This window comes from Elaeis guineensis, chromosome 3 (assembly GCF_000442705.2).
Source record: "Elaeis guineensis isolate ETL-2024a chromosome 3, EG11, whole genome shotgun sequence".
Classification (NCBI taxonomy): Eukaryota; Viridiplantae; Streptophyta; class Magnoliopsida; order Arecales; family Arecaceae; genus Elaeis; species Elaeis guineensis.
In genome coordinates this window covers 117,011,466-117,083,554 of record NC_025995.2, presented here as the reverse complement: position 1 = coordinate 117,083,554, position 72,089 = coordinate 117,011,466, and the positions used below count along the sequence as shown (strand labels likewise).

Genomic DNA, 72,089 nt, shown 5'->3' with positions numbered 1-72,089 from the left:
CCCAAGAAAAGAATATGAAATTACTTTCCTAACTGGATATCTTTGAAAGATATCTGGATGGAGTAGCCTATGGATTTCACTCCTTGTGATAGAGATTACAAAGTTTGCAATAATTTAGGAGTTGGAACATTCATTTTGATGATATAATCAAATTATTTGATTAAAAATGAAGAATTATGTATTTTCAAAAGGGTCAGTGGGAGTGCTGTCACATTCTCCATAATGTACGTGGATGATATCTTCTTGATTGAGAGTGTCCTATATTGACATCGATTAAAATATGATTGTATATAGAATTTTTCATAAAAAATTTAGGGCAAGTATCCTATATTTTGAGAATATAAAGATCTATAGAGATAGATCCGACTGGATGCTTGTGTTTTCACAAAAAAGTATAGAAAGTAGATGTTGAAAAAATTCAACATAGAAATCTAGAAGAGGGGTCTGCTATCCTTTTGGATGTAGAAGTATGCCATGTTATCTACTCGAATTGATGTAGTCAACGCTGTGAATATCATGAGTAGATATCAGTCGTATTCAGACTAGGAGTGCTGGATTGCTGTAAAAATATCTTTAAGTACTTGAGAAGAACTAAGGATTTGCTCTTAAGTTTTGGAGAAGGGTCAAAGTTAAGAGTAGGAGGATACACCAATTCAAACTTTGTATCTGATGTTAATGGTAGAATGTTTACATCAAGAGTGTGTGTCTTGTGTAAGCATGATTCGGTAGCTTGGAAGGATTTCAAACAATCGATCGATAGAAACTGTGTACATTATAGATGTATAAAAAGCATTCTGATTCTAATGTTAGTTATAGAACTGAATATCATACCATCAGATGTCATGACACTATACTGCAAAGACAATGACACCATAACTCTCGTTAAGGAGCCAAGATCTCACTAGATATCCAAACACATAGAGTAACAGTATACGTGACTACCTCAAGTAGAAATACATAGAAGTACAGAAAGCAATCTATACATGAGATGTGCTAGACCCATTAGTAAGTCACTTAGCTAGCCAAAGACTAAAGTCCGTCTTAAGAAGATGGGACTTGGTATATGACAGATTGACTTTAGTGCAAGTGAGAGATTGTTGGATGTATGCCCTGTAAGCCAATCTTGACTGATGCATATCATATTTTTAGGATATGACTTTGTACTTAATAGACAGTTAGATTATCATTCATGTTTTATGTATCCATGAATCATCTAAAGGATTAACAAAATGATGACACATATTCTCAAAGAGTTAAAAATTTGAGGCATGTGTCCTTGATAGTTAATTTCTAAATTACTCTTGATCATAGGATCATCATGGAGATGGTGATTGATCCAGATAGATCGATATACGGATCGCTTCTTTCAGACAAATGAATCTCGAGTCTATGATGTAGTGATATTGGAGCGAGAATACAGGTGGTTGTTAGAGAATAAGTAGCACTGAGCGTGACCAATACAAGAAGTCACATGGATGTCTGTTTACTCATTAGTGACTTTCTCGATGTTGTAGTAGTGTGACTGATTTTTTGACCTACGGTGCCACAGCTGCTCACAATGAGGCTGCTGAAGTTTGACTATATATAAACATTGACTCAATACATTTTTGTAGTGCATGTTGGTGATAATTGGTTCACTGTAGGAGTAAGATGCACACTTAAATAAAATTTATCGATTTTAGTAAAGGGGAGTAGTCCTATAGGATTTAAGAAGCTGTGTCCTTAAGTCTATGACCATAACAATATGATTGATAGAAAAGAGTTTTCATAAGAATCACATATGGACTCAAGCTAATTGAATCTATCATATGATCGATGTTGAGATTTGATGATTTATTTATAATCTATCATTTGGTCGGAACTCATGATAGAAGGACTGTATCATACGTTAACTACACCTAAAGGTTTATCACCTTTTATTCTGTTGGGTTGATACTACATACTGCTAGATATCACTGTTAGATTGTAAGATCCATGAACATCATCTCGATGATCGATGATCTTTGATGGGCAGAGTTGGAATGGTTCCAACCTATTGAAAGGAGTTTCAATGATATTATGATAGATATCACAATATATCTCACTATCAGACAGAATAGAATCTATAAGGTCACACTTAAATAGACTTTTGACTGATCAGATGGTTGAATTACAATTATGAATCATGATAGAATTTAATCATCAATATGATTGATGACTAATTCAATATAAAAGTTGCAATTAAGTAACTCCCAAAGAGTTAGTGAGTTATGGGAGGATTAATTAGTAATTGGATTGCTAATTGGCTCAATTTGATTGAGCAATGGGGCTTGGATCAAGTCAAATTGAATTAAATTCAATTTGACTTAATATGAGTTTGATTTGATCAAGCCTAATTGGGTTATTAGATAATCCAATTGCATGGGAGAATAATTTCTAATTTGATTAAGATTTAGCTGCCATCTAATTTTTAATTGGATTAGATTTTAATCTAAATAGTTTGGGCTCCCAATTAGATTAGAATTTCAATCTATTTAGGTCTAATCAATTTTTAATTCGATTAAGATTAATTAAAATTTTATTTAGTTTAAATCAACTACTAAAGAGGAGTCTCAAGTGATTAAGACTCTATCTCTCCTTGCACCATAAGGAAGCCCCATGCCCACTTAATATTTAGCACCTATTTTTCTTCATGACCGTGAGGAAGATTAGCGTGAAAGGAGTTCATGCTAATCCTTATTTTCGTAGGATATATTGGCGCAAAAAGAAGGTTGGCGGCATGACTTAAGAGTCCAAGGATATGTGGACTCTTAACTAAAACCCTAACATAAACCTATTTAAACGAGGGATAAGAGTGGGGCGGCAATTAACCTGATATAGATCAGATTTTGGACACCAAAAGAGAAGATGGTGTGAATGAAAAATCTTGGAGAAGAGAGATGCAGCAACAAGGGGCTAGGCGTGAGGTTTGTTGGCCCTTATCCCTTCTTTCTTACAAACAACCAAAAGTTGGTTGTTTGGGTCTTCTCTCTCCCTCTTTGGTCCAAATTTTGGACATGAATTTTTCTCTTCCCTTTGTCTAAGAGTTGAAAATATTTTCTTAGATCTCTAGCGTTGAGATTTTGTGCATGAATTTTAGAAAGATAGAGAAAAAAGTATCCTTCTCATGATCTCTAGCGTAGAGATCTTCATTCTCCTATTCTCTTCTTTTCTAAGAGGATCTTGAGAGAAAAGAAGAGTTTTTCAACCAACAAGATACGATTTCTGCAAGGGAGCTAGCACCCCGATGAGATCAAGAAGCTTCTGATCAGATTGAGGTCTCGTGTGGATATCCGTAAAGATCGAACGTTGGTACGATTTCAAGGAACCTTTAAAAGATATCCACGATTATCGATTCATGGTGTAGATCGATCCACGTCAAGATATGAAGATTAGATCTTCTCTATTTATTCTTCACTATTTAATTTCTATATCTGAATTATATCTCACATATGTAGATCTTATTTTATCGTTTTAAGATTTGATCTTATGCATGCTTAAATTAAATTAGATTTAATCTGAAGTTTTAATTTCTGCTGCGTACTTATTTTGAAAAGTTTTGCATGCATGAAACCATGAAACCCCAACAGAAGAGCAAACCCGAAGTGGTTAAGTCAAAAAGGAAAAAAATGAAACATTCGAAGCATTAAGAACTAAAAGGCTCTTAAGAACTTCAAATTTCAGTGCGTCAAATATTACATCGACCAACATTGGAGTGGATTTGTTCTGATTTCTTGGAGAGCACAATGTAGCCCAAGTATGTGAGGGCTCCTTATAGGCTTCATTATACCTGTCTGCAGCTGCTCAAATTATTTCGAAAATTTGGCAAAGTTTGACTCTACATCATCGACTACAGCATTACCATGTGTTTAATTTGTTTATTTATTTATTTTGTTAAGAAAAGGAGCCAGAGGCTATATTAAAATGAAATCAAGTTTGTTACATGAAAAGAGTATAAAAGACAACAAACCTATACAAGACCTGGATAAGTTGCAGTGCACATGAAAAAAGCCGATTACATAGATGGGTACACGAGGTGCCATTACATAGAGGACAGATAAAAACAGAACATAGCAACATTTAAGCAGTATTAGAGCAACATTTGAGTAAACCACAGATGAAAATGGATGACTTGCTCCTTGATTTTTTCCCAAGAGAAGGTCGAATAAGAGAGGAAGCGTATTTGTTGCTTGATGAAGCAGGGATGAAGAAAACATAGCGGCATTTGAGAAGAACATTGACCGATGTAGCTATAGAAATGTGCAAGATATTAAGAACAACACCTGTGCAAAAAGGAAAGAGAGCCATAATAGCATGTAAGAAGTATTGAAGCAACATATGAGTAGAACACAGCAGGAATTAGATGACTTGCGCTTTGATCTGTTTCTGGGAGAAGCTCAGATAACGGGGAAAGTGTAGCCGTTGCTGGGCAAAGCAGAGATGAAGAAAAACACGGCAGCATTTGAGCAGAACCTTGGCACTTGTGGGCATAGAAATATGCAAGATATTGACAGGAAGAACGCTTGGGCAAAAAGGAAAGAGTGGAATCACAAAGTATCGGATAATAACAAATAAATGCTGAAGAGAATACATGAAACTTGCATTGGTGTAGCTGCGAAATACAGTGCAATAGAATGAGTGCCATATCAGAAGGAGAAGTTGCAAAGCTCCCAAACTGTGAGGACCGGCCCAAATTGGGCTACCTAAACCAAAGTCAGCAAGCCCAACCGACTCCAGCCTGAATCAAAAGAAAAAAAGATGAAGGATTGGAGACTGGAACAGCAGAATCCCGATCCCCTGCCCCATCTCCTGTCATAAGGGATAAGCTCACTTACCAGTGGCAAGTGCAGAGTTGTGAGTCGGTGCGAACAACCCTAACGGCCACTCCAACCAGCGAATGATCGGCATTAGGCTGACCTTATCCTTTCGAACCCATTCAATTTAAACCCCACCCCCCTCCATTTGATTCACCACCAAAATCTCTCCTCGCCTCATCACTTTTCTTCTTTCTCATTTTCGATGCGATGGCCATCGTGCCATCATAAGAAAATATTGGCACCCAAAACCTCCTCTCTCCGAAATCCCAGCATCGCTCTATTTTTCAGTCCAATTGTGCCACCTTGAATCACTGGAATCCACTAACATCGATCGAGATCCATCATCTTTGTTGCTCACTAGTGATCCTCCTTCCCTCATCCTCTTCCACTTCCCCTCAAATGGAGCCCAATCCTTTCGATCTTCAGTGGAGTGGGTGCTAGTTTCCCCCATATCTTTCGTTTGGGGTTCGGCTATTTCTATTGGCCACCACCATCGCCGGCCACCTTGGCTGGCCAATGACGCACCCTGCTGCTACGACCTCACAGCCACCAAGCCTCTCTCTTCCATCTTCTCTCCTTTTCCTTCTCTTTATCCTCCCATTTTTATTTTCTTCTTCTTAACTTCTTCTAATTTCCTTCCTTTTCTTCCTATTTTTCTTATTTATTATTTCTTATGAGTTCTTGTGATTCTCCCTTATCTGACTCATGCACTAGATATCATGATCATCAATAGATCAAACCATGACTTCGATAGAACTCAAATTGAGTCTCTCTCCCTTCTATCTCCATTGATTGACCTCAATCAAGCCTAGCTTTTTCTTTTTTTTTTTTTATGAATTAAATTTAATTTAGAAATTTTAATTTGACCAAATTGGAACTCGGATCTAGTTAACGAGGAAGTGTGATCACAACCAAATCCTTTACATTCAGGTTTTAATCGATTTTTTCTAATTAGTGAGTTTTGCAAAATTCTATGATAAAAATTGTAAGTTACCTCTACTCTTAGTGTATTTTATCATGCATATGATCTGATTTGAAAATTTATCTATTATGATGATATTCTATTTAAATTAAGTATCTTATATGCTCTGCATGAAAAATGCTTTGTAAAATATTAGATCAAATTTACATGATATATTTGGATATGAATTGTATTTCATTGCATCAAAAAATATATTAGGTATTGGTTCCACTACCCTTTAGCCCAACTATGATAACATGAATTCAAGATCTAGTCTCTTTTTGTACCTCTAATGGGGCGATCACTTGCGTATGCCGACTAACGGTATGTTGTAGTTAGGAATCCTTTTAGATCGAGCCAAATGAGGCTGATCGCTGGTATATATTGATAGAAGCATATTTCTTCATATGATATTAGAGCTAATTTTTCTTTCATATCTCTATTGGGATGATTATTTGTGCATGATCAATGGACGGCATATTATAATCAGAATCTAGTCTCTTTTAGACTAACCACCGGCCATTCATGACTATAGCTAAGAAGATTAAAAGAGTGAAAGTGGATGGCCGATCTTTGATCATTTGAAAATTTATTTTGATCAAATACATATTTTGAAATATATATCGATAGATATGATATATTTCAGATACTTATTAATATATATATATATATATTAAAATAAAAATTTTTGTATTGATAGGATCTTCGTTTGGCATATAAAAATCATGCCACCCTGAAAAAGTTCGATCGTCCGTGCGCATGGACTACATCAAATCTCAATAACACCCATGCTGCACTTTGCATTTGACCAATTCCCCATTGCGCCCTCCAAGTACCTACCCTTCTCTGGTCCCCCCGGGGTTCCTTCCCACTCCATGCGTCAATGGGGCTAGAGAGGCCTACCTTTTCTAAATGAGAAATATTAAATGATTGATATTAATAATATTCATTTTATACCCAAGCAGTCTTTTTCTCTCTCCATCATCAATAAAATTAATGTTACAACATATATAATTTTAATTTAATATACATATTAAAATAAAGATATCTACATTAGTGGGGCCACCATTTCACACGTAAAAATCGTCGAACTTCAGAAAAATACCGCGTGGGACCGTTTAAAAGCGCATCGACCGTCCGTGTGCTTGGACCGCGTCAAATCCCAACAACACGCCGCACTACCCCTTGTGTTTCACCAGTTCCTCGTTGCACGCTCCAACCACCTACCCTTCCCTACTTCTGCGGAGAAATTATTGCCATGACCACATCCAAGTAGACCAGCACAAAGAGCACGTGCACGGTGGGTGACGCGCAATCAGGAATTCGTGACATACAAAGGTTAATGTGGCATGTTATCCACTATGGGATGTGGGTGGTCTACTTGGGTGTGGTCCAAGCAATAATTTCTCACTCCTTCCGTGATCTTTCCCACTCCCCATGTCAACGAGCCCAGAGAGGCCCACCTATTTTGAACAAGAAACATTAAATGATCAGTATTAATAATATTCATTTTACACCCAAACAATCTTTTTCTCAATCCATCGTGAATGAAAACAACGTTGCATCATATATATTTCTAATTTAAATGATAAAAATAAAAAATAATAATAATAAGTGAATTCGTTTGCCGGAGACGGCCCACCTATCTAAAGGTCTTTATCAACTTGATCACATAATTTCCAACTCAAATCATCCCTTTAACATGTCTCTTTTTTTTCTAAAGTTTGATATACTGTTCTAGCGTTTCTAATTCCTATCATTTTGAGCTATGATGACAATCATACTATTTTTATTAAAAAATATGACAACTAATTAAATAGAATCGAACAGCATGCTATCTAAATGGATTATATTTTCATCATATATATAAATAATTATTTTCAAAAAATATATTTATTTAGAATTTTATTTAAAAATAATTATTAAATACCTTCTTTTTTTTTATTTTATTAGGGTGATGATTGATGTATTTATTCACTTTATAGGAATATTAGTCATAGCACAAAAGATAAAGAATTCCATGATCAACTGCCATCTATGATAAAAAGGTCTATACTATCAATAGATCATTTTTTTTTTTTATTTTAATCTTCAAAATTGATTCATTTGTTTATCAATATAAAAGATCCTAAATTTATTTTCTTTTCATGAATCAGTATCATGAGAAGAAAAGGAGATCATCCATCCATCATTTCAATAAAATCCACTTCTTCAATTTTATGATTTCTTTTTGAAAAAATTATAGGAAATGGAGCCTATGGAGTGGATGAAAATTGGTTTGAGCAATTCAAGTATAAAAATGTAATCGAATACAAGTAAATTCCATCAGTCCTCTTATATTATATAAAAAAATAATTTGTTCTTCTAATATCATGATAAAGCTTTATAATATCACTTTTTCATATTTTACAATTTTCTCATATGTAGAAATATTATATGTACATTATCTAATCCTTATTCATAAATATTAGTGTAATTTTGAGAAAATAAGATAATTACCAAATATACATTAATGCTATAAAATTAATATAATAATATAAAGGCTTCTTATAATGTTTAATTTTTGATACTATGGATGATATATGAAAAAGTAATAAAAAAATCAATTATATATATATTATTAATATAATATAATAATTATTATTTTAAAAATTATAAAAAATATTAATTGCATCACTTAGAAGATATTTTTAAAATGTATATAGAATAAATATAATAAAATAGATAATAAAATTAAATATTATTTTAAAAAAATCATATTCCATGCAACGTATGAGGTTATTAGCTAGTTTTTATAGAAAATTATGTAAACTGAAAATTTATATTTGAAGTACAAAATATTTAACTGAATTAAAAATTTTGATAACTTATCGGGCCCATAAAGTTGATCACATCTAAACTAATTTTTTTTCAGATGCAATAGAGCAAATGGGGTTAAGGATCGAGCAGTGAAGAGCTTAAAGAACAAAAAGATTTTGATTACTTGTTCTTTGAAAAAATTGATTAAACTTATTCATTATTATTTAGTAGTTCTGGATTAATTTTTTTATAAATTTAAATTAATTATTTTTTATTACCATAATTTGAGTTTGGATTGACATGAATACATACAAATGAAAGGATATATCTTGTATATTCTATGAGATTAGATCTTAGGGATGTGCGGCTATCTGTCATGTGGTTAGCTCGGCCCTCAGGTCGGGATGTGACATGAATATCCCAGTGGGGAGGTGCAAGAGAAATCCAGCAAAATTGAAAGAGCTGCAATCTGTAATTAAAGATATTTTGTTATCAATACATGATAGTGCGGTCAAAGCAGATGCTCTGATTTCTTTTGCTTCTCTTTTTTATTAAAGAAAGCAGCCGAGCAATCTATGATTGTTCTCTTGAAAATCAGAACAGCAGAGCCCACCAAGCAAGGAGTTGGCTAACATAGCAAATCCAAAAAGAATTTCAGAATCATCAAACAACAAGATAAAAGTTATTCGGCTTCTTGCCCTAAGAGGACTTCATTTTTCCCATGTTTCAATCCAAATAAAGTATTCCATCTTGTGACCATGAAATTACTGAACAGGTATAATATGGACCGTTCTTTTTATTTATGTGTCTGGAAATCATGCAAAACAAATCTCAAATACACTATTGAAATTTTTTTTTCAAAAAAATGTTTATGGCAAGTACAGGTGAAAACCACAGCAGTGGCAAAATTATTATTATTATTATTTTATTTGATAAAGGCAAAATTAGCATTTACTCAACTATGTACATTTCTTTTGATGATTTGTATGTAGTACTGCTTGATTTTTATATATATATATTTTTTTTTGGTGCAGGCACGATCAATTCCAACAATTTAGTAATCAGCAAAACTTTCGGCGCCAATGCAGGTTCGTCATTCATTGTGCGTGGTGGTGGATGGGTGCTCCATACACTTAACCTGGATACCAAATGATACTGGCTAATTATGCCTTTTTTACTATTAGTATATGTATACTAGAATATGAGTATTTTTTACCAAACAAAACTCAAGGTTGAAGACCTTGGCCAAGTCGTGCAAGACCTTGTTGGCTGGAGAACATTTAGACACCAACTCTCATTGTCCGGGTCCAAGTTGCAGAAAGCACCAGACCAGCGATTGCAAGAACGACCGTTCGCTGAGGCAACCCACCGCGCACAAAGTAGGAAGCTTCGGAGTAACCGCACCCGACCCTACCACGCTCCTGTGCCGGATGGCCGGCATTTTAGTTGCGGGTTGACCAAGCAATTTGGCGAAGCTTTGAAAGGCAGTGCCAGTCTTCATCTCTCCGTGGAAGACCCGGACGCCAAAGTTGCTTCCTTCAGTTTTCTGGTTCTTATTACGAGAATTCGTGGGTTTGCATCAGAGGCATCCAAATTGAAGAGAAATAATTTGTATGTAGGTAGAACGTGGTTCACGTAGCCAACTCGTTCGAAAATTTCAGACGGAACAGCCGTTTGTTTCTTGTTTTATTTTATTTTATTTTATTTTTTTGAAGTCCAAGATAGGTACAACTTACCTCATCCTCTCTTGACCACGTAGGTTGAGAGTAGTGAGTTTTGGCGCGCTCTCTCTCTCTCTGTTGTACAGAATTTGGTACCATACGATATAATAGGAAAGAAAAAGAAACAAAACAAAAAACATAATACAAATATGTGGATCGGCCTCAAGTCTACCTCTGCAGAGGCGTGCAAGTTTTACTATGAGAGAATAAAATACAACCAATGCAAGAGAAACTCATCATTCAATCTTTGTACAAAAGTCTCTCAACAAGAAGCTTCAAAATCCTCTCAAAAACTTTCTGAAATCTCTCTTGAAGCCTTTCTGCACCTCTAAGACGTCACCAGCTATCCAACGCAACAAACGGCTCGTTAATCGGAGCAATATAGGCTCTAGAATCTCAAAAATATTGTTACACTAGGAATACTAAGTCACAATTAATTCTAGAACCATCCGTGGCCGTTCGATCGTGATCGGCTCGTATCAGAGCCGTCCGTTCGCACACTACAGCCTCAGATGAAGCCTAATCACGTTCGGATTGAGTTCCAGCCATCCGATCGCAATAGCACACAATCTGAACTGTCAGATCATGTACAAACACCCCTGGACCGCACGTAGGCTTCATGATCGGTCCACGCAGCCTCTATGGACCGCCCAGCACCTACGATCCATGGTAGACCGCGCAAGGTGCTGGCCTGGGTGCCCGCGCATGCGGTGGGCCGGCCCGCGCCCATGCTGGGCCTGCCCGTGCACTGGGCCATGCATGCTTGTGCGCGCGCACGTCTGTCGGGCCCGGCTGCACCACCGTGGGTCTCCACTGGCCCGCCGACGGCATCCGCCGCCTCATGCACCATGCCACCTGCTTCGAGCTTCTTTCACGTGTATCTTCACTGTCTGGACTCTATTTGAACTGTTTTTGGACTCGTTGGGTTTCGTTCGTTGTCTTGAACCTTGCTGTAAGCTCAATGTGGATTGAATCTCGAGATATTAAATCTTAACAATCTCTATCTCGACTCAATATTCGATCTCTACCTATCTCTGAGAGCCTATGATCTATCTCGCCCCCATGCCCTAGGGCATGCCTGCTGTCTCATGGATGGGCAAATATGGAAGTCGAGCCAAGCTGCTCGATCCCACCTCCGTCATGGACTGTGTCCACTCTGACCAAAGACCTACTCGAAGAAGTCTCCTAGGGCAATAAGAACTTCACTCTGCGACATCGCCTATCATCCTCTCGAGTCTCCTGTCTAGTGCTTGATCCACCTCCACTTGAAGCTCCATCTCGCTCTGAGCTTCTCCTGGCTCCTGAAGCTCCACCGTACACTGGGCTCCCCGTCAGGTAGTAATGTCCTCTCATCCTCTTCTTCTCCTCTAGAATAATCCTATCACCGCGCAACACCTTCAGAATTCCTCCACCAGCTACCATCCTGTAATCTCTTGAATCCAGTCTGCTCAGTGAGATAAGATTCCGTCTGAAATCGGATATGTATCAGACCTCCTCCAATCTCTTCACTACACCATCATGTATCCTCCAGTTGACTGTCCCGATACCTCTGATCGCACAGCTCAATCCATCCAGCAGATAAACAGTGCCCTTACTGCTCTCCAGGGAGTCAAATTGCTCCTCTTTGCAACATACAAGATAGGTGCATGCAGAATCTAAAATTCACTGCTGGGAAGAAGTAGATATCTCCTCAGATATCTCTAGGACATCATCTTCTGACGTGCTACTAATCGTCGCTGCAGTAGTCCTTGTCCAATCCTTGAGTTGAGGGCAATCTCTGGCTAGATGCCCCAACTCATCACACCGATAATATCTAGTCTTGCTCAAGTCCCTTATCCTAGACTTGGACTGCCCTCGTTATGTCTCTTGTCGCTTCGTCTACCGCCTCCTACTCCTCTAGAAATCACCAAAGCTGAGCTACCACCTGAGCTCGAAACTGGATTTTTTTTTCTGAGAACCTCATTTTGAAGAATCACCGCGGTGATCTCATCTATCTTGATGGTGCTCTTCCCCACTCGAAGAGCAATTATCAAGGACTCATACGAAGGAGAAAGTGATGCTAGCAAAACCAGCGCCCTGGTCTTCTCCTCAACTTTCTCGCCAATGTTGAGGTCGGTGAGAATTTTTTGAAAGTGGCTGAGATGCTCCTACACACTCTGTCCTTCAGTCATCCGCAGCTAGTAGAACTGCTTACAGAGGAAAAGAGTATTGGTGAGAGATTTTGCTATGTACAACTTCTCGAGCTTTGACTACAACACTGTCAGGGAAGCTCGTCAAGCACATGGATCACCACCTCATCTGCTAGGTACAAATGGATCGTACTCATCGCCTGCATCTGGAGCTGCCTCCAATCCTGCATCTCCATGGTAGTCGGCTTCTCTTCATACAAGAGAGCATCGATCAATCCTTGCTAGATGAGCACGTCCTTCACCCTTGCCTGCCACAAGGAGAAATTGCTCTTTTCATCAAATATGTTGATCTTCATCTTGATTGTACTTGTCTTCTCCATCTTTTATCTTGATCACTACCATCGTAACCTATGCTCTGGTACCACCTTGCTCTAATACCAATTGTTGTGCAGGATCCGGTACCATATGATGCAGTAAGAAGAAAAAAGAAACAACACAAGAAACACAATATAAATATATGGATCGGCCTCAAGCCTATCTCCACGGGGCGTGTAAACTTCACTATGAGAAAATAAAACATAATCAATACAAGAGAAACTCACCACTCAACTTTTGTACAAAAGACTCTTAATAAGAAGCTCCAAAATCCTCACAAAAGCTCTCTGAAATCTCTCTTGAAGCCTTTCTGCACCTCCAAGATATCACCAGCTATACAACGCAACAAACGACTAGTCAATTGGAGCTATATAGGCTCCAAAATCTCAAAAACACTGTTACACTAGGAATATTGAGTCCCAATCAACCCTAGAACCATTCGTGGCCGTCCGATCGTGATCGGCTCGCATCAGAGCTGTCCGATCGTGCACTACAGCGTCGAATCAAGTCTGATCATGTCCGGATTGAGTTCCAACCATCCGATCGCGATTGCATGCGATCTAAACCGTCAGATCGCGCACAAACACCCCCAAACAGCGCGATCAATCCACGTGGCCTCTATGGACCACCCAACACCCTGCGGTCCACGGTGGACCGCTTAGGGTGCTGGGCTGGGCGCCTATGCATGCGCTGGGCCGGCCCGCGCGTGTGCGTCCACCAGGCTCTGCTGCACCGCAGCCGGCCTCCGTCGCTTGGTGCACCGTGCCATCTGCTCCAAGCTTTTTTTGTGCGTATCTTCACCGTCTGAACTCTGTTTGGACTATTTTTAGGCTCGTTGGACTCCGTTCGTCATTCTGAATCTTGCTGTGGGCTCAGTATAAATCAAATCTCGAAACATCTAATCTCAACACTTTGTTAAGCCGAGTGAGTTGGAAAAGTGCAGCGAGTAGACTTAGTCTACTTTATCTACTGTAGGCAAAACAAATAGAAAAATACCGCATCAATATTTTAAATTAAGAAAATTTATAATTATCTTGATACATTGCTATTTAATCATTTCAACATACCGTTATTGAGGTAGTTGTAAAATTTTTCGGTTCAAAATATCCGCGAGGCACCTTTTTATTGGCTTTATCTGTACTATACGAGGACTAGGTCTACTAAGTTTTTTTTTTTTAATTAGTTTGGTATGCAATATAAATTATTTAGATAAAAATCACAGAAAAACCACGTCTAGTCCACCAACCATTCCGAAACCCACAAACGTGATCCGAGATCCAAGCATGTGAACCGGCGTCAGCGTTTGGCTGAGGATATTATTTATATGAAGGACTGGAGGACAAGAGAAACACAGGACCAGAAACTGCGTTGAGAAAATAGCAGCGGCGGCCGGCACTTCAGGTTAGCTAACATAATGCCTTCGCCTGCACCTCCAATCCACCACCTCTCCAGATGCACAGTGAAACCCCCACCACTCCCTCCCAAGCGCTGCCACCTGACGCCATGGGATCTCGCCATGTTCTCCGTCCATTACATCCAAAAGGGCCTCCTCTTCGCCAACCTCCCGCCTTCCCTCTCCACCGACCAAATCATCGACCGCCTCAAATCCTCCCTCTCCACCGCCCTCCTCCATTTCTATCCTCTCGCCGGCCGTTTCGTAACCGAAGAGGCGCATGATGAGAACCAGAAGGTGACGGGCCTCTTCTTGTCCATCGATTGCAACGGAGAAGGCGCCGAATTCATCCACGCCATTGCTGACAAAATTACAGTCTCCGACGTGCTTTCACCCTCCGACGACGTCCCCTCCTTTATCCGATCCTTCTTCCCCCTTGACGGTGCCATCAACCATGACGGCCACACTCAACCTCTGCTCTCCATCCAGCTCACAGAGCTCGCGGACGGCATCTTCATCGGATGCTCCTTCAACCATGCCGTTGGAGACGGGACTTCCTACTGGAACTTTTTCAACGCATGGGCCCAGATTGCTCGAACGAAAGGAGTCGCCCCCCTCTCTCGCCCTCCTGTCCACGACCGCTGGTTCATCGACGGCTCTGACACCGCTCCCATCAAACTACCCTTCACCCACCCAGATGACTTCATCGAGAGTTTCTCTCCACCTCCCCTCCGGGAGAAGATCTTCCACTTCTCAGTCCAGTCCATTGCCCGGCTGAAAGCCAAGGCCAACCAAGAGTGCGGCACCAACTCCATCTCCTCTCACCAAGCTCTTTCCGCCCTCGTGTGGAGGTCAATCACCAGAACCCGCAACCTGTCGGCCGACCAGAAGACAAGCTGCAGGCTGGCCGCCCAGAACCGGGGGCGGTTGAGCCCACCCCTCTCGCCGGACTATTTCGGCAACTCGATCTACCCCATCATTGGCACTACGACTGTGGGCGAACTATTGAACCACGACCTCGGGTGGGCCGCGTGGCTTCTGAACCGGACCGTCGCGGACCACAACGACAGCACGATCCGGGGTAGGTTGATGGCGTGGATGGCCCGGCCAGTGGTGTACCCACAGAGTTTGTTCGATCCGTTCAGCGTGATGATGGGGAGCTCGCCGCGATTCGACCTGTACGGGTGCGACTTCGGGTGGGGGAAGCCTGTGGCGGGGCGGAGCGGGAGCGCAAACAAGTTCGACGGGAAGGTGACGTCGTACCTAGGCTGGGAGGGAGTGGGGAGCGTGGATCTGGAGGTTTGCTTGGTTCCCGAGTCGATGAGCGCGCTGGAATCGGACGAGGAGTTTATGAGCGTCGTTTGCCCTCCGTTGGAACCGGAGGTGCTAGTGCGAGCCAACAACTAGTACTCTTAAAGTTGTACTTGCTTAATTAAGCATTCTCAGTGATTCACATCGCTTATGTTGCCGAGCTCTATAATGAAATCTGAATATCTTATTCTAGTGTCCTTGTTTAGTTTAGACATATATTATTTTTTTATTTTGTTGGAATTAGGAAAGTAAGAATCATCCGACCAATCTTTACCAAAAAATAGAAAATAAAAAAGGTATTTGAGGGTTCCCTTCAGCTGGTAACGGTGACGCAAGGTAACTACTAATAAAAGATTTTTTTTTTTAAATGACAAAGAAAGCATAGTGCCATCCAATTTTACTGCAGAACTAATAAAGTAAGATTTGCCACTTACATTTAGCTATTTTTTTATTTTTTTATAAAAAAATGAGAGTTGAAGGAAGCGATTACTTTCTCTGAACGAGATCATAAGATTCCAAACTTCATCAAAAAATATTCGATTCGGGATCGAATTTGGATGAATGGACGACCTCCTCTCTATCATATGGATGAACCCAACAGATGAATATATTATCTCAATACCACTTAGGATCAATGGATCAGATATCACTTTCAGACGTCGTGTCTGAAGCATTAAGATACACTCTATTCATAGTCATTCATATTCGGATATTTAATCATAGTTTGATATCTATCGAAATTTGAATCTGGATCATTTCGTTGAAAGAAAAGATTCATTTCACTGGAATGCCACTTTAGTGGCTGTCATTTCTCCGTTTCAAGATAGAAAGACGGCGAGGAGCATGCGGTGGGGTGGGTGGGCGAACGGGGTAAGAAAAGATGTGGAGTGGGTAGGTGAAGGGGCTAGGAAAAGGTCTGATCACGATAAATAAATTAAAATTTAAATACTTTGGAAAAGCATCATCAAATACAAGGACTTGGAACTTCTTCAGAAAAAAATAGATGGGACAGTAAGAGCATTGCCCAGTTGGCTAGATCCTGAGGATTTTAGGGCCTTAACGCTTGACCTCGGAGGCCATTTCTTTATATATTCCAGCTCATGTTACTGAAGCGGTGGCTTCGTATCAAGAAGATCGGAACGGATTGGACGTATTTAAATGGCAAAATGAATTAGTTTATGATATGGAGAATATATCGACTGATAATATCCAAAGAAAAACCATCTCAGCGTGTCCGACCTTATCATCCGGATACGGATGACCCGAAAACCTGATCGTGCCACCCTGAGAATGTCAACCGTGGCTACGCCCAGAGCCATTATTATATGATTAAAATGGTGGTAATCACAGGAGCATGTAGATAGCCATTATGGCTCATTTAACTATAACCATTGATGTATGGTTGTTGCATGTCTTGCTCGTCGCAAGATAAAGAGTTTAGGTGCACTGTTTGTCTTTTGTTGGAGCTAGAGGTGCTAATGCGAGGCAATAATTAGTAGTTTTCAATTTGTACTTATTTAATAAGGCCTATCTAGTGTCTTATGTTTATACGGACAAATAAAGCATCACTCTTTTTGCTGAATACTCTAATAGAATCTTATGGATATTTTGCTCTACTGTTACAGTTTGATTTAAAGATACATTTGTTGCTACAAGGCTTCAGAAGAAAAATGACAAGATCGGAAATCGAGCTGGAGAGCTGTTAAGAGTTGAGTTGGTGAAGATCACGAATAATCCAACAAAAAAAGTCCTAAAATCGATGGATATTTTTCGATTTAGAATCTTTCGATATTTAAGTCAGCCAAAATCTGAAAAACGGACAGTGAAAAATGAAAAAATTGAAAGCAGAAAGAATGATTTTGAATAAAAAAGTGAAGATTCGGAGTTTTCTTCAGTAAAAAAAAGAGTTCAGTAAAATCTGAGCTCTGTGTATTATGACCTTCTCTTCGAAAAGTACCACATCCCTCTTTATATAGAGAAGGCTTTGCTCAGACCATTAGAAGAGTTTGTTTGGCCATTAAGAATTTGTTAGGTCATTAATTTGTTATAATAGAATGGCCAACTATATGAAGATCATGGATTGTTCATTCACATAGAGATTAGCTGTAATATAGCTGGAAGATAGATATAGCAAAGCTGTAAAGTAACTGATTTGTAGTATGTGATTCTTAGATAGCATCGGTACAAAACCAACATCCTAATAGTAGATCGATAGATGACTGAACGGATCACAATGATCCATCGAAGGCCAATCCAGATGAGTTCAGATTGGTATGCAGTCAAGCTAAAAACTAAACCAGATTGATAAATTGCCGATTTGATTCTGAAGTCGGCTTTAACCAATATATTTTCAGATCATCTTTCTTAATGTTGTCACGTGGCTAGAGATCGGTTAGTTGCATCAAAAATATTATTTTTTGATTTTATTAAATAAATTCATATTACATAGGAATGAATAATCCAGTAAACACAAAAAAACAAAAGCATAGCCAAGACTTCCCTCGTTTGATAGGGATCGGAGGGTTCCTTTAGCTTGTAAGAATGACACAAGGTAACCACTAATAAAGGAACTTTTTCTTTTTTTTAATGGTAAGGAAAGCGGAGTGCCACCCAATCGTATTGCAGAACTAATAAAGGTGAATTTTCCAACTACGTTTGGTCATTCCTTCATTTCTAGCAAGGAAGACGGGCACATGGCAGGTGGTGCGGTGGGTGGGTGAAGGGGGTAAGAAAAGGGGCGTAAGAAAAGACCGAGTCAAGATAAATAAACTAAAAGCTAAACACTTCGAAATGCGTCATCCATTGCGTAGGAGTTGGAACTTCTTCGGAAAAAGGAGATGGCACAGTAAGAGCATTGGCCCGTTGACTAGATCCTGAGAATTTTAGGGCGTCAACGCTTGATATCGGAGGGCATTTCTCTATTCTAGCCAATGAAATTGAAGTGGCGCAGCTTCATATCAAGAAGATCAGAATGGATTGAAAGTATTTAAATGACAAAATAGATGAGTTTATGGTATAGAGGATAGTTGGACTCACCTTGATAATGGCCGAAGAAAAACCACCTTGGTATGTCAGACATCATCATCTTGAACATAGATGATCTGCAAGCATGATCATGTAGGCCCACGAATGTTATGCAAATGGCTTGAGTCAAACTGGATCATAAGTGATCCAGACCAAATTTGATTCTTTAATGAGTTTCTAATATTAGATCCAGATTCGACCGAAATATAAGATTGGTTGGCCAAATTAGGTTCATGGCAAAAATTTTTGATCCAACAAATTATTCGAGTTAGATCAAGATCCATATATAACCTCGGCTCCAACCTTAAAAATTTAGATTTGGATCGGATCCACATCAAATATATATAGCCAACTATATTTTAATTGCCACATAGTTAGTTACTATTAATTATACAATATAGATAATAAAAAATATTGCTCGAGAAATAAATTAGGATATATATTTTAAACCTATATTTAAAGGCATTGCTTATTCAAGTTTTAAATCATAATTTAAAGGCTTAAATAGGTTTGTATCTCAATGGCATACTGGATTCGGATTGGGTCGAATCATAAAATAGAAGATCTAAAATGGACATATAAATCAAACTGATCGGATCTAATCAAATCAGAACTGCATTCAATAAATCTAGACCCAGTCCAAAAAATGAAACAGCTCTAATTTTAAAATCTAACCTGGCCTCACAAGTCTTTTAAAATATATCGAATCAGGTCTAAGAGGGTTGGATCAGGCCATGCATCAATCTAACCCGTTCGCAGCCTTACCGATAGCTATTATCGCATGATTAAAATAGTCATAATCGTAAGAGCTAGCATGTAAATGGTCATTATGATTTATTTAATTCATGAATTAGCCGTTGCTATGTAGTCACTATGTGTCCTGCTCATCGTAATAACAGCTACCAATCTCTCTCTATAAATAGAAGAAGGCAGGAGATCCTTAGATAAATCTCTGGATACTCATTCTACAGCTTTCATTCTCTTTTATTCCTCTTTTTTTCTTCCACTATTCTTTGAATTTCGATTAATTAAAGCATTGAAAGATTCTCCACCAGAAAAACTCCAATAAGACGACTTTGCTTCAGGTGCCACGACCAACTAAGGAGCAATGGCAACTTTCTCCTTCTTAGCTTTATCTTTGTCCTATCGACCCCAACTTGATCTCGAAGTTCCATGGTGACAGTTTAGACATATGAATTATAATATCTTTTTTCTATCACAACTGTCATAATTTTTTGTTTTGATAATAAAGAAATGATATTTTTGTTGAAAGTATGTCACATGAGATCCATAACACTATATGTTTGAGGTTGTACAATTAAATTATCATATAATGTTTGGTTACCGAATTTTGGTCCCAATAGCCTCAGACCAGGTAAATCAGTGCATTTCTACAATCCAAAGAATGTTCTCGTCGCTCTTCCATTTCTCATCCCTGCACATTTCCATGTTCTTGTTATTTACCTTCTATTGTGGGGGTTATCCCACCTCAGCTCAGAAGAAAGCTGATCTGAATTGCATGCTGAGTTTATATAAAGCTGATCTGAATAATAGGCTGAGCTCATAAAAAAGCTGACCTAAATTGGAGGCTGAGTTCATATAAAACCGATCTGAATAAGAAGTTGAGCTTATAAGGAAGCCGATCTGAATCGAAGACTGAGCTCATAAATAAGTCGACCTGACTTAGGAGGCTGAGTTCATATAAAGTCAATCTAAACAAAAGATCGAGCTCATAGGGAAGTCGATCTGAATCGGAGGCTGAGCTCATAAGGAAGTTGATCTGACTTGGAGGCTGAGCTCATAAAAAGCCGACCTGAATTGTAAGCTGAATGCCGACCTGAATTGGAGGCTAAATGCTGATCTGACTCATTTCAGCTCATATAAACATCAACCTAAGCTACCTAAATTGACTTTTGGTAAAGTATTATGATCAACTCATATATATGCCAATTTGACTCATTTAAGCTCATATGAATGCCGACCTGAAGTAAAGTATTATATATATCCAAGATATTCAGGATTTCATATGATACCTGAATTCATCCTGATATTTTATCGAGGTGAACTATTATATTGACGGCCACAGTCATCCTGTTAAAACCCGTCATGATCTCTATAACTAAACTATAATTGGCCACGATCTCACATACAGCTATGCTATAATGCATCCCCAACTGATACATACAGCTAAGTATAACATTATTTTTAGCTAATAATACAGTTATGCTCTAACTCACTTACAGCTGACCTCTAACGGTCTAACAAACTCCTCCAACAGCCTAACAAATTCTCTAACGACTTCATCAGTCTCTCTATAAATAGAGGATTAGGAGATCTTTCAGATAAGTTCTGACTCTCAAGTCTCAAACTCAAAGTAGAGCTCAAACTAGAGGGAGACTTTATCGTTGGGACTTTAAGTCCCATCAAATCACAAACTCTTTAGTTTCACATCAAATCCTCCTGCTCTCTATTCTAATTTTTTTATCTCCTGTTCTTGAGGCTCAAACTGACTTAAGCATCGAAGTGTCAAAATTTGGAAGATTCCATTGATTTTTGACTTGTCTTGCAGATTTCTTTGAAGGAGATTTGATTTAGATCGCTACGGTCTCTCTAGCATGATTTCATCTAATCTCTTTGTCTGAGATTTTAAACCTCGCAGCAACACTTTCTTTCCTCCTTAATGCTACCCATTTTATTTACTTAATGAAATCCATCTGAGTACCCTTACATGATTTCATTTTGAAAATATCTTAGAAGTAAAATCCACTTACATCCCCATTATAAAACTATAATAGAAATAAAAATATGTATCAAGTTTTGCCTGCAAATAAAGTGGCTTCGTGGGGAAGCAATGAACTGGAGGCACAATAATTTGGTGCTGAGAAGCGGGCAATTTTCAAAATATCTTATGAAGTCTGCTCACATCCCCATCATAACACTATAATTAGGACTGAAAGTGGGTCGGGCCGGGCTATACCCTTGTCCAAGCCCAGTTTGAAACTTTTTTTTGAGGCTTCAGGCTAGGCTTAAGCCCAAAAATTTTTAAAAAATTTAAGCTCAAGTCTGACCCGAATCTGGCCCGAACTTGATTGAGCCAGCCCAATCAGGTTTTCCACTCTTAAAAATTAAAAAAAAAAACTAAGTCCTAACCTGTTCTGACCACAACGATGATTTGATCTTTGACAACGATGACGACCTTCTGGAGCTCGAGGTTGGCCTGGTCAGTGCCAGCGACATCGGCGAAGGTGATGCTGAGACCTCTTAGAACTTATATTTGGAGAAACCGAAGTTCATAAGGCTGTCAAAACCCCCGGGGCCACCTCCAGGGCCCTCCTAGGCACTGTGAAAGAAGAAGAAGGGGCTGGCGAAGGTGAGGAAATAAAAGAAAAGGTTATCGATGAAGACAAAGAGGCCGTTATCATCGTCTCCCTCGGAGACAGAGATATCGATGAGGTTAGGGTTGTTGGGGATGATGATGGTAGCGCAGCAGCCATCGACAGTGGTGAGTTGGAGGGCATCACGGTCTTTACTTAGGCAGACAAACTCCATCTTGCCTTCTTGATGAGAGCCCTCGAGGAGGTTTGGGGATGGTGGGGGCTTGGGTCAACAAGGATTGAAGAAGAAGAAATTATTACATGCACTAGATCGAAGTGAACTAGGATAAATCTCAGAGCATATGCACAGTGAATAGCGCACAATCAGAAATTAGTGAAATACAAGGGGTAGTGTAGCATGTTATCCACTGTGGGATTTGACATAATCCAATTGCACATGGTGCATGCAATATGGAGGCCTGGGAGGGGCCTTGATCGGACTTTTGCAAGCTAGATTTCGAATTTGGATCCGAGTTGGGCCCAGAGCGGGCCAAAGGTATACCCAAATCCGATCCAAAAGACAAACGAGCTCTATAATCAGGTCTAAATTCAGTCTGAATTATTTCAGATCTAGTTCGAAGTCCCATCTAAAATCGGACTAGTCTGATAGACCTCGAACTCCCTAATTATAATAGTAAAATAAAAAAAATAGACCTAATTATCCTTGCATATAAAGTGGCTTCTAGCCATCAAATTATCATAATTTGGCCATGTCACAAATCAATAAAGTACGGCCATTACCATCATGTTTTGCAGCACAGAACCATCTTATAGTTCCCCATCAAAGTTCTTCGAGCCATATGTAACATGCCAATAAGTACATCTTTAATAAAAGAATTCTTCTTCTCAAATTGAGGTTAACGAAGATATAAAACATAGTTGACCAATTGGCATGCCACCCCAAGACAACCAAACCAAGCACTATTCCTGACCACACCAAGTATGGCTGCCAATTACGATGCCCGGGACGATTCCGCAAACTTGGATCATTCCCAAATGCAGAGGAACGGAAACAGAGAACAAGAAACGGCATCAAGAAAACAGCGGTGGCGGCTGACACTGTATGCCAGCCAATGCAATGTCTTCGCCTGCACCCGCAGTCCACTACCTCTCCAGATGCACGGTGAAACCACCACCACTCCCTCCCAAGCGCTGCCACCTGACGCCATGGGATCTCGCCATGTTCTCCCTCCATTACATCCAAAAGGGCCTCCTCTTCGCCAACCTCCCGCCTTCCCTCTCCACCGACCAAATCATCGACCGCCTCAAATCCTCCCTCTCGACCACTCTCCTCCATTTCTATCCCCTCACCGGCCGTTTCGTAACCGAAGAGGCGCATGATGAGAACCAGAAGGTGATCGGCATCTTCTGGTGGATCGATTGCAACGGAGAAGGCGCAGAATTCATCCACGCTATTGCTGACAAAGTTACGGTCTCCGACGTGCTATCCCCCTCCGACGACGTCCCCTCCTTCATCCAGTCCTTCTTCCCCCTTGACGGTGCCATCAACCATGACGGCCACACTCAACCTCTGCTCGCCGTCCAGCTTACAGAGCTGGCAGATGGCATCTTCATCGGATGCTCCTTCAACCATGCCGTTGGAGATGGCACTTCCTACTGGAACTTCTTCAACGCGTGGGCCCAGATCGCTCGAACCAAAGGGGTCGCCCCCCTCTCTCGCCCTCCTGTCCACGACCGCTGGTTCATCGACGGCTACGACACCGCTCCCATCAAACTACCCTTCACCCACCCACATGACTTCATCGAGAGATTCTCTCCACCCCCCTTCCGGGAGAAGATCTTCCACTTCTCAGCCCGGTCCATTGCCCAGCTGAAAGCCAGGGCCAACCAAGAGTGCGGCACCAATTCCGTCTCCTCTTTCCAAGCTCTTACCGCCGTCGTGTGGAGGTCCATCACCAGAACCCGCAACCTGCCGGCCGACCAGAAGACAAGCTGCAGGCTGGCCGCCGAGAATCGGTCCCGGTTGAACCCGCCTCTGTCGCCCGCCTATTTCGGCAACTCGGTCTACCCCATCGCCGCCACCACGACTGTGGGCGAACTGTTGAACCACGGCCTCGGGTGGGCCGCGTGGCTGCTGAACCGGACCGTCGCGGACCACAACGACAGCACGATCCGGGGTAGGTTGATGGCGTGGATGGCCCGGCCAATGGTGTACCGACAGAGTGGGTTCGACCGGTTTAGCGTGCTGATGGGGAGCTCACCGCGGTTCGACATGTACGGGTGCGATTTCGGTTGGGGGAAGGCAGTGGCAGCGAGGAGCGGGAGCGCAAGCAAGTTCGACGGGAAGGTGACGTCGTACCCAGGTTGGGAGGGAGGAGGGAGTATGGATCTGGAGATTTGTCTGGTTCCTAAGTCGATGAGCATGTTGGAGACGGACGACGAGTTTAGAAGCGCCGTTTGTCCACCTCTGGAGATGGAGGTGCTCCTGCATGGCACCAGCTGGTATTCTTAACACTTGTATTTGTTTGATAAAGCATATCTGGTCGCCCGTGTCTACAGGGAGACTGGCAGAGCGTGGTTTTTATTGACCAGCACTTAAATAGAATTTTATGGTTATCTATTTCAATATTTCTGTTTAGTTTAGGGGTATGTTACTTTTTTGGTTTTATTAGATGTATTCATTCTAGATAAATATGAACAATCTGATCGATCAAGAAAAAAAAAAAAAAAAAAAAAGCATATTCGGAAGATCTATTCAGCTGAAATGGTGACATAACATAGCAACTAATCGATTTTTTTTTAATGAGCAGGAAAGCGAAGTGCCACCTAATTTTATTTTTTGTACTATTTTTTAATATATATAATGTCAGGATAATTTCACATTTCTTCTTTTCTATTCACCTAACCCCCTTGTACTATCCAAAAAACTAAAAAATGGCTTCAGAGGGGAGCGATAGATTGGATGTGGAGCCGTTTGGAGTCAAGAAAATGACAAATTCTCAAAATATCTTATGTAGTCCACTGATATCTCCATCACCAATTTACCACATATCGTTCATAATTTGGTCTGGTCACAAACCAATAAGGTAGGGCTGTTACCATCATGTGTTGTAGCACAAATTAACCATTTTATGGTTCACTATTAAAGTTCTTCAAGCCATATGTAACGTGCATGCGGATACATGTTTAATAAAAGGATTCTTTTTCTCAAATTGATGTTATGAAGATATAAAACATAGTTGACAATGGGCATGACCCCAAGATAACTAAACCAGGCTCTAATCGACTACACCAAGTATTGCTATCAATTATGGAGCCTCGGACAATTCCACAAACTTAGATGGCACGTAGGGATTGACGAAAGGAAATGTAATAGAATAAATGGCTGGATTGATACAATGTTCGCATGCTTCCAGTCTCCTTTATCGTTAAAAAAATAAAAAAATAAAAAAATGCAAGATTCGCATGGGCTAATAATCATTCCCAACATGCCAGCAAAGGAGACTGAGAAGAGATTCTTCTATTTATTGTGCACATTCTGGAGGAGCCCTTTTTCAAAATAATACAAAAAAAAAAATTTATTTATCAAAATATATCAAAATCAAACTTATTTACCAAACTAATGCAAAAGAAAAAAACGCCATTTTGAATGGCATTTTTTCCCCTTCCACGTCACCCCACATTTCCACGGTGGCATCGTCCCAAAAAAAAAAAAAAAAAAAAAAAAAAGAAACGCCATTTAGAATGGCGTCTTTAAAAACGCCATTTTGAATGGCATTTTTAAAAACGCCATTCAAAATGGCGTTTTCCAATTTTCCCACCAAAAAAAGGAAAAAATCGTGAAAAAATGAAAAAATTAGTTTTTTAAAATTTGAAATTAATTAATAAATTAAAATTATAATTTTGATTGAAATTAAAAATATAAAGATTTGAATTTGTAATTCATTAAAAAAATTAATTTAGAATTTTTATTAAAAATATTTTTTAAAAGATGTCCAAAAAAATCTTAAGAAATAAAAAGAAAATTATCATAGAAAATTAAAAAAGAAGAAAGAAATATGATAGAAATAAAAATATGAAATTTAATTGAAAAACATCATTCGAAATACTTGTCCTAAAAATATTTTAAAAAAAAATTTAAATAATAAAAAAAATTATAATTTAAAATTTAAAAGAAATAAAATTTTAGAGATTAATTGAAATAAAAATAAGCATTCAAATTACTTTGTCAAATTAAAATTAATTTATTTTAAAAATATTCAAAACAAAATGAAAAATAGGCTAAAAAATTTTTATAAAGACATAAAGAATTGAAAAAAAATAGAAATTATAATTGTAATTGAAGAACAAAGTTTATAATTTTTAATTTTAAGAAATAAGAATTATAATTTTAATAGAAATTAAAATTTACTTTTTAAATAACTAAATTAATTGAAATATAAATTTTTTAGAAATATTTTAAATAAAAAAAAAATACGTAATAGAATATCAAAAAGACAAAAATGGAAGAAAACTAAAATTAAAATTTAAAATTATAAAAATTATAAATTAGATTAGAAAAAATATATCATAAAAGAATAAAATTAAATTAAATTAAATATAATTTTATTTTTAGGGTATTTTATAAATGTGACTTAAAAAAATTAAATTTGAATTAAATTTTGATAAAAAAAGAAATACATTAATAAGTTAAAAAATGATGAAAAGTTAAAAAGTTAAAAAGTTAAAATTTGTAAAAAGTCAGAAAAAATAAGAATTATAAATTTAAAATTTTAAAAAAATAAAATTTTAAAGATTAAGTGAAATAGAAATATTTTTTAAAATTAATTTCTCAAATTAAAATTAATTTAAATAAAAAAATTTCTAAATAAAATATAAAAATCGCCTAAAAAAAATTCATAAAAAGATAAAGAATTGAAAAAAAATAGAAATTCTAATTGTAATTGAAGAACAAAGTTTATAATTTTTAATTTTAAGAAATAAGAATTAAAATTATAATTGAAATTAAAAATAATATTTTAAATAACTAAATTAATTTAAACATTAATATTTAAAAAATATTTTAAATAAAGAAAAAAAATACGTAATAGAATGTCAAAAAAATAAAAGTGGAAGAAAAATAAAAATAAAAATAAAAATTATAAAAATTATAAAAAAAAATATTTCATAAAAGAATAAAATGTAATAATTAAATTAATTACAATTTGTTTTTTCGGGTATTTTATAAATGTGACTTAAAAAATTTTAATTTGAATTAAATTTTGATCAAAAAATAAATACATTAAAAAGTTAAAAAATGAAGAAAAAAAATTATAATTTTATCAGACATGATTCTGAAGTCTCAAAAGCAAGAACAAAAGATGTGTAATCTATTAGAGGCAATTTCAATATTTTTGGAAGCGTATTTTCTAAGAAAAATAGATTTATATTTTTTAGTCGACCCCATGAATCGACTCATGGCTAAAAAAGTTTAACGGCACGCAAAATTTTTGACTGCCACACTCTGTGAGTCGACCCCTTGACTTTCTTTCTGGTAATTTTTATTTTTAAAATTTTTTAAAAAGAGAGAGAGAGAGGAAGAGAGAGAGAGGAGGCAGCTCACCGCGGTGCTGTAGGAGAGACGTCGGAAAAGGGAGAAGAGGGAGAAGAGGGAGAAAGGAGAAGAGGGAGAAGGAGAGAAGAAGGGAGGAAAGGAGAAAACGTCGTTCCCTTCGGCATTTTTTTATTCTTTTTCTTTTCTTAAAATTTTTTTAAATTTTTTTCATAATTTGTTTAATTATTTTTTTTTTAATTTATTAAATTTTTTAATGAGGATAGTAATTTGAATGATAATTTTTAATTTAAATTAAAGTTAATTTTTTATTTTAAATTATAATTTCTATTTTATTACCATTTTTTCTCTTTTATTTACTATTTTTATGATATATTTATGTTGCTCCTAGATTGATTTTGATGATTACAAAGCAGATTGAAGGGATACAAATATTTTTTATTTGAAAAAGTCTTTATGCTCTTCAGGGGCAAAAATGTAATTTTATCAAAATCCTGATTTGATAGTATCATTTGGTAGAACAAATGATTTGTGATCTATTGGTGAAAATTTTATTATTTTTGGACTTATATTTTTGAAGTTATGAATGTTTTAAGTGCATGAGTCGACTCATGAGTCAACTCATGGCACAATGAGCTGCTTGGCACGCTGAAATTCCTATTGGCACGCTGATTTTCTGGCTTGGCATGACCTGTGAGTCGACTCATGAGTCGACCCACAAGGCATGAGTCGACTCATGAGTCGACCTCTGCTGGTTTGGGCCAAAAAATCCAGAAACCCACATTTCTGGCTGTTGCAACAGAGGTCGACTCATGAGTCGACCCCTGAAGCATGAGTCGACTCATGAGTCGACCCCTGCGACGGGAATTGTCCGCAACGGCTAGTTTTTAGCCTGTTTTAGTTGCTTTTAATACTCACTTTAAGTGCTCTAACGGCTCTTTTTCTGCCTAGAATGTTTTCCTTTGTTTCTTAAAGCTATAAAAGGTTTGAAAAGGTGAAAAACAAGGGAGAAATAAGTGGACTAGCTTGGGATAGCTAGTGTCGGAGTTTCCGACATTTGTATTCGGGTTGCATACAAGTATAGTGGTTTGGAATTTCCAAGTAGGAGCTTGGGGAGTGGATGTAGGTGCAAGGTTGGCACCGAACCACTATAAATCCTTGTGTTTGTGGTGTGCTTTATTGTTTCTCTTTAATTCTTCATTATATCCTTGCATTCTTGCTTTAGGTAATTAATCTTGAACTAAAGTCCTTCTCCTCATTCATCAAGCTTTTGACAAATACTTTTCATAAGTAATTAGTTAAGCTTAAAATTTTTAAAACACAATTCACCCCCCCTCTTGGGTTGCATAGCTGGGCAATAATTTATTTAATTTATAATTTTTATAATTTAAAAATATAATTTTAGTTTTTTTCTATTTTTATGATATATTACGTATTCTTTTTTTTTACTTAAATTTGTAAAGGAAGAAGGAGAAGATCGAGAAGGGAGAAGGGAGAAGGAGAAGGGAGAAGGAGGGAAAAAAGGGGTTTGGGGAGGGGAGAGAATGGCGTTTTCTCTTTTTATTTATTTTTTTTTTAAATTTCTTTACTTATCTATTTGTAATATTTAATAAATAAATTTAATTAAATAATAAAAATAATAATTTAAATGATAATTTTTAATTTAAATTAAAATTAATTTTTTTTAAAATTTATAATTATAATTCTTATTTTATTATTATTTTATTATTTTTTTATGATATTTTTTTAAATTTATTTTAAAAATTTTATCATTTAAAATTATAATTTCAGTTTTCTTCCATTTTTATCTTTTTAGCATTCTATTACGTATTCCTTTCCTTTACTTAAAAAAATATTTATTTTTTCTAAAATTCAATTTAAAAAGCAACATTTGATATATTATTATTTACGTTATAATTTTTATAGTCCTTTCAGCATAATATTTTCTCTCCTAATGTTCTGAGACACATTCGAGTATGTGTATCCATATACACCGATCATAATATCCAATCATTTAAAATTAAATAATATAAAATGAAATCAATATTTAATATTATTCAATAGAATAAAAATGTCAAACGTACAAAAAAAAAATAGTACAACAAAAATGTAAAAATACTAAATATAAATACAACAAAGACTAAGTCCCACAAGGACATCGCGGCGCCCGTGGTCGCTTGGACCTTCTCAGGAAGGTCCTCGTCGGCTGCTCATGCTGTGATGGCTCTTCTCCTATATCAGTGGAGGAGATCTGCTGATCATGCTGCTCAGGAATAACTGATGCTGTCGGATCATCTATGGACTGAGAGACCCGTTCAACTCTCTCATCTGGATACACGGATGGACCTGAAAAAAAGTATCATACTCATGTGGCCAACTGGTACCCGGTGATGGCATCTGGGGGATGTAGGAAGAAGAAGATGCTGCCATCTGTGGATGAAAAGACGGTGGCATCTGTGCAGCATCAAATGATGACATATGCGGAATATGTGGTGATGGCATATGTGAAGCATATGGTGACGGCGTATAACTCATATCTGGCGCCCGAACTGCTCCATACCAAGGCGCACAGGTATGTGGATCAACACCAATCGCCACCAATGCTCCGGAACCTGTTCTCTCCATCTCCCGCAGTATCTGAATCCGCTCGTCCTCATCAGTCGTAGATAAAGCACGACGAGTGTCCAACACAAGATCCGACACAGAATCAGTCTATAAAATAAAAATAGAACTGTTAGTATAAAACAATCGGTATAGTGTACAATATAAAACAAAAATATAACACAAATAACATGAAGTAATTTTCATAATCTTACCAAAAGACGTACAGTAGAACTCTCGCCCTCGTATCCAGAAACTGCATACTGAGACTGTCCAATGACTCACACCGTAATGCTAAAAAACCAAGCCATGTAGTCATCAGTATATGAACGGCCTCTCAAAATAGGATCACCATGAACAATGTGATCTCGACGTGCATCCCAAATATCGATGTACTGTGCATGTCTAATACGCCAGTCGATACGAGCTCTCCCTCGTCGATCACTATGATGAAGTCCCTGGCTGGTATCAAACTGCTCTGGAATGCCCTGAGTCTGACCAAACTGCCGCAGGATACGATCGGGAAGATGCCACTCTACCACATCAAAACAAATAAGTGGCACCCTAGCAGTCCATATGTCGTGTCCAACTGTACACATCTGCGGCAGTATAGCCAATATCCCATCTGTATATGGCTCCCACAAAAACTGATATAACATAGTTAAAATAAAAAAAATTAATATAAAATTATAATAGATTATGAATACTGTAAATTGATATTTGTAAAAAATTCAAAATTTACCCGTCTAGATGTATCAACTAATGTATCCAACTGGCACCTATAAACCCGTGCCACTCTTGTCGATACGTGATGAACGTTGAATGCAACGTTCCATCTGTTTCACAATGTACTAATATTAAATAAATTTAAAATAATAAAATTTAAATAAAAAAAAAATATTTCGATACCTGTATCCTAATGGTCCGTCTAGTCTGAATGGAACATCAGGATCCTGCTGCTCTGATGGCATCTCGAGCAACTGTCGTCGTAATGGACTGATAGTCGGCATACGCTCCCATACCCAAATCTGCAAAATTTAAAAATTAAATAAATGATATATCGAATGTAAAATATAATTAAATATTAAAAATTAAAAATTTTAATTCACGTACCTGTAATAATACAAGATAACCGCCAATCTCGCTCTGATCAGCATAGGAATCCCGACACATAGCTCGGTATAGACAAGCTAGTACTGCACTGCCCCAACTGAGTCGACGAGCGAAATCTAAATCCTCTAATAATGGCAAAAATATCAACTTCATCTTATTCGATGAAGTATCAGGTAACAGGACACCACCTAACAATCGCAGCACCTGACCCCTAACATACTGCTGCACCATCTCCTCTGGTGCATCATCCGCAATATGAAAATGACGATAACGATCATCCAAACACTCAATCCTGAGTCGTGAATGATCAAAAAAATATGCGTCGGGCTCAAACCCTAACAACCGCAAGCACAAAACCTGCCACTCCGGAATGGTAAGTGTGGGATCAACTCTGGTAACTGGATCTCCATCAACTGGTAGTCCAGTAAGGATGCTGACATCCTGTAAACTGATGGTCGCCTCACCAAATGGAAGATGAAATGTGTGTGTCTCTGGACGCCATCTCTCAAACATAGCAGTAATAAGACCAACGTCCATCTGTATACGACCGATCCGATATACTCCATAAAATCCCAGATATCGTAAATAATCTAACACTCTATCTGGGATGTCCTCTGTCCTCCAGAAATCTGCATCGGATCGTCGTAGACGAAGATGTCTGGACTCCAGCAAGAAAATATACTAATTAGATAACGTACATGATTTTTAAAATAAAAATTTAAAAAGTAAATAAGATTGTAATGCTTACGCCGTCATCTAAAATAGTCTGTGATCGATGGTGCTTCTGCAATGTAAGAATGCTGTTGTCTCGGAGATCGGGATATCGTGGATCGTAAGCCATAATACGCTGTCTCAAGCAATATTATCACAGATGTATTAAAAAAAATAGATAATATATTTTATTTTTTTTTTAAATACAATATTATCACACAATATAACTTAAACACAAAATTCAGTTCATCCCAACATATTAAACACGAAAATTCAAATACAATCCCACAGTAATTCATAAAACAATGACAGCAACGCAATTGTCGAAGCTTTCAATTTCTTTCACTGCTTGAAGTTGAAGTATGTTGAAATATCCTAGGACAGCGACGACGATCATGACCCTGTTCCCTACAAATACCACAGTGGTTCTTATTTCTTATTTGCCTATCATCCATCTCATTTCGTAGTCTCGTTGACTTTGGTCTACCTTTCTTCTTCGGTCTCAAACGATGATGATCAGGCATACATTTGAACATACGTGTATGCATCCAATAATCTTCATGTGGTAGTGGATTGAAATTACCACTCCAAGCATTCATGTATGCTGTAATTGTATATGCATCATCCACAAAAGCACTAAAATGTACAGCAATTTTTTGACACACAGCTAAAACATGCGAACATGGATATTTGTACGTGCTCCACTTTCCACAAGAATATTTTCTTTCAGCTAATGTAACAGTATGAGAATTTTCTCCACCTCGTAATCCTCCACTTGCTCTTCTCGTAAGCACTTCATATATACCTTTTTGAAGGTTGAATGCTGTTACTCGGTGCTGGTTAGCCTTAACTTGATCTTCAGCAATTTTAATTGCAACATGAGGAGTAAAAAGATTATTTTGATTCTCCTCTACATATCTCAAGGCTTGGGCATGCCTCGTATTGAAATATTTGACAAGACGATAAAATGTCAGTTGAACACAAGCTGTAATTGGCACATTTCTAGCTCCTCGTAAAACACTGTTAAAAACCTCCGATAAATTTGTAGTTAAAACACCATAGCGTAGGCCATCATCATGTACCAATATCCACTTCTCCTTTTCTATCTCGGACAACCAGGTCCAAGCTTCTTCATTCACTGTTCTAATTCTACCCATGATAAAATTGAATTTACGAACTTGATGAGCACTTCCTGCTTGCCATACCAATCTTTTCAGCTGCACATTTTTGAAATGAGTGTTGAAATTACTGCAGATATGTCTTAAACAGTATCGATGATAAGCACGTGGTGGACTCCATCCAACAGACTCATCTGCGATGGCATTTAATATACCTGGATGCCTGTCAGAAATTAAGCATATTCCATTTCTATCTTTAACGATATATGTTCTGAGCTGAAAAAGAAACCAACTCCAACTTGCAGTCGTTTCCTCATCGACAATTGCATATGCTAATGGAAATATCCCATTCTCTGCATCAATGCCTGTTGCAATTAACATCTTACCTTTAAATTTTCCATACAAGTGCGTGTCATCAATGCTAATTACAGGACGGTAGTGCATAAAACCCTGAATAGATGGTTCGAAAGCCCAAAAAATATAATTTAAAACACGAACATTGGAATTCACAGCTTGAAAAAAATTCTATGAAACAACTGTACCAAGATTTGCATATTGAAGTGCAGCCATATAATAAGGTAATTTAGCATAAGATGGCTCCCATTCTCCATAAATATCAACCAATGCCTTATGCTTTCCACACCATGCTTTCCTGTATGATACTGTATATTGAAATTGATCATTAACGGCTGCCACTATAGCTTCAACTTTAACACCGGAATCTTTCTCAACAATATGTCGGACTAATGTGCTAATCATCTTTCCACTGACATGTTTGTGGTCTCGACTCAATCCCGTAAACAAACAAGTATGAGGACCTTCATATTTTGTGATTTGAAAATATCCATATTTTTTCAACAATGCAGCACGAAGCCTCCATTTACAATGCTGAACATTATCTGATGATGCGCATCGTACGGACCATAATTTCGAATGCGACTGAACTACATTGTATGTCCGATGCTTCATAATGTGATAAAGATCAACAGCTCTCCTTAGATCATCTTTACTCTCAAACATTAAACCTTTAGAAAATTCAGTCATCGAAGAGTCCCAAAATTGATTGTCAGAATTCAATCTTCGACCAGCACTAACACAACCACCATCATCTAAATTTATATCATTAAAATATTATGGAGGTTCGTGCAAACGAGATTGAGATTCTTCCACATTAATATTAGCTTGAACATCTTCATCATCATTCTCATCTTCATCATCATCATTACTGCTACTGTCCTCATCCATCCAACTGTCTTCATCTTCATTTTCATCTGACTCAAAACCCAGACTATCAGAATTTATTCCACCGACTACCCAATCATCATTTCCTATATGAGTGTCGTCTCCCACACTTGCCATTACTTGTACCAAAGGAGAAGTCACCATAGCAGAAGACTCAGGAGAAGTCACCACAGCACTTGGAATAATTGGACAGCTAGGACCGGCAGTAGTGGAATGTTGTTCTGCAAAACTGGCCTCAACACTATCGGTTTGTATCATAGGAGTTATGAAAGGTGAGGAAGGCCCAACATTATTATCCGCTTGAGTTAAAAACCGACTATGATATCCAAAGTTTGGTACATCTTCTTTTTCAATATATAATTCTAAAAATCGACATTCTGAATATTTCAAAGGAAAGGTCAGCATTTCTTCGACATCATCATCGTCATCAATTGGAACCAAGATATATTTACTCTGCATTAACTGTCCCGACAGATTAGGAGATCTCCATTTCAACTTTATTTCATATTTTTCTTTGTCTACAGGAATACTGCTGTATAAATGATCCAATAATTCTTGACGTGATAATGATGAAGATATTCTAATCATCCGATTTGCAGGGTGACTATACTGCACACCAGTTTGATCATTCTGTATCATGCCATCATAATACAATAAAACACGAACTTGAGTACCGGCCATTTTCTCAAAAAAACCTACAATAAAATCAAGATTAAAATATTTAATATTATTAATTATTTTATCATTACAAAAGATTTATATGATACATGCATCATATCATCAACAAATAGGTACAGATAGATCCTATCCCATTCGGAAATTGCATTAATTCTATAGATTAATTACATTAATCAAACGATACGCAAAAATGACCGAAAGAAATTTCGGCAGCATTTCCCCTTAGTTCTCCCCACACGACTCAAAATGTGTGGGGAGAACTAAAGAAAAATACTGTCCGAAATTTCTCTCGAACCCTCCGCATATCATTCGAATAATGTAATTATCTATAGAATTAAATGCAATTCCCAAACTGTCCAAACTGGACAATCAATTGACCAATGTATGTATTTTACGATATCCATATAAAAATATATATTTCATATATATTTTATACGGATAACGTAGAATATTATACATTGATCAATTGACGGGTCTACGTTTTCATGAAATGCAATATATTTAAAAATTTAAAATACAACTGGATCTAATTAGATAAAGATAAAAATAAAAATAAATTAATGAGATAAAAAAAACGAGCGTCGGAACCCGTGGGCCCCACCGTCATCGCAACCCATCGCATCGAAGCCATCGCGACGCGGGGCCCACCGTCAGGGCATGTGGCCCCACCAACCGTCTGGGCCCACCGTCGAGACGCGGGGCCCACCGCCGGGAGAGGCGAGGGGTTGAGGACCGCCGTCGGGCCATGGGGCCCGCCCTGGCCACCGGGGCGCGGGCCCACCACCAGCCGGGGCTGGGGCCGGGCCCACCATCGGGATGCGGGGCTCGCCGCCGGGAAGCGCGGCCCGCCGCCGACCGTCTGTGGCCGGCGGACAAGGAGAAGGGAGAGAGAGAGGAAGAGAGAGAGGAGGGGGCCGGGGGCCAAGGACGGGATGCGGGACCCGCCGCCGGGGCGCGCGGCCCGCCGCCGGCCGACCAAGGAGAAGGGAGAGAGAGAGAAGAAGAGAGAGAGGAGGGGGCCGCCGGCCCGCCGCCGGGACGCGCGGCCCGCCGCCGGCCACAGACGGCCAGCGGCCAAGGAGAAGGGAGAGAGAGAGGAGGGGGCCGGGGGCCACCGTCGGGACGCACGGCCCAGACGGCCGGCGGCCAAGGAGAAGAGAGGGAGAGAGGAAGAGAGAGAGAGGAGGGGGCCGGGGGCCACCGCCGAGACGTGCGGCCCGCCGTCGGGACGCGCGGCCCGCCGCCGGCCGACTGTGGGCGGCGGCCAAGGAGAAGGGAGAGAGAGAGGAAGAGAGAGAGAGAGGAAGAGAGAGAGAAGGGGGCCGGGGGCCACCACCGGGACGCGGGACCCGCCGCCGGGATGCGGGACCCGCCGTCGGGACGCGCGGCCCGCCGCCGGCCGTCTGTGGCCGGCGGCCAAGGAGAAGGGAGAGAGAGAGGAAGAGAGAGAGAGAGGAAGAGAGAGAGGAGGGGGCCGGGGGCACCGCCGGGATGCGGGACCCGCCCCTGGGACGCGGGACCCGCCGTCGGGACACGCGGCCCGCCGCCGGCCGTCTGTGGCCGGCGGCCAAGGAGAAGGGAGAGAGAGAGAGAGGAAGAGAGAGAGAGATAAAGGAGGGGGCCGGGGGCCACCGTCGGGATGCGGGACCCGCCGCCGGTAGTCTGTGGCCGGCGGCCAAGAAGAAGGGAGAGAGAGAGAGGAAGAGAGAGGAGGGGGCCGGGGACCACCGTCGGGATGCGGGACCCGCCGTCGGGGCGCGCGGCCCACCGCCGGCGGTCTGTGGCCGGCGGCCACGGAGAAGGGAGAGAGAGAGGAAGAGAGAGAGAGAGGAAGAGAGAGAGGAGGGGGCCGGGGGCCACCGTCGGGACGCGGGTCCCGCCGTCGGGACGCGCGGCCCGCCGCCGGGACGCGCGGCCCACCGCCGGCATGAGAAAAAGAGAGAGAGGGGAAGTGGGAGAGAGAAAGAGGAAGAGGGAGAGAGAGGGGGAAGAGCTCACCGCCGCCGAGACCTCGCCGCCGTGCCGCCGTGCCACCGGAGAGACGCCGGAGAAGATCGAGAAGGAGAAGAGAGAAGGAGAAGAGAGAAGGGAGAAGGAGAAGAGGGAGAAGGGAGAAGGAGGGGAGAAGGAAGAAGAAGGGTTTGGGGAGGGGAAAACGTCATTCTCTATGGCGTTTTTCCCTTTTTTTTTTTTTAATTTTTTAATTATGTATTTATAATCTTTTAAAAAATAAATTAAATTAAATAAAAAAAATAATAATTTAAATAATAATTTTTAATTTAAATTAAAATTAAATTTTTTTAAAATTAATAATTATAATTCCTATTTTATTATTATTTTATTATTTTTTTATGATACTTTTTTTTATTTATTTTAAAATAGTTATCATTTGAAATTATAATTTCAGTTTTCTTCCATTTCTTTTTTTTAGCATTCTATTACGTATTCTTTACCTTTAATTAAAAAAATATTATTTTTTCTAAAGTTTAATTTACAAAAATTTTTTCCACATTTTTCTTCATTTTTTAACTTTACACTGTATTTATTTTTTGATCAAAATTTAATTCAAATTAAATTTTAAATTTTCCTTCCATTTTTTTTCTTTATTTAAAATATTTTTTAAATATTAATGTTTAAATTAATTTAGTTATTTAAAATATTATTTTAATTTTCAATTACAATTTTAATTTTTCTTTCTTAAAATTAAAAATTATAAACTTTGTTCTTCAATTACAATTACAATTTCTATTTTTTTTCAATTCTTTATCTTTCTATGAAATTTTTTTAAAATATTTTTAAATTTTATTTAAAATTTTTTTAATTAAATAAATTTTAATTTTATAAATTATATTTAAAAAATATTTTTATTTCAATTAAACTTTAAATTTTTTTTATTTTTAATTTATAATCCTTATTTGTTGTGACTTTTTAAAAATTTTCACTTTTTAACTTTTTAACTTTTCCTCATTCTTTTAAACTTTTTAATGTATTTCTTTTTTTATCAAAATTTAATTCAAATTTAAATTTTTTAAGTCACATTTATAAATTACCCTAAAAAAGAAATTGTAATTAATTTAATTTAATTTTATTGTTTTATGATATATTTTTTCTAATCTAATTTAAAATTTTTATAATTTTAAATTTTAATTTTAGTTTTTTTTATTTTTTATCTTTTTGATATTCTATTACGTATTTTTTTTCTTTTATTTATAATATTTTTTAAAAATTTATATTTAAATTAATTTAGTTATTTAAAATATAATTTTTAATTTCATTTACAATTATAATTCTTATTTCTTAAAATTAAAAATTATAAAATTTGTTATTCAATTACAATTATAATTTCTATTTTTTTCAATTCTTTATATTTTTATAAAAAAATTTTAGCCTATTTTTCAAATTTTTTTGAATCTTTTTTAAATTAATTATTTTTAATTTGAGAAATTAATTTGAAATAATATTTTAATTTCAATTAATCTTTAAAATTTTATTTTTTAAAATTTTTACATTATAATTCTTTTTTTTTTATTTTTTAAAAATTTTAAAATTTATAAATTTTTTAAAATATTTTTAGGACAAGTATTTCGAATGATGTTTTTCAATTAAATTTCATATTTTTATTTCTTTCATATTTCTTTCTCCTTTTTTTAATTTTCTATGATAATTTTCTTTTTATTTCTTAAGATTTTTTTGGACATCTTTTAAAAAATATTTTTAATAAAAATTCTAAATTAATTTTTTTAATGAATTATAAATTCAAATCTTTATATTTTTAATTTCAATCAAAATTACAATTTTAATTTATTAATTAATTTCAAATTTTAAAAAATTAATTTTTTCTTTTTTTCACGATTTTTTTTTTTTGGTGGGAAAATTGGAAAACGCCGTTTTAAATGGCGTTTTTAAAAACGCCATTTTGAATGGCGTTTTTAAAAACGCCATTCAAAATGGCGTTTCTTTTTTTTTTTTTTTTTTTTTGGGACGATGCCATCGTGAAAATTTGGGGTGACGTGGAAGGAGAAAAAACGTCATTCAAAATGACGTTTTTCTCTTTTACATTAATTTGATAAATAAATTTGATTTTAATATATTTTAATAAATAATTTTTTTTTTTTGTATTATTCTGAAAAAAGACTCCATTCTGGAGAAACGAAAAGGGCTCCTGTTAGATATTTTGCACGACAAAAGGTCCCGCAACTGCTCCTTGATTTGAGAGGTGTAATAGGTGCAAAGAATATCTCGATACGGGTTGTACCGTTCGCGCGACAGAATGATTGATCTCTACAGTGACGTGGGCCGCCGCGGGAACGCATCCAGCATCCTGCGCGGATGTCAAAGAACTCCAACGGTGCATCAACTTAAACGGATCTGAAAACAACCATTGCCCGATATAATATTTATATGATTTAACAGATAATATAATGTTAATTATGGAGGTAAGATCTAAAATGGTGAAATGAGTACGTACAGGGGATTGGCATAAGCCTTTTCTAAAACAGTCATGGAATAGCGCAAACCAAAATGATTGAAGGATGATTTGACTAGACATAGCTTATTTCAAACTTTTATCCATTTTGCAAACTATGTTTGGCTGGTCTAAAACTTTATTCTAGTCCTCGTGCTCCAATCAAAGACCATCTAAATGTCTCATGAAATCACTTCCAGCATGGAGTGTGTCAATACAAGCTCTTCAGGGAGAGAAAAAATAAAATAAAATAAAATTTTAATATGTATGCCTGTACAGTTTTATCATGTAAAAAAAAATTTTTTTGTACACTACGAATGGTATAGAAAATTCAATATAAAATGCACCGCTTTATGTGATTGATCCACGTAACCATCGCTTTCCAACGCGCATTTAATATCTATAGTTCTACCCTTTTGTTTAAAAATTTTGTATGACGAAAATACTACCATTCTTTGAAAAAAAATATGACATCTTGTAGCATAGTATGACTTTTTACATGCAAGATATCATAATATAGTTCAGAAAATTATAATATCATGTCACATATTATGATATCCTGCATCAAATTATGATTTTCTGCATACATGATGTTATAATATGACCCAATATGTCATAATATAAAAGAAATATTTTTGTCCAACCATTTTTCAACGTGCATTTAATACCTGCAGTTTCACTTTTTTGTTTAAAAATTTTGAATGACGAAAATGTCCTTGCTCTTTGAAAAAAATTATGACATCCGGTGGCATATTATGACATCCTGCATCAAAATTATGACTTCCTATATGCAGGATATTATAATATATCCTAGGATGTCATAATATAAAAAGGATATTTTTGTCTAACCATTTTTCAACGCACATTTAATACCTGTAATTCTACTTTTTCGTTTGAAATTTTTGAATGACGAAAATACTCCTACTCTTTGAAAAAAATTATAATATTTTGTGGCATATTATGACATCCTACGTCAAAATTATGACTTTCTGTATGCAGGATGTCATAATATAGACATAAGATGTTATAATTTTTTTTAAAGAGAAGGGATATTTTTATCATTCAAAATTTTCAAATAAAAAAGTAAAACTGCAGATATTAAATGCGCATTAAAAAATGATGGCTATATGGATCAATCACGTCAAGCAGTACGCTTCATGTTGGATTTTCTACACCTCCTATAGTGCACAAAAAATTTCTCCATGTGAAAGAAAAAGGAGGAATGATAGAGCTAACAATCCATAGAGCACAAGCCAAGTAGTCCTTGAAGAAGGCTGTGTAACTTGGAGGGGAATGACAGGATCGCTCGTCTTCATACAGCTCCATTGTGGCATTTGAGTATTTATCGAGATCTATAGAGTCCCATTTTCGTCATTTAAGTACCTGCTACCTGTTGCGGTCAATCTTCTGTTGTCTATCATCGGTGAAGAGCACCTGCAAAATAAAATCCTCTTAGATCGAAATTGTGTCCAGTGGAGATCCTCCGATGCTTAAGTCAGCAGAGAGTTGGTGAACAACAGATAATGAATAATCGAAATGGCAAGATATTAGCCCAAAATTGTCTTTACTCGTGCTGTTCATTTACCTCCCTTTTATAGATGATTCTAATGTAACCGTCGAGCACATGGTCCCACTTTTTATGGTGCTAAATTATCGGACCATAATCATAGAGTTAATGGATCATTTATGCCCACTAATGACTGTGACACGTAGTCGATAACCGTTTATAACGGTTAGATATGTTGAGGAGATAAATAGACTATATATCGGTAACAGCAGTAGGTCGGTGGAGATCCGAATTAGAATCGAACGGTAATTCTGATATGCCGATGGTCATCAGTCAGATATTAACTGAATTATCATGATTGTCTGTTGTTAGTTGATAATAGCCGATTGTCGGTCGATTAGCTGATTGTTAATCAGAATATTGCATTTATAAGGCCGACATAGAGTCAGAATCGGAGGTCGGTTGAATGGTCCCAATATTACCCATCAATTTTAGTGCCGGTTACATAACATTTCCGGCCCTGTCATGATCTCCATTGCTTTACCACATTGCTCTGTTATCAAATTCGCAGCTCTGCCGGTTCAGTTGTCATCCCAGGTCTCAGAAACAGCCTCTAAGTTATCTATTATGTTTTGACTTTGTAATCGGTTTATGGTGCTTCTTTTCTGACATCCGGACACCTAATTCCCTGTGTTTGAACTCTGTGTTGGTTGCCTATAATTTCTCTGTAAATCTTTCATCCATGTAACTCTGTTCATTCTGTCAATAAAATTCCTCTATGGGTGGTCTTTCGACCTCTGATTCCACCAAAAAAGGAATCCCATCGGCCATTGGTGAACGTGATGTCAGGCATACTCGGAGGGGGACCTGTGGCTGCCAAGGAGGCACCTGCGCTGCTTCAATTCATCGTCATCGAATCGGTGTTGAAGTTTGATTTCTCCGTCGGGGATTCGAGAAACCATCTTTGTTGCGTTTGTTACTGCAGCACCAGTCTGATCAAGTGGCTATCCAGGTTTGAACACCTCCTTTCTTTTCTTTTCTTTGTTTCAATAAATATCTTTATTTCTTCCTTTATTCTTTTTCGACTAGCTTTTGCATGCGTCAAGGATGTTTAAATTTTATTCATTTGAACTAGCCTGATAATTTAATTTGAACAATGTCTAATGCTATCCATAAGAAGGTCAGTTTGCGTCATAGTCAATAAACCAAACAAGATTGTAGGATGATTTGACTAGGTATAGCCTCTTCCAAACATATATGATCTATTTTGCAAACCATGTTTAGCTGGCCTAAAACCTTATTCTAGTCCTCATGCTCTAATCAAAGACCACCTAAATGACTCATGAAATATACATCCTGCATGGTGTGTATACAAGCTCCACGTGGGAAAATAAAAAAGAAAAAGAGAAATTTTGGCATGTAAGCTCGCTCAGTTCTATCATGGGAAAAGGAGGAATAGTTGGGCAAGCAATCTGTGAAGCACAAGCCAAGTAGTTCGTGAAGAAGGCCGTCTACTTTAGAGGCGAGTCGGGACTGTGGATCAAGGGGATTCCTGAACGATGCCGAACAGGATCTCTCATCTTCGTACAGCTCAATCGTGGCATTTGGGTATTATCGAGATCTATAGAATCCCATTGGGCCATTGCTCCGTTCTCCAATAGTATTGTGTCACGCCCCCGATCCGAGATTGTGAATCGAGGATCGCGGCAACCGCCGCATACTCATGAAGAACTCTCTCCATAAGCATGCAAGGCATCTCATCACGATATCAATGCATCACAGCGGAATAAATTTAAATAATTATTATTCAACTGTAATTCAAGTAATTGAATCAAATGTCTTACATCCAATAAAATTTTTGCTAACAATAAAACAATAGATCTAAATTCAATGAAGTTGACAACGCTAAATCTCGCTTCTAAAAGCTCTGTCCCAATATTTCTTCCCACGCTTGAAATTAATTATCTGAATCTGAAAAATAGAAAGAAAGGTAATGAGCTAGACAGCCCAGTAAGTAACAAGTATCTCTACCAGATATTTCAGATATTATCTAATTTTCAAGAATAATGCTGCAAATAAACATAAGAGTATATTTCATGCTGATTTAATCCAAATCAAATATTTTCAAATATTCACATATAATATAATCATAAATCCGATTCGATTCAAAACACTCGTAACTCAACAGCCTTGACTATGACCAACGTTTAACCCCCATTGGCGGGGTCCACAGAATACCAGCGCACAACCCCCACTGGCAGGGTCCAGAAATACCAGCGCACAACCCCCACTGGCAGGGTCCACAAATACCAGCGCACAACCCCCACTGGCAGGGTCCACAAAGTACCAACGTATAATCCCCATTGGCGGGGCCCACTGAAACATAGTTAGGCTGAGAGCATAAATCCGATCTATATCAAAACACTTAGTACCACAATATATATCATAATTTTTCACTAAACATGTGCATAAATCGATATACCATAACATTTCAAAAGCACTTTTCTTTCAAAACATAATTTCATAAATCATGCATAATTTCAGAGAATAATTATTTATTTTCAGAATAAATATGGAATATCTCGAGAAGATGATTCATTACTTACCTTTCACGGAGCACTAAATGAATGGATCGATTAACTTCTAGGAGATTCTTCCGTGCCTATTATCCAAAATTATATTTTTACATTAATTTAATTCAAAATTAAATCTAACAAATCCCAAAATTAAAATCTCGCTTAAAATCAGACTCATCTCTAAACTCGATCAGAATCATCAGATGAAGCCTTCCCCTACGCTAACCCTAGAGAAATAACTTTAGAGAGAGAGGAATCCATCAAGAGAGAGAAATATCCTAGAGAGAGAAAATTCTAGAGAGAGAAAGTAGAGAGAGAAAGTCCAAATCCAGAGAGAGAAAGTCAGGGTTCAGACTGAGAGAAGAGAGAGAAGAGAGAGAAACTCTCTCTCTCTCATCAATTTCATTTTTTTTATTTATTTATTTATTTATTTATTTATTTATTTGTTCATACATATATATATATATATATATATATATATTTATTATTATTATTTTCTTTTCTTTTCTTTTCTTTTCTTTTTCTTCTTTTCTTTTTCTTCTTTTTCTTCTTTTTTCTTTCCTTTTCTTTTTTTTTTCTCTTTTTCCTTCTTTCTCTTTTCTTTTTCTTCTTTTTCTTTTTCTTCTTTTTTTCTTCTTTTCTTCTTTTTCTTAGTTCTTCCCGTGCCGGAACAGAGGACCGGCGTCCTCCGGCCTTGACCGGCCGTTCGGGCCACGGCTGCCGCGGCGGAGGCCGGCGGCCGACGGGGGCCACTCCCCCGGTCATGGAGGAGACATGGCCGGCGATCACTTTCGATCGCCGGTGCCGGAAAATCCAAGGAAAAAAGCCCAAAAACAGGGCGTCTTTCCCGACTGAAAGATCGACGATACTCGTCGCCGGCAGCCGTGCACAGGAGCATAGGAGGAAGGAGAAGAAGGAGGAGAAGAAGAAGGAGACTCACCTCAGCCTCCGGAGACCTCGCCGGCGAGCAATTACGGCGAGAAATCGGACGGTGTCCGCGGCTCTAATTCGAGAAAATCGGAGAGAAGGAGAGAGGGAGGAGGCCAATGATCTGTCTCAAGAGGGAGGGGGTCTTCTTATAGAGCACCCTAGGACTCCGAGGGGTCCTAGGAGTCCTAATTTGCCCGAGACTCGCCGGAGAAGAAGACTCCTGCCGGGAGTCTTCTTCCCGATTTTACTCTATTTTTCCTCTTTTTTTTTTTTGTTTTGGGCTATAACATTCTTCACCCCTAAAAAGAAATTTCGTCCTCGAAATTTTTCATACCTGTCACCATTGTATTGGAAGCCTGTGGATTTAATTACCTTGTAGTAGTAAAACCTTATTAGATTCATTTATCTATTTGTTAGGATGGGTTTATTATGATGCTCATATTCTAACGTCCCAATATTCCTAATGTTTACCCGCCTACACTCATACTATGTCAAATTCTATGTGTCCTAATTTATCCACTTATGCTCTGATACCATATTAATTATCACGCCCCCGACCCGAGATTGTGAATCGAGGGTCGCGGCAACCGCCGCATACTCATGAAGAACTCTCTCCATAAGCATGCAAGGCATCTCATCACGATATCAATGCATCACAGCAGAATAAATTCAAATAATTATTATTCAACTGTAATTCAAGTAATTGAATCAAACGTCTTACATCCAATAAAATTTTTGCTAACAATAAAACAATAGATCTAAATTCAATGAAGTTGACAACGCTAAATCTCGCTTCTAAAAGCTCTGTCCCAATATTTCTTCCCACGCTTGAAATTAATTATCTGAATCTGAAAAATAGAAAGAAAGGTAATGAACTAGACAGCCCAGTAAGTAATAAGTATCTCTACCAGATATTTCAGATATTATCTAATTTTCAAGAATAATGCTGCAAATAAACATAAGAGTATATTTCATGCTGATTTAATCCAAATCAAATATTTTCAAATATTCACATATAATATAATCATAAATCCGATTCGATTCAAAACACTCGTAACTCAACAGCCTTGACTATGACCAACGTTTAACCCCCATTGGCGGGGTCCACAGAATACCAGCACACAACCCCCACTGGTAGGGTCCAGAAATACCAGCGCACAACCCCCACTGGCAGGGTCCACAAATACCAACGCACAACCCCCACTGGCAGGGTCCACAAAGTACCAACGTATAATCACCATTGGCGGGGCCCACTGAAACATAGTTAGGCTGAGAGCATAAATCCGATCTATATCAAAACACTTAGTACCACAATATATATCATAATCTTTCATTAAACATGTGCATAAATCGATATACCATAACATTTCAAAAGCACTTTTCTTTCAAAACATAATTTCATAAATCATGCATAATTTCAGAGAATAATTATTTATTTTCAGAATAAATATGGAATATCTCGAGAAGATGATTCATTACTTACCTTTCACGGAGCACTAAATGAACGGATCGACTAACTTCTAGGAGATTCTTCCATGCCTATTATCCAAAATTATATTTTTACATTAATTTAATTCAAAATTAAATCTAACAAATCCCAAAATTAAAATCTTGCTTAAAATCAGACTCGTCTCTAAACTCGATCAGAATCATCAGATGAAGCCTTCCCCTACGCTAACCCTAGAGGAATAACTTTAGAGAGAGAGGAATCCATCAAGAGAGAGAAATATCCTACAGAGAGAAAGTAGAGAGAGAAAGTCCAAATTCAGAGAGAGAAAGTCAGGGTTCAGACTGAGATAAGAGAGAGAAACTCTCTCTCTCTCATCAATTTTAATTTATTTATTTATTTATTTATTTATTTGTTCATACATATATATATATATATATTATTTTCTTTTCTTTTCTTTTCTTTTCTTTTTCTTCTTTTCTTTTTCTTCTTTTTCTTCTTTTTTCTTTCCTTTTCTTTTTTTTTTCTCTTTTTCCTTCTTTCCCTTTTCTTTTTCTTCTTTTTCTTTTTCTTCTTTTTTTCTTCTTTTCTTCTTTTTTTTAGTTCTTCCCGTGCCGGAACAGAGGACCGGCGTCCTCCAGCCTTGACCGGCCGTTCGGGCCACGGCCGCCGCGGCGGAGGCCGACGGCCGACGGGGGCCACTCCCCCGGTCACGGAGGAGACATGGCCGGCGATCACTTCCGATCGCCGATGCCGGAAAATCCAAGGAAAAAGGCCCAAAAACAGGGCGTCTTTCCCGACCGAAAGATCGACGATACTCGTCGCCGGCAGCCGTGCACAGGAGCATGGGAGGAAGAAGAAGGAGACTCACCTCAGCCTCCGAAGACCTCGCCGGCGAGCAATTACGACGAGAAATCGGACGGTGTCCACGGCTCTAATTCGAAAAAATTGGAGAGAAGGAGAGAGGGAGGAGGTCAATGATCGGTCTCAAGAGGGAGGGGGTCTTCTTATAGAGCACCCTAGGACTCCGAGGGGTCCTAGGAGTCCTAATTTGCCCGGGACTTGCCGGAGAAGAAGACTCCTACCGGGAGTCTTCTTCCCGGTTTTACTCTGTTTTTCCTCTTTTTTTTTTTTTTTGTTTTGGGCTATAACATGTTGTTTCCTCACTTGCCAATTGCGACGAAGAGGTTACTCCAGCTGTTTTAGTTGCAATGATCTATAATCATCATCAATGGAGCTATGGAAAACCGAGCAGTGCCTTAGAAATTAAAAATTTTTGAAATTAATAATTTTGATTTTTTTTTTAAAAAAAATTATCTGTAGATCTCTAGGTGAATCTGAAATTACTTTTAAGTCTCTTGACTTTTCAAATTGAATAAAAAGTTTCTAAAATGCTAAAAAATTATTTCTAAATCCCTGCCGTCCACACAGATTGGTTACACGTTTCTATATTTAGATTACACAAATTTATATTCAAATTATACAGATTTATGTTTAAATTACGCAAGTTACCTAGTTTCAATATCTGATGATGCACGTTCACATTCAGGTTATACAGATATGTATTTTGATTATACAAAAATAATTTTTAAGTATTTTAAAATTTTTTTATTTAATTTAAAAAGTTCAAAAATTTAAAAATAATTTTAGATCCATCTATAGAATTTTTTTTTTAAAAAAAAAAATCGTTTAAAGGTAGTTCTCAATGGAAATACGTTTTCAACAAGTACGCGGTGCGGTGTACGTGATTACTTTGCACAACGTGCATGACCTCTACCTACTGCCCCATGACCAACCCGGGCCCTCTGCCCTGATAGGGTTCTTGCCGGGAAAAAACTTCGTGGCAACGGCGATAGCTAGGTACGCTCGAACTTCTATGTGAAACAGGGTGGAAAGGAGATTGGTGGATACCTTGCTTCAGCTCTGTGAGCAAAAGGACAAGCATATGGATGCCTTGATATCTTATTTTTGGTAAATGATGCATGCCTTGCTCCCTTAACAAAGGCAGAGACGAGAAAGAAGGAAAAAGGAAACATCAGTTGGCACCAGATTAGCGAGAAGCGCCTTTATTCTTCATTGGAAACTAAAGTCAATAAATTGCCGGCCAATTGGAGGCACCTCTCCACCCCCAGGACTCGATGGAGGCCATGCTCCGCCTCGGCGTGCCCCTCTCTCCGGCATGCAGGCTGGACTGCCTCCTCTCCCACCCCTCGCGGACGAATCCCCTCCTCCGCAGCCACCTCGCCTCCCCCCACGGAGGCGCCCGAGTGGCCGCGGCGGCAGGGCTGTGGGCAGTGTGGCCCCAACCGCCGGCATCGCCACCTCCGGCGGGGGAGGATGCCAGCAGGGGACGGGCGGAAGGATGGCATCGGCGACTCGGAGCTGCGGCGGGCGCGACCTTGGTGCTGGCTTGCGCCCTGCGCGCCAACTGTTTGAAGCGCGGGAGGCGCGCCTATTGTTGCCCTCCGAATTCGAGCGGTAACGTGCCCCCGGCTTCCAACCAGGAGCATGGCGGTGGCGGAAACCCTCAGTCTGACGGCGGCGAAAACCCACCACTTCCTCCCGGCGGGGTTGGGGCCTTCACTGTGGCGCCATTGGTGAACGTGATGTCAGGCATATTCAGAGGAGGACCTGTGGCTGCCAAGGAGCCACCCGCGCTGCTTCAGCTCGTCGTCGATGGGATCCGTGACGAAGTTCGATTTCTCCTTCAGGGATTCGACAAACCAATCTTGTTGCATTTGTTGTTGCAGCACCTGTCCGATCAAGTGGCTCTCCAGGTTTGAACACCCTCTTTTTATTTTCCTTTTCTTTTCTTTTCTTTTGTTTGTTTCAATAAAAATCTCTATTTCTTCCTTTATTTCTTTCTCGACTAGCTTTTGCATGCGTCAAGAATGTTTAAATTTTATTCATTTGAACCAGCCTGATTATTTAATTTGAATAATGTCTAATGCAATCCATAAGAAGGTCAATTTGCATCGTTAGTTAGGAGTAGATCTGCTATCGGACGGGCCGGGCTCAACTCAAGAAAAGATAGAATTTTGGGCCCAGTCCAGCCCAACCTGCGGGCTTCCTTTTCAGGGCCGAGCTCGTTTTATATCGGGTTTTGAGCTTTCAAGCTGGGTCTCACGTTTTTTTTTTTTTCATTTAATTTGTTAAAAATTGGAATAACAGAAAATTGGAAAGCAATAAAAAATCTGATATTTAAAAAAAATTAATAAAAAATATAATAAAATAGAAGAAAGATCGTAAAGCAAGGCAAAAGAAAGAATGACTCACAAAATATAGTATCTATTCTAATAAGGATCATTAAAATTATCTGATTCTAAATCTTTTTCATAATCTCAAAAAAATTTATAATAGTTGAAGTGAGCCACATAATTTGGTTCGAAGTGATACTTCAATAAAATAGTTTGATACTTGAATCTCAAAAACAAAATCCATCGTAGCATTGTTAATTGGCATATAATATTCTAAGCAGATTCTCAAGAAAAAAAGTCCCAAACTCGTCCATCAACGGCTGATTAATTGGCATATAATCAAGATTTAGGATGAACATAATTAATCACACTTACATGCCAGAGCTGACATCCCTAGCCGAAAGAAGATGAGGAGGCGAGGAGGATACCAAGGCCTGGGAGGCAGAGAGGAGGTGGGAACGAGAGGAGGCGGAGAGGAGGTGGGAAAAAGAGGCATGGCGGCAGGGAGGAAAAGCCCTAGCCCTAACCTAGTTGGGACTTGGGAAGAACCAAGCACGTTGATGAAGAGGGGAGGCGATGCTCAAGTGCGGGGTGGTGGTCAAGAGCGATGATGATGACATGGAGCTTGGTGGTGAGGTGGAGACAGTAGTTGGACCAAGTGTAGGAGCCGGCCTCTATAGAAGTAGTAGAAGACCAGGAGCTAGGGACCATCAGTGGGATGGGGAGGCAATGGCGGGGTTTATAGAGGTGGAGGTAGAGGTCGTGGCCTCGTGGGCAGTGCACCGCTGTCAAAGAGTTGGGAATCAAGGATGGGGATGGGGTGGCTAGAGGCCGAATTGGGGATTAGCGTTTGGGACTCGAGAGAGTCGAGATTTTTGAAAAGAAGAGAAATGGGACTCATTAATTCTTTTGGTTATACTCTGTAGTCTTATGGGCAAGGCGGCGTACGGGCTATGGGCTATAGGATCCTTTTGGAGTTAAATACGGCTCCAGATATGATCAATATGAATCAGAGCCCGGCCCGTTTGAAAGTTCGGGCTCTATTTTTAAACCCAGCTCGATCCATCGGGCTGAAAATAATAGCCCAAGCCCCTTTTAAGAGGGCTGGGCTCGGGCAAGCGAGGTGGGCAGCCCAGATTCTGAGCAGGTCTAGTTAGAAGGTCGAAAAGACTTCCAAGTACAAATATGTCCCTAGCTTTGTGACAACTTTCTTGATCTTTTTCTCAAACACCTATATTATTATTATTATTATTATTATTATTATTATTATTATTATTATTATTATTATTATTATTATTATTATTATTATTATTATTATTATTATTATTGCTACTGCTGCAGCTACTACTACTATTATTATTATTATTATTATTATTATTATTATTATTATTATTATTATTATTATTATTATTATTATTATTATTATTATTATTATTATTATTATTATTATTATTATTATTATTATTATTATTTATTTTAACAAATCTTGAGGAGGGGTACTGGTGATCATGCCAACATAGAACCTAAGCTCTCCTATTTGGAAAAAGATTAGAAAGCATGTTGGGGTGTTTTGCCTAAAACCTAACTAGTCGGTGGCATCCCAATGATCCGAGAGATCCTTGTCTTGGCATGTTAGCCTTAGAGGGCCGTTAACAAGGGAGCAATCATCTCAGCTTGAAGTTCTTCGTGGTTCCCACTGCACCATTAGACCGTTTTGACTTGGTGATGTGCCCTCGTGGAAGCTCACTTAAATTGACATTTTTACAGTGGATTCTTACTACCATTTCATCAACAATGGCAACCTTATCTGCCCCTATTACAAAACAATTTAGAAGGCAGCTCTTCCGGAAAACGTCTGAACCTTTCTTTGGCTGGCTCTAAGAAACAGATTGCCAGCAAAAAGAAAAGGATGGTAATTGATCGCTCTGGTTGTGCGTTACGTAGCATGGGTAGGAATCTTGCTTTCATTTATTCTCAAAGTGCTCGCTCTTTCACCCGGCGCATTTGGAATACTATATATTAACATTCATCAGAAAGAACTTGGTGCTGAGTCAGAGACAATTGGTATGAGAACCATTGAAGTATAACCACGGAGATTTATCATTTGGTAGGCCTATTAAGTATTTTTTCTCCTTATCTATTTCCTTTGCCCTCCTTTGCACAAAAGCAATATTATCGTTAGGCTTGGTGACTGGGTGAATACCGTTTGGTACATCTGTGCAAGAGATTTTTGATTTTTGCGACGAATGTGAGAGAAATGAGAAGCATGAATAGCTATGATATTATGAATTCTTTTTTTATGCTTCTGAAAACTTTGGATTTTTCGAGAGAGAGAGAGAGATGATTCTTGTCATCAAGAATCAAAATAACAGTTATCATTCCTCTGCAAAACTAGCTTCAACTATGCGTGTAATGGAAATCACATATGTGAAGCAGGCTCAATTTGTGTTTGCAGGAGCATCCTTGTTGGGAAGCCAGCTACAGAGGACTGAAAACAACAAGTTTATTGTATGCAGAATGGTGGGGACTCGATGAAAATGAGAGGAAATACAACCTAGGATTGTTATTGATCCAGATATTCATCATTCAGGTGATTCTCTTCGCACATCCAAAAAGTTTTGTGCACACTGCATATACTAACGGACGTTTTCCATAAAACAAGTTAATGATGACAAATCTTTATAGAGTGAAACAAATATTCAAGATGATTAAATAACAAATTAAGAACAAAATTCTGACAAAAAATCAGGTTCACCTACTGGCACTCCCTCTCAAACTCTATTTTTGTTATTAAAAAAAAAAAGAAAAAAAAAAAAACTATTCCTGTTCTTGTTCTTGGGGCTTTCCTAATATCACAGTGGATCAGGTCTAAATATTGCATGCATGCACCAGGTGCAATTGGACCACGCCGAATCCCATGGTGGATAACATTCCACGTTACCCCCTTGTATTTCACCAATTCCCGATTGTGCGCTATCCACCGTGCATATGCTCCAAGATTTGCCTGGTTTACTTGGACCTAGTGCATGCAATAATTTCTCATGGGACGGATGGATATAGCTGTTAAATTGAGATGAGAGAGCACGGTAGATATTAGCCAAAAGGATAAGAATGATGCAAGTTTATGAATATCATGTAGCAAATAATTGATTAGCCAAGCTAAGTTGCAGTAGTGGTGTTTCCGGTGCTAACTTGGAGATGTTTCCGGTGCTAACTTGGAGATGTTTGGATGTTCGAAATTTTAATGTAGAAGGATGACTCATCCTTTTCTTCAAAGTTTCGAAAAAGTATTTTTGGATGTTTGATTATTTTGTCCATTAGATAACTCTCCATGCAACTAGAAATTTTAAGAAAAGATGCAACTAGAAGTTGCGATGAGCATAAAGTCAAGATTAGATGACAATTATTCACAGGCCAATGGTTAATGAAATTTGAAAAGATTCAACTAAAAGTGATTTTCCCTGTTCACAAAGCATTGGGATAATCAACCTCTTCCATTTCTCCATCTCTCTGCTTTAATTCTTTATGTTTTCTCGTGAGCACATAGTTTATCCTTTGAAAACCTAATGCTGCATTCAGATGGGACCTTAATGAAGTCTGAGCCCATAAATTACAATCATAATGAGGTTCACTACATGTTATATAATTCTTCAAAACACTATCAAAATGCAGAGAAAATGAGTAATGAGACTTGGATTCTTTGATGAATGCATCTTTCCTTGTGCATGCACTAGAGTAAAATTCTAGATTTGAATACAAAAATATAGCTTTCCTGGTATATTTCTCAAAGAGAGAGACAGAGAAACATACACACATCCAAAGGAAAGAAAAATTAAAATTTTCTATCCCTATAATTGCAGGTGGAATAATGCTTTAATCTGTTTTTCATCTTGTTTGCCTTTCTTTTCTACCAAAATATAAGAATTTGGTGGTGGTAATGTCACCTCAAAGGCACCTAATTAATCATCTTGCAACAAATACCAAATGACGAAAGTGAATTGTATCCAATCAATGTGCTTTAAAATTTGTGAATTATGCTATAAAAAAATGGCTGCACTCTCTTTTAAAGGTTGGAAGGCCATTTCCCCAAGAGCTGGATTAGGCAAATAAGGCAATTCTTGAATCGATTCTTTGAAACAATTGATGGTGAGTCTATTATTATTCTTTATTTAAAAGTAAAAAAGTTGCTCCAAACCTTAGTGAACATAATTTTTCAGCATTTCAAAATTATGAAATTTTAATGGTTTCCCTGCATGTGAAAGTCTTAGTTGTTGTTGAAGTTGCACTGCATGCTATGCTAGGTTTAAAATTTACGATATTTTGAACTCTATAACCTCATTGCAGGGAAACTATAAAAAGGCTCAGAAAATATGTGAGCATATTATCAAAGATGCACCTGAATGGGATCCAAAACCTCGACTCCTTATGGTGAGTATAAAACATATATATTCCAGCATCCATATGTCCTGCATGGATAAATTTGTTCAGATCTTTCATGGTCAAAATCTTATGCCCAACACAGAATCCATAGAGGAACTATACTCATGGATTTCATGCAATAGCACAACGCAAGATCCCATCCTAGGGATATGTCTCGTTTCTGCAAAACATCGAAATAGTTGGAAAAGAGCTACCTGACGATGATCATTATGAATATATGGTAAAGCAATCAGTTATGATATCATTTAAAATTGTGACCTGAAGCTTGTCTCAGAGGTCATCCCTCTTTGCTTGGCAACTAAAAATTCTGAATTTAAAACTATGCATCCCTAAAGTTTTGGGATCGGGAAACATAGTGCTTATGGGTCACCATCTCTCTCTCAAAAAATACAGTATTAATGTACAAGCTCTCCTGATTCATAAAATCTTATCATTTTGCTAACATATAGAGTTGGCCATATTAAAAATTTTGGTATCACTTCTTCACTGGGCTGCATTTTCGCCTGCCGGGCGAAGGATTTGGTTCTTAGTGCAGACCTAAACTCCAATTGATATCCCGAAAGTGTAGGGCCTTTGTCTGTGTAGCATTATTTAAAAAACTGCCAAAATCCCATTTCATCTGCATAAAATAAAAGATGTAAACTCTAGTGCATCGCCCTTCTAGCTGTGGAATAGTCTGGCATCGCTAGTGCATTGCCGTTCTAGTTGATAATCTTTTGTAACTCTGTGTGCCTCATTCTGTAAACTCTTGTACATTTCTTGTTTACCTAATAAATAAATAAATAGGGGGAAGCCTCTTACTCCCTCCTTTTCCTTTCAAAAACGATAAAAGATGCAAACAATTTTAGGACCCATATCATTGACTGGAGATCTCAACTTTTGGAGTCTGAAACACTTTTGTTGGTGCTTGTGGATACCTGCCAGTCTATTATAAAGATGATGTTGGCGATGCAAAGAATGTTGGATCCAGAAACGACAGAAGCTGATTTATTGATCATCAAGAATATGAGAGATGAGGCCATGAAACAGTGGGAAAACTATTTTGCTGCAGCCCAAAAACCTCAACCACCTGATACAGATAATTAATTCCATCGGCTCAAGATGCGATCAGCTGCCAATGTTACTGAAAAATGCTCGTGGTCCATGGGGATGTCTCTCTCTCTCTCTCTCTCTCTCTGGCGTATATTACACTTTGTTATTTCTAATTCAAATTCTAAGGCCGGGACTTTAATGAGCTTTTGATGTAACTTTTGGTTTAAAACTATGTATTCATCTTTTTCTTTGTCAATTGTCATGTTATTTGGGTATAAAAGGCTTTATATGCTTTTGAAGCAAAAGTTTTGAAGGCCACCAAATTTTACCTCGATCTATTGTTCCCCACGAGATTGGCACTAGGATTTGTTCATCTGACAATTCAAATATATATATATATATATATATATATATATATATATATATATATTAATTTTGATCATACTTGGCATTGATCATACTTGGCATTGATCATACTTGGCATTGATCATACTTGGCATATATTAAGCTAGATGTCAAAAAAAAACACTCAATTGCTATGGTAATCGCTACGTGAGATGGCAATATCATGGCAAATAATTACCCAATTTTGACAGCAAATATGCATGATCCCTGTTGTTCATTTAACTTCCATCCCAATTTCATCTCAATTTTAATCAGAATCTATTTCTTGATTTAACGAAAAAAATCTAAATTTTAACCCATACAAGGCTCCCTCCAAATGTAATAAGCGATCATTGTAGGTCATGTCCTAGTGGGATGGAATGCATGCAAACTGCATGGACGACATCCCGGTATCTAGGGGGGCATTCAAACTTCTACTAGGACATGAGAAATTCAAACTTCGGTCTGTTTCTGCACTATTTTCTCCTTCTCAACTTCTTATCTTCTTTTGCATCGTTGCTGTATCCTTTTTCCTTTTTTCTTCCCTTTTTTTGTTTTTTTTTTTTGAAGTTTAACAAATGAGTGGGATTTCTCCCTCTCCTTTCCATCAAAAAAAAAGAAAAAAAAAAAAAAGAATAAGCACATGAAACCAGCAAGACAAGTGGGCCAGCTAGAGGAGGTTAACCCACTGTTTTGATGTGGTGCGCCAGAGGAATGGAGCGGCGGTCGAAATTGGTGCCCATCGTCCAATTACTGGGCTTCATACTTCCAATTATTAATGAAGTTATTGGGTCCATTTTTATACCAGGTTTTGAGTCGGCATCGATATCGAGCCCACACGCAGTGAGAACCTTGCCCTCTCCGTTGTCGGTGCCATCCAATCCCAGAAGAGTGCCATACAAGCAATCTTGAGCCTTAAATTCCTCCCCGATGGCGATATCAAACTCCTCTATGATGCCGTTGTCGATCTCATCCGCGAGCTTATCAGCTACAATGACCTCGTCCACGGCCTCATCGTCGACCTCGTCCACATCATGGTCTACATATTCTACGAGGACGAGCGTGACGAGATCGTCACCAAGAACTACCCTTCCACAGACATTCCTTAGGCCTCCCGCTTCCTCTTCAAACAAAGCCGTGTCCCAATGATCGCCGACTGCAATGCCGCCCCCATCCGGATGATCCAAGATGAGAGCAGAGAGCTTGACACAGCCGCTCCATCTCTCGAGTTGGCCCGACTTGGCTCGGGTCAGGCTCGGGCCGGCTTTTTCTTAAAATAATCTGACCTAAGTTCGGTCCAAAGCTTGAAAAATTTTTCTCGTCCAGGCTCGGATAGAGATATGGTCCAGTCCAGTCCGGTCCAGTTCCAGCCCTACAGAGTAGTTTATATTTTGTCAGCACCCATTTTTTCTAAAAAAATTGTATAAAATATCTATTATATCCTTAGTAGATATAAGACCATATCTTTTCACTCAATTTTATATTAATATTAATATATTATAATATAATATGAGACTATAATAATTTATTATGTTAATATAATACTAATATAATATTAATATTTTAATATAATAAATTTATTAGTATAGATATAAATATTATATTATGTTAATATTTTATTATATTAATATTAATAAAAATATTATATTAATATAAATATTAAAATAATATTATAATATAATAAATATTATAATAATATTATTATATTTATATAAATATTAGGATAATTTTAATATAATATTATATCGCTATTTAGTATTTTATACTAACTATTTATTGATATTTTACAAAATTTTAACCGTAGATCTAAAAAGATATTTTAGAAAAGAAAAAATAATACTATTTTTCATCCTATAAAAAATATCAAAATTATCTTCTTTATGAATTTTTATTTTTTATAAAATATACAAAATAATTTTTCTTAAAAAAAATAATTTTCTATTTTGATTATCCTCACATGTCACTCCAAGATAAACCCCTAGCAAGTACGTAGACCACCTTCACAAGCTCACAAATGATTCCAGCAGCCAATTAATATCCCAGCGCAGTTACCCGGCTCTGGATAATCCTTGCCTGTCACTCCAAGATAATCCCTACCAAGCATGTAGACCTAAGACCTTCTTTACAAGCTCACAAATGATTCCAGCAGCCAAGTATCCCAGGAGTAATTTACCCTTCCCCTTTCTGTAGGGCTAGAACTGGGCCGGGCTCGGGCAGGGGTTCGAGATAATCCCTACCCAGCATGTAGACCCAAGACCTTCTTAATTTACAAGCTCACAAATGATTCCCGCAGCCAAGTATCCCACGAGTAATTTACCCTTGCTTTTTCTGACAACAAACATATTATTCTGAGATAGCCACGAAGAGATCGAGGATAGATGCGTTCCTTACAACCAGAGCTAGCATCATGCTAGTATATATATAAATACATATCGACCTCGTAGACCCCAGCCCCTCTTTCCTCTTCTAACACGCAAGATATCACCTCCAATTCTCTTTGTCACCGCGCCCACACCCCATCCCCTTCATTCTCCTGCCTCCATTTTCGATTCTTTTCTTTCTTCTAAACATATATATATATGCGTATATGCATCAATGGCCACCAGCAATAAGAGGATAGTAGAGATCCACGACGTCGACGAGCAAGCGTCGGGACCGGGCGGCGATGGCGCAAAGCCGGTGTCGGTGTTCGGGTGGATGGGGACGGCGGTGAAGGGGGCGGGCAGCGCCTGCTTTCATATGTTGACGGGGCCGGCGGCGGGGCCGCTCATCCTGGCGTGCGTGTGCGCGGCGCTGGCCTACGGAACCAAGAGGCCGAGGAAGCTGCCCGTTCTCCACCGATCGATGTCCATCGCGGCGCTCCACGGCGGGGAGGTGGCCTTGGAGAGGATCCTGGACGCCCAGGAAGCGCGCGTCAACGAGGCGGCGCTCAAAAGTGCCGCCGACCGAATGCGGGAGCTGCTCGCGGCGGACCCCAAGACGATAAGCTACAGGGAATTGCATGTAGGCAAATCTCGCTCAAGAGCTTGGATAGTGTTTGGATTGGTAACGGCTAGTTTGTCGATCTTTGATGGTTTGCAATGTATGTACTCCTGCGGGAGCACTCAATCATGACCGTCATGCAATACATGGATGGTCGTGATAGGCAAACAAGCCATTTCGAGTCCAAATATGGACTAAAGTGAATCCCGATTCTTGGCTTAAACCAAGATGTTGTCACCCCTGCATGGTTTGATTTTTCAAGTTGACCGCAAATGTTAAAATTCTCCGAAAAAATACCATCAAATGTTAAAGTAGACTCTGTTAGTCATGATTCTTAACCAATTTTTATAGAAAAAGGCTTGGTTCTTATCTCTTGGAATCTAATACTTTGTGTTCAGAAAATTTAATTATGTCTTTCGATGGCAGAGAGTTGCAGCAAAACTGGAGATGAGTGGAAGGGAGGATGAGGCAATAGAAATGTTGCAAAAAGCTGTGGAGGAAGCGGAGAAAAAGAAGCAGCCTCATGAAGCACATGAGCTTCAGATGGTGCTAGTTGAAATGCTTATATACAAGGTTCCAATTCATTTAACCTCTCCTCTTTGATGACTTTAGTGCTGTCAAATTTTGTTAATGCAGAAGTCATTTAACCTTTCCTCTTTGATATCTTTATTGTACCAATAATAAAAAGTAATGGTCATAATCAACACGAAAATTTAAAGAACAAAATTGCTACTTGTTTATGATTCTAAGCAAGCTATTAATTTATGAATCTAAGGAAACTATTACTCTTGTTACAGAGAATTATTTATTTTATGATTAGCACTGTTAATGTTTTGATTTTGGGCTGAGGAAATTAAAAATCTTGATCAAGTCTACAGCTGCAAATGTCAGTCAGGACTGGGTTATGCTTGATCCAAATCCCATCTGGTCATCTTTCATGTTATGATTACACATCCAGGCCAAATCCTTTTGCGGATTGGGGGGGATAAGGTCGACCCCATGCAAATAATTTTAGACCCAATAGGCTATTCAATTAAACATGACTAGGCCATGCCCACAATATTTAGGCCTAAACTGGGATTAGGTCAGGTCAGGTGCATTTCTTTTATAACTAAGAATAGTAATTTTATGCAAACTTTAACATGAAACTAGAAGGATGCAAATCTTTCCCAATGGGCAAGAAATCTCAACGTGACAATCCTTTTGAGCATTGTAACATTCTAAGTCATCTCCCTCCCCAATCCATAATTATATTTGCGGGCAAACTACTTGACCTCCAAGCCTTTACATGTCTCGGTAAATTATTCACTCTTCCTGTTTGCTACAATTTCTTTATGTGTGTGTTTGCAAGGGGGAGTACCAGCGGGCTCTACAGTGCAAGTGCCTGCAGTGGAAGTGCCAGAAGGACGAGGAAAATTCCGATGCCCGAGGTCCCCTTTATATGGTGAGATAACCCCTCAAATGGCTTCATTTCTTTCATAAAAGGGGTGTGAACTTTACTTAATAACAGGTGGTTTTGTGGCAACATAGGCGATTATTTACTCCATAACAGGTGACAAGCGTGCCAAAGAGTGCTACGAGCGTTTTCGGGACATTCGCCGCCGCTTCCATTGGCCCGACTCTATCGCGGAGGGATCACCACTTTATGACATCATGGTTGATTTCGATAAATTTGTGACGGCCGCAGACAAACTAAAGAAAGAGATTGAGCACGCGAAGACCATGCATAAATAAAATAAAGAGGGGATGATGAAGGCTCGAGATGGACAAAGAGAGGTTGTTTTATATCAATAATTTATGTGAAACCATATTCTTTTATTTTATAAGAGTTGGACCGTATATCTTACATTGAGATCTATGCTGGTTGGAGAGACTCAACTGAACTATGGTGTGCATGCTTTTTAGCAGTTTATCCCATGCTATGAGAAGGTCAGGAAATGTGAAGTATGACCTAGAGCAAGAACACAACATGCTTAACAATTAATGTTACAGCCTAGTGGTTGTAAGTCTGCATACATACCTTTAAAAAAAAGAAAAAGAAAGGTGGAGTGTCTGACATGCATAAGTCTTAAATGAGTAGTGATCCTTCTACTTTTTCTTTTAAAAAAAAAAAAAACAAACAAATTAGTAAGTCAATTGCCTTAATGAAACAGAGTTTGAGATTTGATATAAGCTAAAAAGGACTACACAAGAGAACCGGCAATAATACCAATCTAAATTAATTTATAATATTAAATAGTCTTGCTTGAAAAAACATACTAAACTAAGGGCTTATTTGGATTTTTCTATAAGATTGGGCTAAAAATCCTACAAAAATTGAGCTTGCCTGTCAATCACGCATGTGCTAAACTATGTGCACAAATTGTATCTAATATTGTAGAATATGAGGTCCAATCCGGTTTATATAAATTGAATCTCTTCCGGTCCCTTCCTATAGGGTGGAAAAAATAATTTAGTGCGGTCATTTTTTGTTCCATGGGATTCAGGCCATCCGATTGAGGTCATTTTTCTTCTATGGGATTCAAGCCGTCCGAGTCTAAAAAATTTCTGTGAATACTGTACGATAGATTTTACAGGATTTTATAGGGTTATCCCAAACAGGCCCTAAATGTTCTTACTATTCTAAACCTTAAGGCCCTTACCAGTCAATACAAGTTGATCAAAGCATCAATCCATCGCATGTTCATCCTCGTTTCTACTTGAGGTCATAGATTTATTCTAGCCAGGTGAACAACATCCAGTTTGGGAGTGGCCGGACCACCAGCTTTGAGCATCCTGTGCCATTGTATAAAACTCGCAGAGTTTCTGAATCTAGTATCTGGGGACGATGTTCTCAAAAATACTAGCCTATACAGGGCATTCGGGTCAGCTGGCTTGGTGATAATGGTAAGTCTCTTGATGATAAAGATAAACCTCCTGACCTCACCCAACCCTCAAAAAAAAAATAATAATAATTAGAAAAATAAGAAAAGAGAAACCTCTCTGATATTGTTCAAGTTCGAGTATAATTATATCTTAAAAGAAAGCTGTCGAGCAATTTCACGCACCCTTTGGGACGAATCTTTTTCTAAAGAATAAAGAAGGCACTCTAAAACACACTGCTGATCAATAAATATTTTTTCTCCTCTTTATTTTATAACATTTTTGTTAGTCTTTTTCCTATTTTATCATTTATTTCTTTCACATTCTATCCAAAGTTAATGCACCGCTAGTTTGTTAGCCTACGAAGTTCGGCATGATTGACTGAAAAGAAGAATGGGTTGAATTAACCCACTAAAACTTATTTCCATAAAAAAGAAAAAGATTCATACATAAGTAGTTCTGGATGGATAAGCTAAAAAGACAAAAACAAAATAAAAAAAAATGCCTTTGTGTTCATTAAACAAAGCACTAATAATAAATTATTCATTCATCGGAATGCCAAATAGGCTGAAAAAAGAATTACTCTCTTCCTCAAGTGCTTACATAAAGAATCATAAATAATGGCCCAAAGAGAGCGGTCTCAACTGGTGGAGGGACCAAATATGATCCCCTCCCCCAAATAAGCAATCCCACCACCCGCTTCTTGTGCTCTAGAAGTCAATGTCTCTCCTAACTGGATGGTGAATATGGGCGGCGTTCTCTTAATTTCTGGTCCCCCATTCTCTCATAACACACATAGGCATCATGTGCACTTGCGTGTGGGAAAACGCCAAAGCCTTAGCCTCAATCGTTGGATTCTCCCCACATCTTTAGAAGGTAGGCCTTGCAGCTGCTCCCGCTGATGTCTCGTGAGGAGGCCCTCCGGATCTGCTGCCCAACTCCGTCGCGTTTGAGGTTGTGCCTGTACTCCACGGCTATATGCTCGAAAACCTCCACCTCGAACATGTTGATATTGATCTTGGGGCACATAAAATCTCTCACGTAGGCATAAGCGAGCTGGTCCCTGGGGTTAAAAGCCTCCAGCTCGTTAAATAGAAGGCAGGAGAAGAGGTTGCTACGAAGTCCGTGCCTCCTTATTATAAGTGCAGTGTCTGGAACATCTGGCACATAATATAAAGCAACTGGCAAACATTAGAATAAGATGAAGACAATGTTGTTGGCTGACAAACATGTAGGCAGAGCTAGTATATTGGGATCAATCTTGTACTCAAAAGTAAGAGATGCATGCACTTAAATTTACTCCGGAAAGAGAGTTTGGGTTACTAGGATGTTTAGAATTTTGAAGGATGAAGAAATTCAACGAAACAAGGGCATACAAATGCAGCAAGCAGGACCAGGCAGAAGCAGCAGCAATAATAATTGAGAGAAATTACACACAGAGTCCATGAATCAGACATATAATTCTTCTCAAAAAGATTCAAGATGCATTTAGTTGATTGGAAGGTTTTTTTTTCAATTATTTTCTGATTTTTGTGACTGTGATATGTGCACAGGGACGGGCTTTTATTATGGTAGTAGAAATCTGCAGCCTGTAGTGCATGCTGTTTCATTTTCTTAAATGAAGTAACACAGAGTCTCAATTCTCTCCAACTTTTCACTTAAAACACATCCATGACACCACCAACAACAAAGGCATCAGTTCATTCATGCTCTCTAATGAATTCTGTTTTGCATGCACTGACATAATTGGAGATGCTTCAGAAAACAAAAAATGCAAAAAGAAAACTGTGATTGGAATACTTCTGTGCGAGACCTTTATTAAGCCATAAAACAACACAAAGATAAGTTACTAAAAACCCAAATAAAAAGGGAAGAGATTTTCCTTTCTTTTTGGGTTTTTTGGTGTGGGGTGGGGGGGGTTGTGGACAGCAATTTTGAACTCAAATTTTCCTCAAAGGAAAACAGAAGTTAAGCTTTAATAAGGTAAATCACTGTTGTTACATACTCCAGAAAAAAGAAAGAAAAGAATGTCAGCATGTGATTATGTGCGTGTACACACACATAAGCAACGAAAGTACATCATGAGAAGTTCTGAATGCTGATCCTTTAATTGCACAAAGTAACGCAACAGGTTGCATGAAATAAAGGTTAAGAATCACAGTGTCTAATTAGCAATGCCTCCATTGAAGGAGAAATGGAGACTATTTGGTACCTATGCGCTACTTTCTATGAGAAAGCATCCATGGACTTCCAAATATATATTTTTGTGTATTCCTATCAGAAAGAAAAACAGAGGATATCTATATAGGCACGTCTCTTAGGCTTTTAACATACAAAGGTGAGTGTGGCACCTGTTGTATACGGGTGCTTGCTGGGTGACCAAGGTTGCAGCCCATTCTCACAGTATGTCTCCATTTGCACTCTCAGAGACTCAATATCTTCCCATTTCTTCCACCTTGCAGTCGCCATCACCTCTTCCATGGTGTGGACATTAAAAGGATGCTTGGAGATAGCCATGTCCGCATCTTTTGATATCAAAAGAGAATGGATTAGCAGCAAGGGGTCTACTGTGAGCTGAAGCTTTGCGTCCAACCAGATGCTGAATTTAGAATGTGGGAAGAGCCTGTGAATCAAATGCTTTGGGATCACTCCATTCATGGCAGGGTTATCATAAGGCAATTCACTGCTCAAGACCCTCACCACCCTCCATGCTCCGATCATGTCGACGTCGTCCCCTTCCGTGTTCGTAATGATGTTGTGGGCAGCAAGGCCTCTGAGAGTGGAATCATCTATGAACATAAAGAAGCAAACAGAATGCAATGTTTGGGCGCCTAAGCCTTTTGGTTGCCGAATTTTGTCATGGTTGCCGAAGATCGCCGATGCCACAACCACTCCATTGCAATGCTCCATGGCCAATCTGTCTGCATTCAAGGCCACAAACAAAGCATGAGGGAAACAAACAATCTTGTTTTTTTTTAGGGTAAAATTGAATATACTAAGCCAATCTAATAAAAATGCATCTGTATAAATCAGAAAATAAAATATGAAAAAACCTAAAGGAATTTTCGATGCAGCGATCCAGAAGGTTATTCTTGTTAAAGTGGACTGCAGGAAGGAACTTTCCAAATTCATTAAATGGATTTTTTTAATTAAAAATTGACATCTGGATCAATTAAGCAATTTTATGATATTAAATTCCCTTTATTCTGAGCGAAGGATTCTTTTCTAGAATCAAAATTCAAGGTTCAAACATTATGTTCTTCACAAAATAGAATTGATGGAGTTCAGATATTCGGTTATTTTTTAATTTCAAATGATTTTCATCGAATATAATTCTGGAAAGGAAACCCTTTTTCAGGAAAATCCAATCCAACTACTAATCCATCATCATTCAGCCTCCAAAATATCCATCCAAAATTGTACGATTATCATGAAAAGAGAAGAAGGATTCAACTAGAATTCATGAGTCATGGCCAATAAATAATTCTAAGGTTTAGAAAGAACAAACCAGATTCCCTGACGGGGAATTCCTTGAGGAATCCACACGGGACCTCCACCTGATCATCATCGGTGTGATTAAAGAAAGACTTCCTCTTCTGCGTCGAAAAATTCCCCGCGAAGCTGCTTCCCCTGCCCACCATGTATCTCAAACCCGGGAAGGAAGGAGCGGACGACGAGGAATTCCAGCACAGATTACGGATTTTCTCGAAAACCGCACGGTAGTCTGATCAAATGGGGCGGAAAGCGATCATAAAAATCGAAACTTGGATCGAAATGATCGATGTGTGGATCGAATTTTGAGAGAATTCACCTGAGAAGCGAACAGGGGAGTGGCATGTGGAGCGGGTGGTCGGGAGGGCGTACTTGTGCTCGCCGTAGGTGGAAGGGTAGGAGAAGAGGTGGGTCTTGGGGATGAGGGGAGGGCCTCCTAAGAGGCATCCCGTCTGGGAGATGGAGACGTAGATAGAGAAGGGGAGAGTGGTGAGGAGATAGAGAAGGGAGAGGCAGAGGATTTTGGATTGGAAGAGGAGAGGGGTTTCAAACCTTCCCATCACATGTCTCGCCGAGCAAAGCCGGTGACTTTTAGTTATACGAACGTCTCTCTCTCTCGCCACCCTCTTTTCCACTCAGGCCACATTAACCTTGTGACATGAAGAGCCAGGGGCTGCCCATGAAATGGAGGGCAACCAGCCATCTCTTGTCCTATTGTATTTGGGAGCATGAAATTTCTGAGATGCACAAGACCCATCTTATAGCCCTCGATGGCAAGACGAGAAGCCATCAAATAAGACAATGTATGAGCGTATACCATATCATCTACAATGTATATTGAAGGTCATCCAGGGCTGTATAGCATTTAATGCTACAGATCGTGCACCACAGAGAATGTGTGATTGTATATTTAGCATGTCAATCACATTCGGCACGACGATACGATGGGTGATGGTCTATCTATTATTAATACGAACCGCGTGTTACATATCCAAACATGTAGGACGTCTATGGTGCAAAATACCCACCGTAGAACTCACGACATTTATATGCTACTTGCTGTTCTACTCATGAGTGATTAGTGTTTAAAAAGGCTTTTATATGCTTCCACCAAAAACTAAAAAACCGTTCTGATTCTTTTATAATTAACAGGAAAATAACTATCGGAAAACAATCTGGAATAGACACCAGAGTGATCCTATAGTTGTGCACATCTATTTGCATGCCCACCATCGTGTGCTAATGTGGCTGTGAACCAATTTGGCTATCAAATGTTGAAATCTATGCGAATTTTGAAATTGATGTGAACAACTTTGCCGCTAAAGAACCCATATATCGAACCAGAGCGGGCAAGCGGCTCGAAGCGGGCTATGCTGCTTGCTCCAATAGTCTGCAGGGTTCGGGGTTATTTAATGCAAACCTAGTGTAAAAAACCTACGCCAGATACCTTACTGACTCTCAAATCCATCTAGTTTTTTGATGAAAAAGGACTCGAGTCCATTTACGTCTGCCAAAATTGGACCCAACCTAAGTGCACCAGTCTTGAACCGACTAAAGTGGTCCAATGCGGTGAAAAAATAGTTCCTAACGCGTAGTTCGGAAACGATCTTACCTGACCTGATTGTCCTGCAGCAATAGCTTTCATTTCCTCACTATTGAAGTAAGAAGTGGGATAAAATACTATGATATGCCTAACCCAGTTACGTAATTCCCCCCAAGGTTTGTCGAAGTTGGTACGGAGGTTTAGTGCAGTGATTTTGTGCTTCGGAATGGGAACCTAACATCGGTCCCTTTGGTGCAAGACGGAACATTTTTTTAGTGCTGTAATGTTAGGTAGGTAGGTGGTGTGGACAGACGGGATATTGGACTTTCCAGCCAGCCAAATTAATTCCTGGTCCCTACCACGATAAAGCGCTTGGATTCTTCCATCGCTGGAGTAGGAACAACCTAGGCCTCTTTGCTTGAGTTTGCTTACCGCAGTGTGGGAAACTAACTTGTTCTCTTGTTCTTTCAGCTTATCTCCGGTTATGGCAGGTACATAGTTGGGAAATTGAGGGCCAGCCATCCATTGCAGGCTTTGTACTTCTTATTCAGCCTTTGGGTGCAAATAGGTGGAGTCCAGTCCAACTCTATTTTCTACCATTTAGACTCCATCATGACTCATTTATTAACAGGCTAGTTAAAATTAACATAAATATAAATCTCTTGTCATAAAAAATGTAGTGGAGGAAAAGAGTTTATATAGCCGACCAAGTAATTTCGGACTAAAGCTTTGTTGATGTTTCATTTGAGACGGACATGGAAGCACATCGAGCTTTGAGATCCGTGTTCAGAGGATGATGTAACTCCATGGTCCATGCATCTTGCACAAGTAACCAATCAACCGACGGATACAACCATTCACGGAAGAGCGAAGGGGGAAAAAAAAAATACTCTGGGATGGTTAGGTTTGGACCACGGTCTACAAGGTTAGCTCGAGTCACAAGCTCATTGCACTTGAGTACCCTTCCCAAAGACTACAAAAAAGAAAAGGTAATTGGAATTAGCGTTTAGAGGCAATTGGCGTGGTGTTGGCGGGCTAAAACTAGGGCAGGATTGGCTATACCCTAGCCCGGGTGGCCCGAACTTATGAGGCCTGAAGCAGGCCCTAACTGGACTGATAAGTAAGGCCTGGGCCGAATCATCAATCGAAGTTCAGCCACTGGTCTAGCGAGTACACCGTCAGTTTTTTTTTTTTTGTTTCGTTGTTTGATGTATATAAAATTGTATAAATAAATCGTGTAGGATGGAAGGAAAAAGTGTTGCAACAAGGATAGCTCTTACCCATCCTTGGATGAGAGAAGCCAATATCCTTGGATGCATTTATGCATGCAAGGGGAAGTTTGGAATTTGGATAACTCTTTATCTATCACCTCATAGAAATACATTAATATGTGAATTTAACTTGATAAGTTCATCTCAATTCTCTCGTCTCTTGCTCTTTTAATAAGAGCAAGAGACAGGAAGTGCACTTTGTTTCCTTTACCTTATAAAATAGTTGATTTTTTTTTTTCTCTTACAAAAAGAGAAGGGGGGATTGTAAGTGCAGGCACAGAGACCAGCCATTTTGAGTCCAGATCTGACGAGAAATCAAGGTTCAAAAATTACTAGATGTAATTTCAAATGTAGAGATGTCTTGAATTTAGATTAGTACTGAATATAAAATTAATAAAGGCTTTTTCATCTTATTAGGTGGAGCATAGCGCAATCCAACAAATGAAAGGTCCAATACCATTACCATTTTTAATGTGGTGCTTCAACTAGAATCTAAGGTACGGTGGCAGAGCCTTCGCGATTGGATCCGATCCAATTTTATTAATATTTTGATGTATATATTTTGACGAGATATATTGCCTTTAAAGCATGAGTATTTTTCTATGATTTTTTGCTTTGTACTTTGTAATCTCCAAGATTGAAGATAATAAAAAATCTCCAACCATCTCCATGATTTTTTCTTTTGATTTAAACAGTTTTCTATGTAAATCTTGTGTTTGCATTGATCTTTATTTTTCTTCAATTTTTTTTTTATTTAACGTCTGATCGCAATGCCATGTTTATAAACAAAATTTTTTTTTTTATACATTAGACTGGCCATTTTGTTCATGTTTGGATAGGGCCCAACATGATAGGAGTTATATCTTTCAGTGAAAAAAAGGTGAATTTTTTCGTGTGAATCCACCATTAGATTGCATACTACATATATCTTAATGCACTCTAAACTCTATAATCCATTCATGTGCGTAGATCTTAATATAATAAGTGAGTGATCCAACAGTGGATTCCGCATGAAAGATGCAATCCTTGCTGTGCCAGGAAATGTATGTGTTTGTTGCGTTCATCCATGTGCATGTTGGGGTTTATCGAAGAACCTTTTATATAGGAACAAGAATGATTTGGAAAGCGTGCTTGATTCTTGCTATAAGGTGATTTGGAAAGCGGCTATCCCTAAGAAGGTAAGAATTTTTCTTTGGCTTGTATGGAGAAACAAACTTCATTCTGAAAAATTCTCATTGGGGAAGGTTGGCGGATAAAATCAAGGTGTGATGGAAACGGCTTCTCATCTCTTTCTTACATGCCCATTCATCCGTAGCATTTGGATATCCATTAAAATTCAATTGAACTTAAGGGATGGCTAGCAAGTCTGCATGATTTATGAACAAATTGGAGATGTAAAAAATTTCAACTCTCTTTGAGAAGAATATGGGATCAGTTAACTGCAGCACTTTCCTGAAAAACTTTGGAGGAACAATAGAATTTTCCTCCAAAAATTAAGGTTGGTTTACTCTGTTCTGCAAAGAATTCTGTACGTACTCTTTTCTTTTCATTCCCGGAATGCTTGTTTTCAAAAAAATTAAGAACCAGTCACGAGAATGTATGGAGAAGATTGATGTCTTCGGTACCCTCCTCAACATCAACTAGGCCGGCCTGTAATAGGTTCGCTACAAGTAGAATCCCCAATGCAAGCAGCCCCCTTACGGCACCATTTCTGAACCTCCCCCACCACCCTTCCATTTTTGACTCTGTTTCTTGGACCATCAGGTCTAACATCCTGCTTTTTACTTTATAAATATTGTTAGAAATAGTTTCAGCGTTCCCCTTCCAAAAAATTAAAAATAAAATAAAATAAAAAATAAAATCTAATCTTTAGGTTCTAATAAAAAGAAGGTCGCATCTTGCCTTCCTTTCAATCAACATTTACATCAGATGATGTGACACGTCTTTTTTTTGTTTGAATGAATAACATGACACATGTCTACTGGTCAAACTTTGATAAGACTCTTAATGTCAATCATTATTATATTTTTTTGATAACAATCATTATTATATTTCAATAACTAGAGATTTACAATAGCAAGAGATGCGGCTCCAAAGCGTATCATATCTTGCTCTATTATCTGTTGCGTATACCATCGATGCTGTTAGCCATCAATGCTGTTAGTTTCTATGCAAGCATTGATGCATAAATGGCACCCCTTTTTCAGGACAAACTGAAGTTCCCAGAGTTTTTCTACTATTTAATCGTAGCTCTTTTTATTATTATTACTTCTCTATTTAATGACGATGAGGGAATCCATTCAAATGAGAAATACAGTTTACGTTTACTATTTAATTACAGCTTTTTTTTCCCCTACTTTCACCATTTAATGGTAAGGAGTGATACCATTCAAATAAGCAACTATTAGTTAGATAAAGCAATAAAAAAAAAAAATTTTTTGACTCCAACTCCTCTTGACATCTATATGTTTGCTTTGATTATATTTGACACATCATCGGATAATTTTAAAAAATAATCTAAATTATTTTTAAGATAGATTACCACTATTAAATTATCAATAATGTTGATTATTGTATTTGATATACACAGATAATATTATGATAAAATTACTAAAAATATTGATTGATATGTTTGATATGACAAGATTATCGATAATATAAAATCAAAATTTTAAAATATTTTTAATAATTTTATTTTGATATTTTTTTATAAAAAAAATAAAAATGATGTCAATATGATAGTGATACGAAAAAATGGTAGATCGAGAGATGTAAGAAATCGCAGACATGACGGTGAGGGGGCAGGCACATGTAGAATCATTGGGGTGATGGGGACGGACATGGAGAAGCTATGAGAGGATGGTGGGGGACAAAAGTAGAAAAATCACGGATAGATAAAAGAAAATGGAGGAGCCACAGGTTGACGGTGCACGTAGAGGAACGTCGGAGGAGGAAAGAAGATTGATAATAAATTTTGTATGATTTTTTTGAATAATTATTTTGTTCAAAAATTTTACTATAATATTATTAAAAAAATAATAATTTAAATAATTATTTTTTAAAATAATTTATATTATTATTTATAAATATATTAAATATAATAATTTAAATTATTATATTAAATTATTGATAATTTGAATAGACTGTCAGTCATCAAACGTAAGCTCAGGTTCTTGATCCGGCTATCTGTTTGGCTAATGAAAGCATGACAAATAAAGTTCATTAATAAAAAGTTGGAGATCATCTTTTGAGCCGCAGAGAATCTCGTACGAGGCTTATTGCTAATTTATCCCAACTTGATGGGACAAAACTACGGAACAGGCATGTGCACCTGACACAGTCGTTTTGCATGAGAATATTGGAAGGACAGGTGGATTAAACTGTTGACAATTTGGAGAACATAGGTCATGTGCGCAGCAAATTAACCAATGAAACTGATCGCAGACCAAATATTTTCCAAAGAAAAAAATGTGACATCTATTTCATGTCATGTCCAGTAAAGGCAGCGTAGATCACATCCGTGACATTCTTGCGTTGCGGTCAATTTTTATGTACGTATGTTTTTGATCAAAAATTATCTATAAAAAAATTTACTGATCAAAATATTGCGGATCTCTCGATACTTAAATTAATAAAAAATAATTAAATTAAAAATTAAAAAATAAATTTGATAGAATATTAATATTGAGAACAGTTTATCATCGATATTTTTTTTTTTTTTTTTTGTAAATGAATTGTTGGTAACCGTCTGAAAACGATTAAGCATGTCCAGCATTATATGATTATGGAGTGGATAGTTAACACCCACTAACCATCATAAAATATGGCTATTACGTGCATTTTGTACTGACTATTTTTGAAATGCCTACCAGGAGTCGATGATATATGCCGACTAGAAGTCGGTAGGATTGATATATCGACTGAATGATCGGCCTTTATATTTCATGTCGAAGTCATCGATGGTATCGTCGATAGCACGATAGATACCGACTGACCGACTGGATGTCGGGTTGTGTTGATTGCTTCCCATGAGTTGTCAACTAATAATCGAAAAATTACGAGAGAGATCAATAGATTGTCGGTCATTCTTCAAGTCTTGAAATATCGAGAGGTTGTCGATGTGATGAGTAGTCAGGTACCGATAAATTATCGATAAGTCAAATTGTAGACTCCTTTGACCAATTGAAGCATTTGGTGACAGAATAGGCCAATCAGTCTAACATCAATTATCTAACAAAGAGTCGGGTACCAACGTTGAATCCGGAGATGCCGCATACTGAGTGTGAATCAGGGGTAGCAGATTTAGTTGTCCTAATAGTTGCCTCCCACTTCCAAATCTAAGGTGACTTGACACGTTGGAGATGGGAGTTTGCATATCTTCTGTTTTGATCTCGTGCCAGATTCTGTGGTCACTTTGGTTGTGGGTATTAATGATTTTCTTGGAAACAGAACCGTCAGTCATTTTGTCATTTCGATGATCGTGCGATCATCATTAGGATATCAAATTGAGGGATGGTTATTTAATATTGCAATCAGTCGGATGGTGGAATGATCTAATTTGATTTAATTTTAGCCGGTCAGGAGCTGCCACACGTTCGATGGTTGTTGGTTCCTATCAATTCATGTGGATTGTACCCACGTATCTCAATCTGGCGGTAGGTATTTCGAAAGGTCCGAAAGATATTCGGTTGGGACATTGCCACGTATCAGGATATGGGAATGCTGGATTTAAACAAACTTATCCCGGCTATCGATGGATTTTATATATATAAGGTCGCTTTCCTTCATTTGGATCTCTTGCTGTAATTTATCCACAATCCTCTTATAACTGAGAGTTTTCCTGTGAGTGCCGAGAGTTTCAGGGGCTTAAGATCATTTTCTTCTTCTTCCTCATGTTATCAAGCTTTTGCTCCCTGGTTGGCCTTCTTCTTTTTTTCCCTTTGTTATTTTTTTGTCATTACCTCCTTTCCTTCTTTGTCGAGTTTTATTGCCATTAACATGGCCAGTAGCAATAAGAAAGGCAAGACTAAGATTAGGAAAGATGGACCTGTAGATAGAGTTTCC

At 38.2% G+C, this 72,089-nt stretch overlaps 5 protein-coding genes across 6 annotated transcripts; 4 read left to right on the top strand and 1 right to left on the bottom strand.

Annotated features, from left to right (window-relative positions):
* The first annotated feature begins 14,154 nt into the window (after positions 1–14,154).
* On the top strand, positions 14,155–15,716 carry LOC105040632 (uncharacterized acetyltransferase At3g50280). Its single transcript, XM_010917250.3, has one exon. The coding sequence runs from the start codon at positions 14,235–14,237 to the stop codon at positions 15,618–15,620; it is 1,386 nt and encodes a 461-aa protein (XP_010915552.1). The 5' UTR covers positions 14,155–14,234; the 3' UTR covers positions 15,621–15,716.
* Positions 15,717–22,908: 7,192 nt separating this feature from the next.
* On the top strand, positions 22,909–24,551 carry LOC105040633 (uncharacterized acetyltransferase At3g50280-like). Its single transcript, XM_010917251.4, has one exon. It carries the CDS (start codon positions 22,986–22,988, stop codon positions 24,393–24,395), a length of 1,410 nt encoding a protein of 469 aa, XP_010915553.1. The 5' UTR covers positions 22,909–22,985; the 3' UTR covers positions 24,396–24,551.
* A 23,195-nt stretch (positions 24,552–47,746) lies between these two features.
* Positions 47,747–54,790, top strand: LOC109505609 (uncharacterized). The gene is made up of 4 exons (XM_073253303.1): positions 47,747–48,599; positions 51,475–51,609; positions 53,364–53,447; positions 54,384–54,790. Exons 1-4 carry the CDS (start codon positions 47,961–47,963, stop codon positions 54,543–54,545), a joined length of 1,020 nt encoding a protein of 339 aa, XP_073109404.1. The 5' UTR covers positions 47,747–47,960; the 3' UTR covers positions 54,546–54,790.
* A 2,555-nt stretch (positions 54,791–57,345) lies between these two features.
* On the top strand, positions 57,346–59,703 carry LOC105040634 (uncharacterized). 2 transcript variants are annotated; one of them, XM_010917253.4, is made up of 4 exons: positions 57,346–57,878; positions 58,284–58,430; positions 59,209–59,301; positions 59,388–59,703. In XM_010917253.4, the coding sequence occupies exons 1-4, from the start codon at positions 57,471–57,473 to the stop codon at positions 59,589–59,591; spliced, it is 852 nt and encodes a 283-aa protein (XP_010915555.1). In that variant the 5' UTR covers positions 57,346–57,470; the 3' UTR covers positions 59,592–59,703. The 2 variants fall into 2 exon arrangements, with proteins under 2 accessions (XP_010915555.1, XP_029119624.1); XM_029263791.2 differs by having other exon boundaries at positions 59,368–59,558.
* Positions 59,704–61,235: 1,532 nt separating this feature from the next.
* Positions 61,236–64,915, bottom strand: LOC105040635 (alkaline ceramidase TOD1). Its single transcript, XM_010917254.4, has 4 exons — positions 64,531–64,915; positions 64,228–64,443; positions 63,071–63,640; positions 61,236–61,879 (listed from the first exon to the last, which is right to left on the bottom strand). The coding sequence occupies exons 1-4, from the start codon at positions 64,769–64,771 to the stop codon at positions 61,563–61,565; spliced, it is 1,344 nt and encodes a 447-aa protein (XP_010915556.1). The 5' UTR covers positions 64,772–64,915; the 3' UTR covers positions 61,236–61,562.
* Between the last annotated feature and the right edge of the window lie 7,174 nt (positions 64,916–72,089).

What these genes read in the sequence shown, in the direction of transcription:
- LOC105040632 (XM_010917250.3), top strand. Translation starts at nt 14,235, where the DNA reads ATGCCTTCGCCTGCACCTCCAATCCACCACCTCTCCAGATGCACAGTG.
- LOC105040633 (XM_010917251.4), top strand. Translation starts at nt 22,986, where the DNA reads ATGCCAGCCAATGCAATGTCTTCGCCTGCACCCGCAGTCCACTACCTC.
- LOC109505609 (XM_073253303.1), top strand. Translation starts at nt 47,961, where the DNA reads ATGGAGGCCATGCTCCGCCTCGGCGTGCCCCTCTCTCCGGCATGCAGG. An exon ending in CCGATCAAGTGGCTCTCCAG is followed by an intron (nt 48,600 to 51,474) that starts GTTTGAACACCC and finishes TTGTGTTTGCAG; the next exon opens with GAGCATCCTTGTTGGGAAGC. An exon ending in TCCAGATATTCATCATTCAG is followed by an intron (nt 51,610 to 53,363) that starts GTGATTCTCTTC and finishes ACCTCATTGCAG; the next exon opens with GGAAACTATAAAAAGGCTCA.
- LOC105040634 (XM_010917253.4), top strand. Translation starts at nt 57,471, where the DNA reads ATGGCCACCAGCAATAAGAGGATAGTAGAGATCCACGACGTCGACGAG. An exon ending in TTGAAATGCTTATATACAAG is followed by an intron (nt 58,431 to 59,208) that starts GTTCCAATTCAT and finishes TGTGTTTGCAAG; the next exon opens with GGGGAGTACCAGCGGGCTCT. An exon ending in CCCGAGGTCCCCTTTATATG is followed by an intron (nt 59,302 to 59,387) that starts GTGAGATAACCC and finishes GTGGCAACATAG; the next exon opens with GCGATTATTTACTCCATAAC.
- LOC105040635 (XM_010917254.4), bottom strand. Translation starts at nt 64,771, where the DNA reads ATGGGAAGGTTTGAAACCCCTCTCCTCTTCCAATCCAAAATCCTCTGC. An exon ending in ATTCCCCGTCAGGGAATCTG is followed by an intron (nt 63,641 to 64,227) that starts GTTTGTTCTTTC and finishes CCTTGAATGCAG; the next exon opens with ACAGATTGGCCATGGAGCAT. An exon ending in CAAGCACCCGTATACAACAG is followed by an intron (nt 61,880 to 63,070) that starts GTGCCACACTCA and finishes ATTATGTGCCAG; the next exon opens with ATGTTCCAGACACTGCACTT.